Source organism: Gossypium hirsutum, chromosome A10, assembly GCF_007990345.1.
Source record: "Gossypium hirsutum isolate 1008001.06 chromosome A10, Gossypium_hirsutum_v2.1, whole genome shotgun sequence".
NCBI lineage: Eukaryota > Viridiplantae > Streptophyta > Magnoliopsida > Malvales > Malvaceae > Gossypium > Gossypium hirsutum.
This window is the reverse complement of record NC_053433.1, coordinates 15114650-15186738: the sequence shown is the minus strand read 5'-3', so window position 1 is coordinate 15186738 and position 72089 is coordinate 15114650. Positions and strand designations below refer to the sequence as shown.

The window sequence follows — 72089 nt, the reverse complement described above, 5'->3', positions numbered from 1 at the left end:
AAAAGGTCTTTAGAGGGTTGTAATGAGGTTTGGTTAGGGGGTGTGGTCACAAGCTAAAAGAAAGGGTTAGAATCGAGATTGAATTGAAAAATTACCTAACTAGAAAAAGAGTTAATCATCACTTGCGTACAATAAAGCTTCTTCTCAGACTAAGGAATTTAACTTCTGAAGCTTACAAACAGAAGATCACTACTAATATGTATACATGTTTTTTTAAGAACAAGTTAAATTATAGAGTAAAATAAAACATAGTTAAGCAACTATTTCAATTCAAATCTCGACAAAAATGGGGCTTAAATTAATTTAGGGGATTTCAACAATAATGGTTTAAAGGTTAATATTAAGGGTAATACAAGAAATGGCTTGTTAGGCTCAAGGGGGTTTACTAGGGGTTAATTGTGGAGGTAGGCTTTTCATGGCATGAGTGGGTTAATCCTAAGTGCCTTAATCATTTTGACATATCAAATCAAATGGTGTGGTCTCGACATGCATAATCAAGCAAGTTCTAGAATAACAGTTCAGTACTGACTCACTCAAACCAATAATAAAAGTGACCATGAAAAGAATTAATAGATGCTCAAAAGGCTTAAAAATGTCACAAAAATTATGGCTTTTTGATGTTTAACAACTTGTGAATTCCAACTCAAAGTAATACCTAAACTTTGGGGAAACAACCTAAGATTTTAAATTGTTAAAAATCAACTCATCATGCTTGATTCTCTAATGTCTTAAAGTTTAAACAATCAATGCATAATTGCCTATGTTTTAATTCAAGATATATCAATCAAAATCATAAACCAATTAAAATTTATCCTAAATATGATATGAAAGCTTTTTCAAGAGAACAAGGCAATCATTCAGGGATTTTTCTGATAATGAAATAAATACCCCCCACACTTAAGATGTACATTACCCTCAATTTACAAAGATATATATTAGCGTATAAAAATAAGATAGGGAGAGAAGTGAAACTTCGTGTATGATGAATTCCTTGAACTGGAGTTCTGGAGAGTAATTGGTTCGAGAGTGGAGGAGGATACACCGGCGGTCGTAGAGGTTCATTAGGCCATAAGTCCTGCGCCAAAAGGATATTATCTCTAGTGGTAGCTATGGTCATAGGCGAGTAGGACATGGCAGTCGTGGAGAACCTTTCCCGGTGGAGTTTTAGTTCCTATGTGATGATGAGCTTAAGAGCTCTATATAACTGTGATAAAATCAAGAACTTTTTAGGGGATATTAGGAGGAATAATTACTCAAAAAGAAATAACCGAAATTAATAATTAAAAATAAAATGTCTAAAATCTAATAAAAATAAAAAGTAGTTTTAATAAAAATTAAAAACATAAAATAATAAATAAATGTTTTTAAACATCTTCATCGCTGGATGGTTCGCGAGGTGGGACTGGCGATGAGATGTGGAGGTGCTGACAAATCTGCTGTGGAGTAGCATCAATGTTGTCAAATCATTGAAAATACTGCTGTTCGAATCGAGTGAGGCGCTCAGGGATGTCAGCATATGAAGCCGCCGCATGAACTAGATGAGAGGGTGGTGGTGGCTGAGTCAATAGGTCCTCGTGCTGTGGGGGGACATCATCAGGAATGTCCTCGTAGTCTTCCTCCTCAGTAGATTGGGCAAGATGATATTGGGAAGGGTAGGTTCCCCGGCGCCTCTCGATCATCCTCATGCTAAGCATGCTCGAGATGCTTTGTGGAGACATCTGGCCGATGAGGGTGAGGGATGATTCTTGGGCCGCGGTGTTGAGGAGCCCGAAGTGTCGCACCAGTCGAGTCACGTAAGGGCCGATGGAGATGACCCCCTTCCGATACCGCTCCGCCTGGTGCTGAATCGCGAGGGCGATGAAATAGGTAAGGTCGATGACTTGCCCGTGCGACATGTACCATAAAAAGTAGGCGTTGTGAGTGTTGACGACGCCAGTGCTCTCTCGCCTCCTTGTAATCGTGTGAGCCAAAATGGCGTGTAGGTACCTTAAGGATGGTGGGAGAGCTGATGCCTTGGAGCGGCTAGGATTGTAGGTGGCTGCGCCAGGGGCCAAAGTGTGCCAGCACTACGAGGGAGAGAAATGTATGTGGCGAGTAAGAACATCTAAGTCATTCTCTTCCTTGAACTCCTCTGTATATAAACCCAATGCTGTACCGAATTCTGGGATGCTGAGCTGGCGGAGTAATCCACCTAGGCAAAATTGCACCGTGCTGAGATCATCGTAGTTCGTCATTACGGTCTGGAGATGGAACGTTGAGCATAGTTCCATCGTGAGCTCGAGGTATGTTGGTTCGATGATCCCAAAGAACAACTCCCAAGGGTCGGTGGTTAAGACGGCCCGAATTGCATCAGCCAACTGAACTTGTTCTACGGCGGTCCAGTCGATGCAGTGGCCTGCAATTAAAGGTCGGGCCCGAAGTATATGTAAAAGTTCTACCTAGGGCCCACGGGGCAACTGTAGGAGGGGCGACAGATTTTCGTGGTTGGACCCACAGAAGATGACGCTCCCTTCTGTTTATTGGAACCAAGGACAACGGCCTTCTTTCCTCGTGAAGACGACATTAAAAGCCTATAATATAAAGAAAATTAATAATAGGTAAACGAATTCGAAGAAGTAAAAAGTCATGAATTTGAACTAACTATTTTAGCCAAGACTACTAATATGAAGCAAACTCAACCAAAATAACAATGAGAATGAGAATAGAAATGTAATGGATATGAGGTTTTCCTAATCTCAATTTAACACGGAATGTATGATAACTAACATAGGAATGCAAATTAAATGATAGAGATTGGCATGGTAATAGCATGAGAAGAAGCATAGTAATGTCATGACTAACCTAAGAATGCAAATTAAATGAAGAATAGTTCAAAAGATATAAAGATTATGTTGATACTAAGCATTAGAAATAAGTAAAATAGAAGTGAAAGGAGTAAACAAATGCTAGGGGAGAGAGATTGAGCGTCAAAAATGGAGTGGGAAGCGGCGCATGGGCGTGGCAGGGAGGCCGTGTGGAGTTGCAGCAGCTAGGGTTAGGGTTTTTGAATGGGGAAGAAATTGAATAGTGCAGGGTATTTATAGATTTTGGGCCACATGGCCATGGCACACCCCCGTGTTCCCTAATTTTTGCCCGTGTGTTTCGCATTTTTCCTATTTGGGCGCGTCTAAAATTCGTCCCACGCCCGTGTACCTTGGGCGTGTGGGTTCACACGACCGTGTCGCACGATCGTGTCTAGCTTCGTTCGCTTCTCTCACGCCCGTGTGGGAAATCCCTACGCTCGTGTCAATCTAACAGGTTCGATTACGAGTGTGAGACACGGGCATGTCGCACGCCCGTGTTGTTTTGGCAGGCTCGAGCACGGCCATGTCACACGGTCGTGGCATTTTATCGTAACCCGTGTTTGGGAATATCCTTGCCCTATTTTCACACGGCCATAAGCACGCCCATGTGCTTGGCCGTGTCTCTGTGGAAAACCTGTGTTCGAAAGCTCCGTTAGTATGTTAGATGTTGAAGACTAAATTTTTAAAGAAGTTAATATAGTTAATGCTCAAGTTGCCTCCCGAGAAGCGCTTATTTATAGTCTAAGCTCAACTTACCTCTCTATTGAATGATCATGGTGGTTCGAGGAGTTTATACTCCTCATTCCTGCTATCAATCTTAAAATAAAGTTTTAAACGGGTGTTGTTTACCTTAAAAGTACCGAACTTGGGATGACTCACCTCCACCGTACCGAATGGAAAAATGCTGAGTACCGTAAGAGGGATTTCTTCATTCGGTGTGGTAGTGAAAATGTGGGGATCTACGGCATCTAATAAGACTTTATCTTAAACTTTAAGTTGATTTGGAGAGGTATTAAGCTCGTCTTGGCGTAGTTTCGGTTTATCGTGTGTTCTCAGTTTATGTGTTCACCATTCATCTAGCTCCTCTATTTGCAGCCTTCGTTCTTCATGAATAGATCCTTTACTATTGTTTGAGAGTGGCTCATGTACTTCCTTCAGACTTATCTCCTGCAAAGTGGGTTGTATCATGTGGTCAGTTTTAATAGAATGGTTTAGACGATCACCTTCAATTTCCGATGTGTTGTCAGAATTACGAGCTTGAAGGGTGAGTGTTTTGTCTCCTACGCAAAGCGTGAGCTCACCTGTGCCAACATCAATAATTGTTTTAGCAGTTGCTAGAAAGGGCTTCCCAAAATTAAAGGAGTGTTGCTATCTTCCTCTATGTCTAAAATAATGAAGTCAACGGGAAATATAAATTTATCGATTTTTACTAACACATTTTCAATAATACCCATAGGAAATCTTATAGTTTTATCTGCTAGTTGAATGCTCATCCTAGTCTGTTTGGGTTTCTCGAGACCTAGTTGCTTAAACATTTTATAAGGCATGATGTTAATACTAGCCCCTAAATCAGCTAATGCATTATTAACATCTAAACTACCAATTAAGCAAGGACTCATAAAACTCCCTGGATCTTTTAGTTTGTTCAGTAGCTTATTTTTTAAAATAGTTGAGCACACTGCATTTAGCTCCACATGCGATGCCTCGTCCAACTTCCGCTTATTTTCTAAAAGCTCTTTTAATAATTTCATTGTGTTTAGCATCTACGATAGAGCTTCAATAAACGGTAAGTTAATATGTAATTTTTTTAAGAGTTTAAGGAATTTACCAAATTGTTCATCTGAGCGATCTTTCCTTGTCGCATTGGGGTATGGCATGCGAGGTTTATATTCGACATTCACCATTTTGTTTTTACTATTATCTAACTTACCTTGACCTTTGCTTACCACAGTTTCTTGCATCGATTCTGGTTCAGGCTCAACAACTCCTTCATCCTGAATATTAATTGCGTTTAGCTGGTCCCTTGGGTTGGGTTCAGTATTACTTGGCAAGCTACCCTGTGGTTGTTCGGAAATTAGTTTGGAAAGCTGACCTATCTGAGTTTCGAGCCCTTAGATCGACACTTGTTGATTTTTAAGTGCTGTCTTAGTGTTCTGGAAACGAGTTTCTGACACCGAAATAAAATTTGAGAGCATCTCTTCAAGGTTCGACTTCTTTTTCTATTAGTAGGGTGGTTGTTGGTAGCCTGGAGGTGGTTGTGGTCTTTGATTTCCTTGACCGCACTATGAGAAATTAGGGTGGTTCCTCCAACCTGCGTTGTAAGTGTTACTATATGGATTGTTTTAAGGTCAGGGATTACTACCCATGTAGTTTAATTGCTCGTTATCCATGTTGTGGCCATAAGGTTGGTATTCCGAATAGCTTGTTCCACTTCCACTTGCTTCACACTGCATTACTGGATGAACCTGCGAAGAACTAAGAAAACCATCAATCTTTTTATTTAAGAGTTCGACTTGATTAGAGAGCATGGTGACCGAATCGACATTATAAACGCCGGCTGTTTTCGTTGGCTTTGTCCTCATGACTTGCCACTGATAGCTATTCAGTGACATCTCCTCTATAAACTCATGTGCATCTTCAGGTGTTTTATTATTGATGGTTCCGCCAGTAGTTACGTCAACCATTTGTCGAGTCGAAGGATTCAGGCCATTATGGAACGTTTGAGCCAGTAGCCAAAGCGGTAACCCATGGTGAGGGCACCTTCTCAAAAGGTCATTGTATCTCTCTTATGCATCGTAGAGTGTTTCTAAATCCATCTGCACAATAGAAGAGATATCATTACGTAATTTAGCCGTTTTAGCCGGCAAAAAATATTTTAGTAAAAATTTTTCGGTCATTTGATTCCATGTAGTAATTGACCCTTGTGGTAACGAGTTCAACCACTGTTTAGCTTTGTTCCTCAATGAAAAAGGGAATAACCAAAGACGAATGGCATCATCAGAGACACCATTAATTTTAAATGTATTGCATAGTTCTAAGAAGTTGGCTAAATGAACGTTGGGATCCTCATCCTGCAAACCATCAAACTGAACAAATTGTTGTATCATTTGAATAGTGTTAGGTTTTAATTCAAAAGTATTTGCAGCAACAACAGGTCTAAATATGCTCGATTCAGTTTCTGTTAAAGAAGGTTTAGCATAATCATACATAGTGCGTGGAGTAGGATTTTGATTAACCGCAATTGCAGGAGGTAGCTGATCGCCTTGGTTTTCAGCCATATCTTCGGTTGGGGGTTGAGTACCGTCTTCTTGCTTGTTTTCTGTGTATCTTAAGCTTCGCCTTATTTCTCTTTGATTTCTGCGAACTGTATGATCGATTTCTTCGTCAAAAAGTAATGGTCCTGACCGGTTTATTCTAGTCATAAACTATAAAAACTTGCCAAGAGAAGGAAAAAGTAAATTAATAAATAATAATAATTAAATTAAATTAAATTGTAAGAAAAATAAATGGCTAAAGTAATAAAAATTGAGCGTTTCTAATATCTTAGTTCCCCGGAAACGGCGCTAAAAACTTGATCGTGAGGTTTCGTGATAGGTTTTAAATATTTATAATTACTCGTTCTTGAACTAACTATTATCGCGATGTAGGCAAGTGTACCTATCAAACAGTAGTATAGTTTTAACAAGACCGGATTGTCGAACCCAAAGGAACTAAAAGTACTAGTAATGACTGTCTTTTTATTATCTAGCCTAAGAACAAAGAGGTTTTTGTTTTAACTAACTAACTATCTAAACTAAGAACGCACAGAGAATGGAAATGGGGAATTTTTTTTGGAAAAATCGATTGAATCAAGACAATACCTAAGGAAAAATCCACCTAGACTGTACTTGTTATTCTGGCTCCGAATCAGACGATTTATTCATTTAACTTGTTCCGTAGAGATCCCTAAGTTATGTTATTATCCCTATTAAAGACTAATAACATCTAATCCCTAGATTGAATAACCGAGACTTTTCTCTAATTAACACTCTAGGGTTGTAATAACTCGATCTATGGATCCCCTTATTAGGTTTCAACCTAATTCGGCAAAATCTTGTCACCCTATGTCTAGGCGCGCAATCAACTCCGCATAATTATGACAAATGTACTCTTAGACAGGGTCTATTCCTCCTCTGAATAAGAGTTTATCTTGAATCGGTATCCTGGGATATCAAAACAAGAATTAAGAACACATAATTAAGAGCAAGTCAAATATTTATCATACAATTCAGAAAATAATAACAAGATTCGTCTTAGGTTTCATTCCCCTTAGGTATTTAGGGGATTTAGTTCATAACTAAATAAGAAAACATCTCAGAATAATAAAGAATACAAAACATAAAGAAAACCTAAAACTCTTGAAGGGGAATTGAGGAGAGATCTTCAGTCTTGATGATGAATCTGACTTCTAAGATGAATCAATCGGCTTTCTTGGAGTAATTCCTTACCCCCTACTCCCTCCTCCTCTTCTTCCTTCTCTAGGGTGTATTTATAGGCTTTGGAATGCCTAAAAGCCCTCAAAATTAGCCTTTTCCAAATTAGACTCAACTTGGGCTCGGCAGGGACACGCCCGTGTGCGATTACTTCAGGCCATGCTTGAGCCTGCCAAATTGACACGGCCGTGTGGTCTATCCGTGTGAGGAGGTCCAAGCCGTGTTGATTTCATACTTTGGCCTATTTTCTCTATTTTGGCCCGTTTCTCGTTCCTTTCGCTCTCCTATGCTCTCCTAAGTGTAAAATATGAAATTAAATCATTAGGAGCATCGAATTCACCAATTCTAATGGAAAATCATACATAAAATGCGTTAAACATGGGGTAAAAATATGTATAAATTACGGTTTATCAACAACTACGAATAAGTCTAAATACGGTCCGAAAATCCGGTTCATCAAGTCCATAAAAATAGCAGGTGAATTTGTTAGTCCAAATGGCTTAACAAGAAATTCATAGTGTCTGTACCTTGTTATAAATGTAGTATTTGGCACATCTGAGTCTTTAACCCTCAACTGGTAATAACCCGATCTCAAATCAATTTTCGAAAACACTGTTGCCCCTTTTAACTGATCAAACAAATCATCTATTCATGGCAAAGGGTATTTATTCTTGATCGTCACTTTCTTGAGCTGTCGATAGTCTATACACATTCTCATTGTGCCATCTTTCTTTTTCACAAATAACACCAGTGCACCCCACGGAGAGAAACTCGGTCTAGAAAAACCTCTATCTATCAACTTTTGCAACTGAACTTTCAATTCTTTTAACTCTGTCAGGGCCATTCTGTACGGAGCTATCAATATCGGTGTTGTTCCCGGTACTAATTCAATACCAAACTCAACTTCTCTGATAGGTGGTAAACTCGGTAACTCTTCGGGAAATACATCTGGATACTCACACACGACTGGTACTAAATCAATATTTGTTTCTGTCACTTGCGTATCAAGTACATAAACAATATATGCATCATAACCCTTTTTCATACATTTCTGAGCTAACATAGATGATATCACAGTAGGTAACTCACTCGAATCATCAGACTCAATTCGAAGAATTTCACCGTTCTAACATTTCAATTCGATAATCTTTCGTCTATAATTCAGAACTGCATCATGCATCATTAGCCAATCCATACCCAAAATCAAATCAAATTCATCGAATGGAAAAAAATCAGATTAGCCGAAAACAGAAATCCCGATTCATTAACGAACAATTCTTGTAGACTTTGTCAACCAAAACACATTTGCCTAAGGGGTTCGATACTCTAATCACAAATTCAATAGACTCTATAGGCAAAGTCTTACTCGATACTAAATTTATACATATATAAGAAGGAGTTGATCCTGGATCTCTCAATGCAATCACATTAGTATTATAGAGAGTAAAAGTATCGATGATAACATCTGGAGATGATGCCTCCTCTCGTGCATGAATAGCATAAGCTCGGGCTGGTGCTCATGCCTAAGACCTCACACCAGAATCTTTTATTACACCTCTACCACTAATACATTTCCCGTATTTCTTGACGGTCTCCTTCTCGTTGTTGTATTGCTCGATCTTACATGCAGAGGTTTATCTTTTTCATTTAGCTTGGGACCATAGCTGTAACTAGCTCTATTATTAATTTTCACCCAGCAATCTCCAAAATATTGTCTTCAACATTGTTGACATTCGGGTTTAACATCTTTCACGTTTCCAACACTCGATACCGATGTAGCTTAAGCTTTAGGGCTGGTATATTGCTTTCCACGATCTCTATTAAAATATCCTACTGAAGCTATCGATCGATTAAAATAGTCTCTGGATTTCTTTGACGAGTACTTATAAGGTTTACTCATTGATCTCTTTATTGTATCTCTAGCCTCTGATTCAGCTTTCTTCTTTTCTCGACTAAAGTCTTCGGCTTTGTAAGCCCGTTCAACTAACAAAACGAGTTATTTTAAATCTAAAATCCCAACCAGAAGTTTAATATCTTCATTCAGCCCATCAAAAAATAGCTTGCACATTATTTCTTCAGTAGACACATACTCACGAGCCTATTTGCTCAACTATACAAATTCCCTCTTGTACTCGGTTACAGACATGCGGCCTTGTTTCAATTATAAAAACTCTTTATATTTTTGATCAAGGAATCACTGACTTATATATTTCTTTCGAAACTCTGTTTAAAAGAATTCCTAGGTCACTCGTTCTCTCGGTACTACAGACACCAAGGTATTCCGCCACTGATACGCGGTATCTCTCAAAAGGGATATAGCACACTTTAAACATTCAGCTGGCATGCTAGAAAGTTCATCAAATACTCGAATCATATTTTCAAGCCAAAAATCTGCTCTACCAGGGTCATTATCAACATTAGCTCTGAACTCTTTAGCTCCATGTTTGCCAATCTTTTCAACTAGAGGCTTATTCAATCTTAAAAGCTCGACTTCTTGAGGAGCTAAAGGTACAGGTTGGGGATTAGAAGGGGGTGGAGGTTGTTGAGCAGCCAGATTTGTATGAATGTATTACGTGAACCATTCATTCATCATTTGGAAGAAGGCTTCTTTAGCCTTTTTCCCTGACTACCTGTCATAGGCCTAGAATCAGATGGCGTTGTCTCTTGCGCGAGAGCAGGCGCATTACTCTCAACCTCTTCGGCTATAGCTAACACAGTTTAAATCGTCAGGAGTCATTACACTATCTCAGTTTATATATATGACATGTATGGCTAGACTCACATACGCTACGTTAGTCCTAAAATAGACTAAATCGTAGCTCTGATATCAATAAATGTAACAGCCCTAGCCTGTATCCGTTGCAGTAGTAGGGTTACAAGGTATTACCGATCAATTCACGACATATAACATACATTTATCAAGCATAAAACATTCATTCATATAAATCATTCAACACAATCACATTGTCCTTTATAAGGTAAGTGGTTCGGGACTAAACCGACAACATATAAAAATTTTGGAAACTTAAAAAAATTTCAACCATACAGGGGTCACACGCCCGTGTGAACAAGCTGTGTGCCTCACACTGCTCCAAACACGCCCGTGTCTCAAGCCGTGTAAAAATAGAGCATACATACTGACTTGGGTCACACGGCCAACCATACGCCCATGTGTCTAGCCCGTGTGCCCTTCAAAGTGACCACACATGCTCGTGTACCAGGCTGTGCCAAAACTATAGGGTATACTGACTTATGCAACATGACCAGGTCATACGCCCGTATGCTAGGCCGTGTGCCAATTAGAAAGTATACTGACTTGTACCACATGGCCAGTCACACGCTCGTGTGTGAGATCGTCTGGAGCATACTGACTTCAATTCAATTTCATCACCAGGGGACACATGACCGTGTAATATGACCGTGTGTCACACACGGCTGAGACACAAGCCAGTGTCTCTGCATGTGTGGGCAAAAATAGGCCATTTACAAGGCCAATTTTCCACCCTTAGTCATGCTCCCCTAAACAACCAAAATGGTACCATTTCATCAAACAATTAGGCAGCCAAAATCATCAACCAAATGCACAAGTCATGCCATTATAATTTCATCTATTCTAAATTTCGAATCACTACCATTTACTTAACCAAATACATGCCAAAACAATATCAATCTATATAGTTCATTTACCATAATTCATACCCACATAACTTCCTTATAAATAACCACACAACATCTAAAATCATACCTCATCAAGGTATTTCTCAAGCATTTTATACTCAACAAATCAATTAACCATTTGAACAGCTATAAAACCATAATAACATTCATACCAAACATACCAAAATAAGCCATCACTCATGGCTATATATACAAATCAAAACATATACAATTTACAAGCCAAATCTCATGGCTATAATCACACCTAAAATACCACAACTAGCCTATACATGCCATATGCCAAAAATTTATAATCCAAAAGTACCAACTTAGATGTTTGATAGTGTGATGATGTTCCCGACGACTCCCGGATCCGAGCTATCCTTGATTCACTATAAAACATAGAAAAATAACACAAAGTAAGCTTCATAGCTTAGTAAGCTCGTATAATATAAACTAAACTAATCACAAATTCAACATTCATCAATCTAAACATATTACCATGTACTTTATGATTACTAACAAACTTTTCAACTACTTATTCATAAGCTTATATACAAACTTTGTAACTTCATCGAGTTTAAGCTCATAATATAGATGTACATACCTGTACCAATCCATAACAAGTTCATACATACACGGAATGTCGTTGAATTCTCAATGTCTCACACACTAAGTGTCATACTCGATATCTCAAACACTAAGTGTCGTACCAGCCGAAGCTATCTCAAGTCTCACATTAAGTGCCATGTATAGCAGAAGCTATGTCGAATCGCACACTTAGTGCCATATATAGCTGAAGCTATATCGTATCGCACATTAAGTGCCATATATAGCCGAAGCTATGTCGTATTGCACACTAAGTGCCACAAACAACCGATTTGTCATCGAACATAGCTATAGTCCCTTATATACAATTTATGCAATATCAAAGCACTAAAGCATAATTATTATAATGCTTAATACATACAAATTTACCTCGGATGCTAAAACAGTGAATCGAGTCGATTAGTCGATAACTTTATCTTTTCCTAGATCCAAGTCCATATTCTGCTTTTCTTGATCTAATTATATTCAAAATTAACTTATTCAATCATTTATTCATTCAGTTTAGTCCAAAATACACTTTAAAACACATTTACACTTTTTCCCCACAAATTTCATATTTTTTACAATTTAGTCCTTATTTCACTAAATCACAAATTAATGAGATTCAAGACTAACCCATGCTAGCCAAATTACCATAGTGGCCCTAGAAGCCCATAATATTCATTTATTCACACTTTTAACCATTACATTTCACATTTTCTTAATTTAATCCCTTTTTGACATTTTTGTCAAAAATCACTTTACAAAACTTATTTCACTATCAACGGCTATTCAAAATCCATCATCAAACTTAAAAAATCATACATATTCATCAATGTAATCATTCAAAATCTTTAACAATTTTGCAAAATAGTCCCTGGGTTAGCTAGTACTCGATGCAACGATCACAAAAAAATAGACTTACATGCTGAAGAAGAACTTGCCTAAATCTCAAACCTAAAATTGTGATGTTTTCTTCATTTAAAATTCGGCTAGGTGAAGAAGATGGCACAAATTATGGTTTTTTTTTACTTATTTTAATTTATTTACTAATTTACTAAATTAACCTTAATAATTAACCTTTAAAACAATTTATAACATGTCCATAAATGTTCACTCATCAATATAATGGTCTAATTACAACATAAGGACCTCTACATTAATGATACATAGCTATTTAATACCTTTAACTAATAGAACTCAAGTTTTACTCTTTACGCGATTTAGTCCTTTTTACCGAATTAACCATTCAAACAGTAAAATTTCTTTACGAAACTTTTGCACATACATACTATCATGCTGTAAACACTTAATATAATATTAAAATAAATTTTCAACCTCATATTTTTGGTCCTGAAATGACTATTTTGATTTGATTGAAAAAGAGTTGTTACAGTTTTCATATCTTACGATGTCATGGGTTTCAACCTCATGGTCTTACATTTGTTTTCATATTGTGATCTATCAATTTGGTTAGCAATATAATTGCACTATGATGGGCATCAAAGAGGGATATTGCTCAGCTCTAACTTACCCAGATCTATATGCATTCTTGACTGATACGTTTTTTTTTGTATATCAAACTTTACCTTCATACTTTCCGATCAACACTAATTTTAACAAAACTTTATACATATCATCATAGCACATATCTCACCTTTACTATACTCATACTCTTACAAATTATTTTAGATAACATCATCCTTTATACAGATATATGCTTTTACTTGAACAGTTCACAAAGGGTCAAGGTAAAGACTCACCTATTGTAGTTCGAAGCTCTAGACGCAAACATCCTTCTCGAATCAACAACAACCACTACTTAAAGAACATAGGATTACCAAATTAAAACTCATCTACAAAAAAATTACTATCATCTCAATTACTGACAACCCTCATGAAAAGTCTTGTGCTTACAACTACTGTTCATTTACCCCTTAAATACTTACTCTTTCAGAACTTAACATGCAGAGCTATAATACTTACTCGGAGATGGAATGACCACTGATTAACCGAAGAGCCTTAGCTTTTAGCTTAAGGAGGAAGAGATACAATTAGACTTAAGAAAAATAATCAAGAGTAACATTGAAGGAAGAAGAACTCCCTTACAAACCCTTCTAACACACATATACATATGACCCATTTCTTCATAGTAGAACTTAACAAGTGTCACAAATTTTAGAATTTGTCCTCCTTAATGGTCTAAAATTTTTGAGAGAAACATAAATGAGAACCCTGCATAATAGATATCAGACTAGTCGATCCAGTTGGTTTCTAACCAAGTCACTTTACAACCCAACCAAAATAGTACTAAGACAAATAGGATGTACCATAAATTTGGCGATAACTTGTACCATAATTAACTTTTCATTTAACAAAACTATTCTCTTTAAATAGCAGAATAGTCTAAAATAGAATCTTCACTTACTTACATGACAGTTACTATATGCCCACACATATGCACCAAAAGAAATAATTGGGCGGATTACCCTTTGCAAAACAAATTACTTCAATACTACACACCTTAACCTTGGATCCACCAAACTTGGGGTGTGACAAAAATGACCCTAATTTCGGTGTCACAAATTTAACTTTCATAATAAATAATGACTCTAATTCGTCTACTCATCTTCAACCAAATAATCTATTTCACATGTTTAAAAAGAAAACATTATGTAGAAAAAAGAGTACGAATTATCCAAAAAAAGCAACGAGAGTTACTTGAACTGATTTAGTTTTTTGCGTTGATTTTTGAAAGTTAGGTCTTTAACATAGACAATATTCACCTTATGCAAATCTCCTTATGAAAATAATTTGCTCAAAATTTTAGTATGGAAGTTCTTCAATAGAATGATGGCTCATTTTATGGCAAATACTACCTCCAGATATCAAACATAACTTCAAAAATGTTGGAAAAGATTGGACATGACAAGTCTAAAATAACACTTCTAACAAGAAGTGTTTTCCTGAAAAGTCTAAGTAGTTTTTTTTTAAAATCTTGTTAAAAGCCTTTTTTAAAAACATTTAGGACATGACCAGCCCGAAAATCTCTATTTTAGGGTTAAGGTTAGGAGACTAGAAATTTTTCATGGGTTAGGGCTAGGGTTAAAAATAGAAGGGAAGAAAATGCGCCCTCTAGGACACATTTTCAGCTGATTTGGCAAAAGATATGTTAAAAACGAGCCCTATAAGACGCATTTTTAGTTGATGTGACTGTCATATAGGCTGAAAATGCCTCTTACATGGCACGCTTTCAACGCCACTTTTTCTAACTCAACTGAAAACATGTCCTAAAGGGTGTGCTTTCTTCCCTCCCGTTTTCAACCCTAACCTTAACCCGTGAAAAGAATTCAAACCTTGATAGTCTTAGGATAATTTCAGACATTCTACCTCGAGAATCCCAGTCATGGGCTCTCACATTGTTTATTTTTTTCAATTTTCCCTCTGATTGCCTATATAAAGGGGGTTTTGCTCCCCTACTCCACCAACTCTCTCACCACCATCTCTTACAAAATAAAAAATTTTCTCATAAATTATTTTTTTGTTGAGTGTTGAAACTTTTGGACGGAAAGATTTATTTGTGTTTGAAGGAGATAGTGTGATAGTTTGAAGGTGTGTTTGAGTTCATGGTGATGCGGTGGTCTCGGAAACCCCCAAATTTCATTTATGGTGTAGGGATTGAATCATCACCTTAGAAGCCTATTGCATTGCAACTCAAGCTCCTAGCTCATGATGGTTAGACGGTCATGGTTTGAAGCATATTTAGGGCTCCCAGTTATGCTGTCATGAGTTTAAGTTTAATGCCACCAAAAGAGGATGCTTTATAAACCCCATACATCAGTTCGAAACCATAACCATAAGGAAAAATTAAGGGCTTTTCAATATAATCACCTTATTCTTTTTTTTTATCTCTACCAAAACGGATGCGAATCTCAAGGCTCAATTTTAGACCATGGATGTGATGGGCTCACACTACCTCAAGGCCCAACAACAATGTCAAAGGCCAAGCAAATCAAACCAAAATTCGATTAAAGACAAGATTCGAGAATGAATCTTTTCGAGGAAAGGGGGAATGATACAAGCATGGATAGGGTGACATTTATTAAATTCCATTCACCAAAGCTATCAATTTTCAAGTTTGGGAAATCAACAAACTTATGATGACATTTTGGATGGGATTTAGGCATTTCTGGGTTGAGATATCTTCATGAAGCTCGAATAATTGTCTCTTAGCTTTGAATGCACTTTTGAATCACTTGATTTCAAGTTTGGGAGCTTAAGTTATAACCATCTTAGTGAAGATTGCACGAGCAGAATTTCTATATGCGACTTTTAGGTTTTAATTCAAGTTTAAATCATATTGGGTTTAGTTTTCAGGCTTAATTTTTATTATTTATGAGCTCAATATTGTATTTATTAGGTTTTATTATTTTATTATATATTTATTCCAAATTTTGGATATTATTTAAGTATTTCAAGTTGTTTAGGAGTTTTTGTTTCTTAGTCAAACAAGAAAGTTTAGTTTAAAACTACTTCTTGTTTAGATTAATTAGAGTTTCAGTATACTTTAGAGTTTTATTTGGATGTACTTAGCTAGCCTATATAAAGGTTTCTTCATTTTTCATTAAGGAGAATTTTTTTCATTAATAAAATTTTCAGCTTTTGTAGTCAATTTCTTTGTGCAAGATTTCTTTCTTGTGATTTTTAAAAGTAGTTTTCTTCTCAATATTCTTCAAGAGGTCATGGGAATTCATTCTTCACCCTTCAATTTGCTAAGGATTATTTCTTAGATGACTGGTTAGAGTCATTAATTGAGTTTATTAGGATTTATATCTCAAAGGGTTCAATTGAACATGTATCCTTCTATCCATCATATCCATCGGTTTATCTTTTAATATTCCACTTTATTTTTTAAAATTTCTATTTCTTCTTTTACTGTTTTTGATTTCTTATTACTAAATTTGTTTATTATTTTTTTCAGATCAGATCCAAATCTTTCTTTTTTGAGTCGAACAAATTGAATTTGGTCCTTCTTCTGCTTCCTCCGCTTCAATCCCTTATCATTTGGTATCAAATTTTGGTGTTTTAAGTGCTCTTTATGTTATTATAAATTGATTTCTAGCAAATAACCTAAAAATAGTTTTTTTTCTTTTTACCCAGAAAGTTTTTTGGAAAAAAATATTTTTCAGTGGATAAACGTTTTCCAAATGATTTGAAATTTTACATACTGATTTTTGGCACTTTCTTAGAATATAAAAAATAGTTCTCATAAAAAAAGTGATCGAAAAAGTGTAAAAACAAAAATAAAAAAAAAAGAAAAGAAAAAAATATTATATGGGTTGAATTTTGTGCCAAAATTTTCCATGTCAGATCTACATTATTTGAGGAGACTCGAATTTAAATTTTGTGATTTTTGGAAATCAGGGACACCTCAAACAAAAAAATTTAAGTTGTTTTCTATTGTTTTAGGTTTTTGGTTGGGTAGTTTATTTTCTTTGATTCTAGCATTAGGGTTTCTTTTGTTTTAGGTTTTCTTATTCTATTATGCATTCTAACACATTTTCATTTCTTGTGTTAATAGGTATGAAAAGAGTTACCTCTCCTTTTTTTGGACAACTTATTTCCTTTGAAGTCGAGTTTTTCTTTGGCTTCTTAGACCCTTAAGTCAAATTTGTTAGAGAGTGATTCCACATTTATTTTAATATGATTGAGTTCGATTACTGTAATATCCCAAAATAGGGCTTAGTCAGAATAGTGGTTTTGGGACCACAAATCTAACATCAAAATATTTATTTTATGATTATTACGAGGCTTAGAATATGAGAATATGCATGTGTTAAAGTTTCATGAAGGAATTCTTTAAGTAAGTGCCCAATTGGAAAATTAAGGACTAAATTGAATAAATTGAAAAACTTGGATTCTAGAAGCAATTTGCATGAAATTGTTTTAGATTATAAAATATAAGGTCTTGGGAGCAATTTTCCCAATTTCTAAGTTTTTGGACAAAAAAGGGCTTGCATGGATGAAATTTTTTAAAAAAAGGGCTTAAGGGCATTTTGGTCATTTGGCATATTAATGAAATAAAATGGGAAAAAGAAGGCAAAAATCAACCATTCATCTCCATTGTCCAGCCGAAATTCCTAAGCCACCATAGCTAGGGTTTCCAAGCTTTTCAAGCTCATTAGTAAGTGCTCCCAAGCCCCGTTTTTAATGTTCTTTGTAATTTTGAGATCCCGGTAGCTTACTCTCTCCATTTCTACCCATATTTCATGCTATGGTTAATGTTTAAAAATTTACCCATGCATGATTTACTTGTATTCTGATGTTTTATGGAGGAATATGAAAGTTTGAGGTGTGTTAAACAGCTTTTCCTAGGTGATTTTCATGAAAAACCCTTAAAAGGACCTTTTTGCAAAAGTTATAAAATGTGTGGTAGAAATGTGAAAATAATGGAAAATGTGGGCTACCATAAGAGGGAAAAGTGTTAGGCTAGGCTTGAGTAAGGTAGAAATTGCATGCATTTTATTATACGAGCCTAGGGACTAAATCGTAAAAATATGAAAGGTTAGGGGAAAAACGGTCATTTGGACCGAGGGTGGAATTTAGACTTGAAATGTATAATGTGGAGTGTTAATGATCTATTTTTATTGTTATAGACCCAGAGGAACAAATTCCGGAGGTCGATCGAGGAAAATGAAAGGTTTCGAAATAACCGAAACACGACACTGAAACGAATACCAAGTAAGTTTGGATAACTTAAAGTAAACACTCAATGTGCCTAATTATATGATTTATGAATGCATGATGATTGCATTTATTAATAACATGAAATTCTATGGAATGCATGTTTAAGTATGAATTGTGATAAATGTCTCGGTTGAGGTTAAAAAGGGAATTCGATGGATAAACCACGATTGACATGTGTAATGAGGTCCTGCATGTGTTGCAGTAAGGATTTATCTCAGACGGGTAATCTGTTGATCTCATTTATAAAAGGATCTAGCTCGAACGAGTGCTCCTTTGAATGGTCGAGCCTCCCGAAGAATATGAGTGCGTTATGGATTTAGCCTGGACGGGTAATCCGATTAGGATCTGAATTTAGACTGGACTGGTAATTCAGATCCAATCTCAATAAAGGTGTTTTTCGTTATAAGGGATTTAGCCTGGAGTGGTAATCCCGACATCACCTTATGAGTTCATAAAATGGGGGATTTAGCCTGGACTGGTAATCCCGCTATAAGATGTGAGGTTCGCGAGAGTGCACATCTGAAATGATCATAGTACGAATTGACGGTAAATGGATATTCCATCGAGATTTCCTAGAAACTCAACGAGATTATTGTGACATATATATACAAATGAGATGTTGAATGTTGAGCTCATCTAAGATAACTTTCATAGTGCATTGTTATGTGACTAACTCACTGACTGAGTGTAAGTGATAGGGAAGCCATCCTATCCTCATTGAATTTATTACCCAATTTGATTGCATGCTAATTACTTGGTAAGTTACTTTCCGGTTATTCGAGCTTACTAAGCATGAAAATGCTTACCCCTCTCTTTTCCCTGTCTCTCTCAGAGCTCGAGGACTCGTAAAGATTGGAAGACAGCTGGAAAGTCAGCATACTATCAAATAGACCAGCTTTGGTATAAAGGCATTTCTAAATTGTTCAATGGCATGTATAGGTCTTTTGAGTATTTTGTTATATGTGTCATTTGATTCGCCAAATGAAGGCTTGTAAAGATAAATCTATCTTTTTGTTTATGGCCATAGAGATCGGCTTATTTTGAAGTAGGCTATGACCTACAAAATTTCCATGCAAGTTTGTAATCATGTGTGATGGCTGAATTCCAATTGGCAATGAATCATAAGAACGAGCCAATCTTGAATGTATTAAACTAGTGTGACAATACATAAATACAAGATGAGAAATAACCTAGCATGTACGAAACCAATGATGTGAGGTTTCCAAGCAATGAGTTTTTGTAAAGATCATTTATGAGAGCATAATTATGTTTTACTTTGTTTTTAATATTCATTAAGTATAAGTGTTAAAAGGGGGTGACCATAGGTTTGGAAAATAGCCTAATAGGGTCTACACGGTTGGGTACACAAACGTGTGCCTAAGCCGTGTGTGACACACGGGCCACACTAGTGGGCTTGTGGCATGGTCATGTGTCCTTTGCATCTAAAATGGTAAGTTTGTTAAATGAACACGGGCTAGACATATGGGCGTGTGTCTTGGTCGTGTGAATTTAACAGAATGCTCAAGTCTTGGACACGGGGTGATTGCACGGGCGTGTCCCAAGTCACACGGGCGTGTGACACTTCAAGTTAAAAGAAATTTTCCAAAATTCCCAAAGTTTATCAAATGTTCTCGGTTTTGTCCCGCATAGCCTCTAGGCATGTTTTAGGTCTCGAAAGCCTGTTTCAGGTAAAGTATATACATATTTGAAATTTTTTAAATTAGAGCGCAACTTAGTGACTTGATTTAATATGTTTATAAACGTGAAATCCCAGTAACGCCTCGAGCCCTATCCCGGCGTCGGATAAGGGTGAGGGGTGTTACATTTAATGGTATCAGAGTTACGGTTTAGTCAGTTCTAGGACTACCGTAGAGAGTATTGAGGTTTACTATACATGACATTATTCGAATATTGATAGTGTGACGTCTCCTAACTGTTTAGATTGTTTTGAATATAGTAAATGTCTTCCAATCAAGCACAAGATGAGTCCGAGGGAGCCGAGAGCCATGCTCCAGCTTTCGTACAATGAGTTGTATCTAGAAGTAGCAGAAGGCTTATGTTTGAAGGCCAGGAAGAGGCCCGAGCGCCTTCTTTGATATAATGGACGAATGGTTTGTGGATTACCTGAGGAATCGCCCCAACATACCAAGACCTCCCCCGTCCCCTAACCAACCTGATGAGGATGTGCCAGAGGTATGGCACCGGTAAGAATTGGTAAAGCCCCTATTGATAAGCTTAGAAAGTATGAGGCTGAGAAATTTAGAGCTAAAGTTGATGATGATGCTGAAAGAGCCGAGGTTTGGCTCGAGAACACTACACGAGTGTTAGATGATTTGTCGTGCACACCTGAGGAGTGTTTGAAGTGTGTCGTGTCCCTCCTGAAAAATACTGCGTATCATTGGTGGAAGACTATATCCTCGGTAGTGCCAAAGGAAAATATCACTTGGGATTTCTTCCAAGCAGAGTTTAGGAAGAAATACACTAGCCGATGGTTTCTAGACTCGAAACAAAAGGAGTTCCTGGAACTCAAACAAGGGAACAAAACTGTAGCAGAATACGAATGAGAGTTCGTGAGGCTAAGTCAGTACGCAACTGAATGGGTCCAAACCGAGTCAAAAATGTGTAAACGCTTCGAGGAAGGTCTGAATGAGGAAATTAAGTTGTTGATTGGGATCCTGGAAATACGAGAGTTTGCCGCATTGGCTGATCGGGCCAAGAAGGCTGAGGAGCTTAACAACAAAAGAAAGCAAGCAAAAAGAGAGACTCGAGTCGCGAGCAAGTGGTCCAGTGGTAAAACACTCTTGTTTCCCACAAGGAAATCAAGAGCCAGCATGAACGCTCCATTTCATCAGTAGGATATTCGGGTAGAGCGAGAAGCTCTAAACGATAAAGCCAAAAGTCTTCCTCCCCGATGGTAACTAGTGTGGGGAGTGTAGATGATCAAAAGCCGAAGTGTAAGAGTTGCAACAAATTTCACTACGGAGAATGCCGAGTGAAGAGCGGTGCATGTTTTAGGTGTGGATCCCTTGACCACTTTCTCAGGGACTGCCTAGAGCGAGTCGAGAAAGAAGTGGAAGTAGCCCCGAAGTCGAGTACTCCCATTTCACGAGGTAGACCTCCGAGATATCCTAGAAGTGCCAGTGGCAGTCGAGTTGCGGCTAAAGACACTACCAAACTAGAGGCTCGATCCCTGACAAGAACGTAAACGATACGCATTCGAGAGGAAGCCTCTGCTCTTGATGTTATCACGGGTACTTTTTCTCTTTTTGATATATGTGTTATTGCCTTAATTGACCTGGGGTCGATGCATTCATACATTTACATGAGCTTGGTATCTAGAATGAACATACTCATTGAGCCTACGAAATGTATTATTAAAGTGTCGAACCCACTAGGCAGATCAGTCATGGTTGATAAAGTCTGTAAGAATTTTCCTTTGACGATTTAGGGTCATTGTTTTCCGGCTAATCTTATGTTGTTACCATTTGATGAATTTGATGTGATACTTGGTATGGATTGGTTAGCACTGCATGATGTAATTGTAAATTGTGGTAGTAAGTATATTAAATTGAAATGTCCGGATGGTGAGATTCTACGGGTTGATTCAAGAGAGTTGGGTACGCCTCCGGTTGTGATCACGGCAATGGTTGCTCAGAGATATATGAGAAAAGGGTATGAAGCGTACCTTTCAATTGTATTGAAACTAAGGAAACAGAGTTGAAGATTGAGTCTGTACCTATAGTATGTGAGTACTCAGATGTATTTCCAGAAGAATTACCCGGATTACCTCCTGAAAGGGAAATAGAATTTGGTATTGAGCTGGTGCCAGGGACAGCTCCTATTTCAATTGCTCCGTATAGGATGGCACCAACTGAACTGAGAGAGTTGAAAGCACAGTTGCAAGATCTGACGGATAAAGGTTTTGTAAGGCGAGCTTTTCACCTTGGGGTGCTCCCGTTCTATTTGTAAGGAAGAAAGATGGTTCGATGAGGTTATGTATAGATTACTGCCAACTGAACAAGGTAACTATCAAGAATAAGTATCCTTTACCAAGGATCGATGATTTATTCGATCAGTTGAAAAGACCCACCATGTTCTCTAAGATAGACTTGAGGTCTGGCTATTATCAGCTACGAGTTAAAGAATTGGATGTACCTAAGACAACTTTCAGGACGAGGTACAGTCATTATGAATTTCTCGTCATGCCGTTTGGGTTAACGAATACACCGGCCGTATTCATGGATCTAATGAATAGGATCTTCCGGCCATATTTGGATAAGTTTGTCGTTTTGTTCATTGACGACATCCTGATTTATTCCAAAGATGAGTTAGAACATGCAAAGCACTTGAGAATTGTGTTGTAGACTTTGCGGGAAAAGCAGTTGTATGCTAAGTTTAGAAAGAGTGAGTGGCTTCAGAAAGTTAGATTTTTGGGTCATATTGTTTTCGGGTGAAGGCATCTGAGTCGATCCAAGTAAGATTTCTGCTATTGTCGAATAGAAACCTCCTAAAAATGTAACCGAGGTTAGAAGCTTTTTAGGCTTATCCAGTTACTATCGAAGATTTGTGAAAGGATTCTCCATGATAGCAACTCCGATGACGAGATTGTTACAGAAAAACGTTAAGTTTGAATGGATGGAAATGTGTCAATAAAGTTTTGAGAAGTTAAAGACATTGTTAACTGAAGCTCCTATTTTAGTATTGCATGAGTCGGGAAAAGAATTTGTAGTCTACAATGACGCATCCTCAAATAGACTGGGTTGTGTACTTATGCAAGATGGCAAAGTAATAGCCTATGCTTCACGACAGTTGCAACCGCATAAGAAGAACTATCCTACACACGACCTAGAACTTGCCGCCATCGTTTTTTCTTTGAAAATTTGGAAGCATTATTTATATGGTAAGACTTGCCGCATATTCACTGACCACAAGAGTTTGAAGTATTTGATGACTCAGAAAGAATTAAGTTTGAGGCAGCAGAGGTGGCTAGAGTTAATCAAGGATGACGAACTGATTATTGACTATCACCTGGGAAAGGCGAATGTGGTTGCTGGCGCGTTGAGCAGAAAATCCTTGTTTGCATTAAGGGCCATGGATGCTCTTTTGGCATTGCTTGATGATGGTTCAGTCTTGGCTAAGCTAGAGGCTTGGCCGACATTTCTTCAAGAAATCTATGATGCTCAAACTAATGATGATGACTTGCAAGCTAAAAGAACTCAATGTGATTCAGGTATTGAATTAGATTTTCGGATTGGTTCTGATGGATGTTTGATGTTCAAAGATAGGGTTTGTGTACCCAAAAACAATGAACTTATTCAGAAAATTTTGCAAGAAGCACATAACAGCTGTTTGTCAATTCACCCCGGAAGTACCAAGATGTACAACGATTCAAAGAAAATGTACTGGTGGAACGGCATGAAAAGAGATATTTCTAAATTTGTGTCCAGATGCCTAGTATGTCAGCAAGTTAAAGCTGAACATCAAGTGTCTTCAGGTTTGCTACAGCCTGTGGTGGTCCCCGAATGGAAGTGGGATAGAGTTACTATGGATTTCATGAAAGGATTGCCATTGACTCCAAAGAAGAAAGATGCTGTATGGGTCGTAGTAGATAAGTTGACATAGTCGACTCATTTTATTTTGGTGAGGACAGATTACTCCCTCGATAGATTTGCCGACTTGTACATTTCTAAGATTGTAAGATTGCATGGGGTACTACTGTCGATTATTTCTGACAGAAACCCGAGGTTCACTTTGAGATTCTGGAAGAAATTACAAGAAGCCTTGGGTATGAAGTTAAGCTTTAGTATAGCTTTTCACCCTCAGACAGATGGTCAGTCTGAGCGGATGATTCAGATTCTTGAGGATAAGTTACGATGTTGCATCCTTGAATTTCAGGGTAGCTGGGAAAAATATTTGCCGCTAGTAGAATTGGCCTACAACAACAGTTTTTAGATGAGTTTGAAGATGGCACCTTATGAGGCCTTGTATGCCAGGAAATGCCGAACTCCATTGTACTAGATAAAACTTAAGGAAAATCAGATTCACGGAGTTGATTTGATTAAAGAAACTGAAGAGAAAGTTAAAGTGATATAAGACTGTTTGAAAGCGGCATCGGATAGGCAAAAGTCATATGCTGATTTGAAAAGAAAGGAAATTGAGTTTCAAGTTGGAGATAGAGTATTCTTGAAAGCGTCTCCATGGAAAAAGGTGTTGAGATTTGGCCGGAAAGGCAAACTGAGTCCACGATTTATCGGACTGTACGAGATCAATGAAAGAGTTGGACCGTTAGCCTATCGCTTGGCATTGCCACCTGAACTGGAAAAGATTCACAATGTGTTCCACATATCTATGTTAAGGCAATACCGATCAGACCCCTCTCACATGATTTCGCCGACTGAGATTGAAATTCGATCGGACATGACCTATAGAGAGGAACCAGTTAAGATATTGGCTCGTGAGGTTAAATAGCTGAGGAATAAAGATGTGGCCTTAGTAAAAGTTTTATGGCATCGACATGGTGTAGAAGAGGATACATAGGAACTAGAAGAAACCATGGGAAGCCAATATCCAAATCTGTTCACTAGTAAGACTTTCGAGGACGAAAGTCCCTAAAGGGGGAGAAATCTCACATCCCAAAATAAGGCTTAGTCGAAACAGTGGTTTCGAGACCATAAATCTGACATCAAAATATTTATTTTATAATTATTCCGAGGATTAGAATATGAGAATATGCATGTGTTGAAGTTTCATGAAGGAATTCTTTGAGTAAGTGCCCAATTGGAAAATTAGGGACTAAATTGAATAAATTGCAAAACTTGGATTCTAGAAGCAATTTGCATGAAATTGCTTTAGATTATAAAATAGAAGGTCTTGGGGAGAAATTTGCCCAATTTTTAACTTTTTGGACAAAAATCGGCTTGCATGGATGGAATTTAAAAAAAAGGGGGGGCTTAAGGGCATTTTGCTCATTTGGCATATTAATGAAATAAAATGGGAAAAATAAGGAAAAAATCAGCCATTCTTCTCCCTTGTCTAGCCGAAATTCCTAACCCACCATAGCTAGGGTTTCCAAGCTTTTCAAGCTCATTAGTAAGTGCTCTCAAGCCTCGTTTTTAATGTTCTTTGTAATTTTGAGATCCCGGTAGCTTACTCTCTCCATTTTTACCCATATTTCATGCTATGGTTCATGTTTAAAAATTTACCCATGCATGAATTACTTGTATTTTGGTGTTTTATGGAGGAATATGAAAGTTTGAGGTGTGTTAAACAACTTTTCCTAGGTGATTTTCATGAAAAACCCCTGAAGGGACCTTTTTGCAAAAGTTGTAAAATGTGTGGTAGAAATGTGAAAATAATGGAAAATGTGGGCTACCATAAGAGGGAAAAGTGTTAGGCTAGGCTTGAGTAAGGTAGAAATTGCATGCGTTTCATTATACGAGCCTAGGGACTAAATCGTAAAAATATGAAAGGTTAGGGGAAAAACGGTCATTTGGACCGAGGGTGGAATTTAGACTTGAAATGTATAATGTGGAGTGTTAATGATCTATTTTTATTGTTATAGACCCAGAGGAACAAATTCCGGAGGTCGATCGAGGAAAACGAAAGGTTTCGAAATAACCGAAACACGACACCGAAACGAATACCAAGTAAGTTTGGATAACTTAAAGTAAACACTCAATGTGCCTAATTATATGATTTATGAATGCATGATGATTGCATTTATTAATAACATGAAATTCTATGGAATGCATGTTTAAGTATGAATTGTGATAAATGTCTCGGTTGAGGTTAAAAAGGGAATTCGATGGATAAACCACGATTGACATGTGTAATGAGGTCCTGCATGTGTTGCAGTAAGGATTTAGCCTGGATGGGTAATCTGTTGATCTCATTTATAAAAGGATTTAGCTCGGACGAGTGTTCCTTTGAATGGTCGAGCCTCCCGAAGAATATGAGTGCGTTATGGATTTAGCCCGAATGGGTAATCCGATTAGGATCTGAATTTAGCCTGGACTGGTAATTCAGATCCGACCTCAATAAAGGTGTTTGTCGTTATAAGGGATTTAGCCTAGACTGGTAATCCCGCCATAAGATGTAAGGTTCGCGAGAGTGCATATCTGAAACGATCATAGTACGAATTGACAGTAAATGGATATTCCATCGAGATTTCCTAAAAACTCAATGAGATTATTGTGACATATATATACAAATGAGATTTTGAATGATGAGCTCATCTAAGATAACTTTCATAGTGCATTGTTATGTGACTAACTCATTGACTAAGTGTAAGTGATAGGGAAACCATCCTATCCTCATTGAATTTATTACCCAATTTGATTGCATGGTAATTACTTGGTAAGTTACTTTCCAGTTATTCGAGCTTACTAAGCATGAAAATGCTTACCCCTCTTTTTTCACTATCTCTCTCAGAGCTCGAGGACTCGTAAATTTTGAAAGACGGTTGGAGAGTCAGCATACTATCAAATAGACCAGCTTTGGTATAAAGACATTTCTAAATTGTTCAATGGCATGAATAGGTCTTTTGAGTATTTTGTTATATGTATCATTTGATTTTCCAAATGAAGGCTTGTAAAGATAAATCTATCTTTTTGTTTATGGCCATAGAGATCGGCTTGTTTTGAAGTAGGCTATGACCTACAAAATTTCCATGCAAGTTTGTAATCATGTGTGATGGTTGAATTCCAATTGGCAATGAGTCATAAGAACGAGCCAATCTTGAATGTATCAAAGTGGTGTGACAACACACAAATACAATATGGGAAATAACCTAGCATGTACGAAACCAATGATGTGAGGTTTCCATGCAATGAGTTTTTTCAAAGATCATTTATAAGGGCATAATTATGTTTTACTTTGTTTTTAATATTCATTAAGTATAAGTGTTAAAAGAGGGTGACCATAGGTTTGGAAAATAGCCTAATAGGGTCTACACGGTTGGGTACACAGACATGTGCCTAGGCCGTGTGTGACATACGGGCCACACCCTTGGGCGTGTGGCATGGTCGTGTGCCCCTTGCATCTAAAATGGTAAGTCTGTTAAATGAACACGGGCTAGACACACGGGCGTGTGTCTTGGTCGTGTGAATTTAGCAGAATGCTCAAGTCTTGGACATGGGGTGATTGCACGGGAGTGTCCCAAGTCGCACGGGCATGTGAAACTTCAAGTTAAAAGAAATTTTCCAAGGTGCCCAAAGTTTATCAAACGTTCTCGGTTTTGTCCCGCATTGCCTCTAGGCATGTTTAGGTCTCGACGGCCTATTTAAGGGAAAGGATATACATATTTGAAAAGTTTTAAATTAGAGTGCAACTTAGTGACTTGATTTAATATGTTTGTGAATGTGAAATCCCAAAAACACCTCGAGCCCTATCCGAGCATCGGATACGGGTGAGGGGTGTTACAATTGCTCTTTAAAAGTTACAAGTGAGAAAATCATAACTTCGTTTTTTTGTCTCTTCAAGTTGTTTAAGTTTTTATTACAAGTGTATAATGGTGATGTTTCATTTTCTTTGATTAACTTTTTTTTGTGTTTTTATTTCAGCCTCTAATAATGGTACGTAGACATAGTATGGAAGAGGTTTTGGAACCTCCTATTGATGATTAGGATGATTTGATTGAGTCTCATTGTCTTGTAGTACGGCAATCCCTTAACATTCAAGTAAGGGACGATTCTAATGAAGTGCAAAGGACTAACATCTTCCATTCAAGGTGCTTAATTCAAGGAAAGTTGCGTTCTCTTATTGTTGTGTAACGCCACAAATTTTTGGGTCTGGAAGTTCTAGGTTTTGAGCGTAGGGGCAGTGAGAAGGGTGCACATATGAGTCAAGTTGTGCATTTTATTGACAAGAATGGGCCTGCTGGTCTAGTGGTTAAGAGGAGTGCTACATTGTTGGAGGTCCTGTGTTTGAGTTCTATGTGAACTTTTTGGAGAGTTATTTTAATACTTTTAATTTAAGTTTTTATTTATATTTTCTTTAATTTATATTTTCTTTAATTTTATTATTTTATTTTATTTTTTTGATTCCTTATCTGTCAGTTTTCACGTTTTCCCTCTCTTCTCTCTTTGCAACTTTTGTTCTTTTGGCTTTCTAAAAATATCTCTCGAAAAAAAAGGGTTATCTACGAGCTTTGGGTTTGCGCTCCTCTGTTGTCATCACTGTTCATGATTCAGGTGTAGGACTCGAACTATAACTACATTATTATTTTTTAAATTACTTAATGGTTTTTGCGAACTTTTGATTCGGTTTTTATTGAGTGAATCTTAAACCGAGGATTTTGAGTTTTTAGTCGATTGAAGTGATGAGAAATTGCCACTTTTCGATTACTTTGATAGGGCAAAGGTTAGGGACGGCTTTGATGGTCAAAACGGTGTTTTTGGGGTTGATTTGGGGTGGTTTCGTGACCTCTCCGATGGCCACACGGCCGTGTGGTCGATTTGGGGATTTTGTCGAAATTCACACGGCTGTGTCCCTTGGGTACACGGGCGTGTGAGTTTGGGAATTAGGGATTTGAGATTTGGAGTCACACGGCCTGGCCACACGGTCATGTAGCCGATTTGAGGATTTAGGGATCCCACACAGGTGTGCGTTTTGGAACACACGGCCGTGTCTGGTGGGCACACATGCGTGTGTCACAGCCGTGTCTTCTTTGTACCTTATTTTAGTGATTCTAGACAGTGAGTTACACGACTTATTCACACGACCATGTCCTGCATCACACAGGCGTGTGGCTCCGTCACATGACCGTGTACTACCCATTATACGGGCGTTTAGACCCCAGATGGTCTGGGTTGCTCCATACGATCGGAGCACATAGGCGTGTGGCCCTATCTCAGCAAGTTTTGATTTTAGGTCAATTTAAGTGCAATCGTGACCCTGAGTGTGTTTCAACTATTGGCTAAGCTTTAATAAGGGTAATTGTGACTCTGCTCTGAATTCGGTTTATGCATTACTTGTGATTAGGCGTGTGACGTGTCTGACACTGAATCTGAGTAATGAGTGTACGCTTTTCTGTAATTGATTGACTGGATATGAGTGACTGCGTCTGAATGACTGTCTGTAATTGTGTTTTGATTGTATACATCCTACTACATACATACATACATATGCATAAACTATTTTGGGTGGGATTTTGAAGAGAAGAGAGATCGAGATTAATTGAACCAATAGTTGATCTGCTGGTTGTGAGCCCCTAATACCCAGAGGGTTGTGGGCAGTCCCAATACCCTGAGGGTCGTGGACAAATGCGGATGGTCATCATTGTCGAGAAACTCGGGATGACACCACATTGGTATAGCGGATTACCATATTACACTATACCGCATGTACGTTAGCTAAGCTATGTACTGTTGACTGAACTAGCAGTTTTACTGCAATCTATAGCTATAGCAGATTACTACAATGCACTGTACCGCTTGTACGTTAGCTCTACTACATACCACTATCTGAGCTGGCAGTTCATACTACATGTCTGTACCGCGGTTCACCATATTGCATAGCACAGCCGATACGCTAGCTTTGCTGTGTAATTTACATGACTGGCAGTTTATCTGCATACTGTTAGCCTGAATTCCCAGAGGGTTGAGGGCAGTCCCCAATACCTTGAGGGTCGTGGACAATACTAATGATCATCGTTGTCGGGAAACCTGGGATGACATCATATCGAGTGCAGGGTTGGATGGGCTTTTCGAGGTCTTATTTGGAGTGTAGGGATGGGTGGGTTGATTAAATCCCCATAGGAAATGTAGGGTTGGACGGAGATGGTGTGTTGGCTGAATGGGTGGGCTAATTTATAACTCATTTGCACTCATATGCATCTGATTGATGTGTTGATTGAATTGAAACTTATGAATGGTTGAGAATTTCTAATACCGTGACTGAACATGATACTGTGACTGAATGGGTTCCTGATTGTCTGAAAGGCACTTGTGCCTATGTAAAATTGGTAGATTCTCTTGGCAACTATCTGACTGAACTGTTATTGAGATTGTGTGACTGTCTTGTGAATTATTACTACTGTATATGAATGGCACGTGAGATTGGGTGTGTCTGGTTGTCCCATGTGACTGAAAAGTACCTATAGTATGTTGGTTTTAGGCGAATATGCTCAACTGTCGTCTGTCGGTAAGTTGCTTTGCATATATAGACCAGTTTTGAATAGTTCTGTAAGTTTGTCTTGCTTCACATCTGAATTTGAGCTGCTTTCAAGCTTTTTGTTTCGTTTCCATAGTTAAGTGGTTTGATCTCACACTGAGCTCGAGTAGCTCACCCCTTCTTCTGTTTTCCTTTCAGGTACAGTTCTGAATTCTGTTGATGGACTCAATACGCGGAGGTCTCGAATAGTTTCAACAGTATGGAGTATTAGTTTTTGATTTCTGTTACGACTTTACTATTTGATAAATTTATGAACTGTAAGGTTTTTATAATATTGTGGTGCAATTTCCATTTTAGATTTTCATTCGTACGTTTATTTTGGGTTTTATATTGAGTCTTATTGTAAATTTTATTGACTGGTTATTAAATTGTTTTAAATACTTCTGGTTCACCGAGATGATTTGTTTTGTAAAATTTTCCTATGATCCCTTCGGTGATCAATATAGCATCCCGAATTCGGTCCAAACTCCTAGGCTGGGTTTGGGGTGTTACATGTTGATAGTGGTAGTTGTGCCAATGTGGTGAGTAGTTTTTTAGTGGATACTTTATCTTTACCTTGTCAAAACCATCCTAAGCCATATCATTTACAATGGCTTAACGAAGGTTCGAAAGTTAAGGTAGTTAAAAAATCCTTAGTTGTCTTCAAAATTGGGAATTACTCTGACGAGGTTTGGTGTGATGTAGTTCCCATCCATGCCACCCATTTGCTTTTTGGAAGACCATGACAATATGATTGTGATGTGGTACACCACGGCAAATTGAACAATTACTCCCTTATGTTTGAATGGAAAAAATACACTTTAGCCCATTTGGAGCCAAAAGATGTGTATAAGGACCAACTAAAAATGATAAAATTCTGTAATGGGTTTTAAGGGAAAGAAAAAATTGAAAAGATAAAGAGAAAAGAGACATTGAGTGATAAAAGTCTACTTGATGGTCCACTTTTGGTGAGTGGAAATACATATAAGGTAAAATTGGAGAGTTTTCAAGTGGGAAAACAAAATGAAAAGCAAGAAGATATTCATGCAAAGTGAGGAATGGTTATGTTTTAATTAACTATAACTCGAATTTGTTTAGTGGTGTTTCTTTGTTACAGGATTTCAAGGATCCATTGATGGACTTCCAATTACATTACTCTACCATCGATAGACAATTTCACTTGTGGGAGAGAGGTAAGTTGAACATTGATAATTCTCCACAAGTGCTACAAGGTAAGAATGGTAAGGGAACATTAGAAATTGAATTAAGAAGGCATACCTTGCATGTGTTTGATAAGTATCTACTGATTTTAAATTTCCTTACAACATGCTTTCTTGGTCTAGTTTCAATAAACCTTTTTCTATTTCAATTAATTTTATGGGTTTATCTAGATTTGTAAAGGTTAAAAATAGTAATCTTGTTACATTAAATAGATTTAATAAAGCATTTTATACATTTGCTCTTGCATCACAATTTTCTATCTTGATCTTTAATAATGAATTTTTACATAATAATCTTAACCTTTTTTTAAATTTTATTGTTAAGTGAAATTCTTGACCCATGATTGAAAATTCTTATGGATGACCAAGCATATTCAAAGAAAGTTACAGGTTATTTTTTACTTGAACACTCATGTGACTAACATTTTTTTTTAATGTTCATATCTTGTTTTTAAAGGAGACATACATGTTCGAAGTTGATTTGAATTATTGAAATAATATCTTTGATCCCAGAGATAGTTTTGGTGCACAAGAAAGCTTAGGTAAGTACTTATTTTCATTTTATTGTTATTAATTCTAATCCTTTTTCTTTTTATGTAGCTAAAGATTAGAGGATGAATCTTCTTGAGGAAGGAGGGAATGATGCGAGTCTCAAGGCCCAATTTCAGACCCATGGATGTGATGGGCTCACACTACCTCAAGGCCCAACAAAAATATCAAAGGCCAAGCAAATCAAACCAAGATTAAACCAAAGACGAGATTCAAGAATGAACCTTTTTGAGGAAATGGGGACTAATACATGCACGGATGGGGTGAAATTTAGTAAATTCTATTTATCGAAGCTGTTAATTTTCAAGTTTAGGAAATCAAAAAACTTACGATGACTTTTTGGATGGGATCCAGACATTTATGGGTTGAGATGTCTTCATGGTTTCAAAGAAAAATCTCTTAACTTCAAAATGCACTTTGAATCACTCAATTTCAAGTTAGGAAGCTCAAGTTATGACCATTTTAGTGAAGACTACACGAGAAGAATTTCTAGACAGAATTATGACAAGAATTACGAGTTTCGAGCTTTTAATTCGAGTTTAAATCATACTAGATTCAATTTTTAGGCTTTTTTTTATCATTTATGAAACCAATATTTTATTTATTAGGTTTTATTATTTTATTATTTATTTATTCTGAATTTTGGATATTATTTAAGTATTTTAAGTTGTTTAGGAGTTTTTGTTTCTTAGTCAAATAAGATAGTTTAGTTTAAAATTAATTATTATTTAGATTAATTAGAGTTTCAATATACTTTAGAGTTTTATTTGGATGTACTTAGCTAGCCTATATAATGATCACAAAACTAATTGTAACACCCCTAACCCGTATCCGTCGTCAGAGTAGGGTTACGAGGTTTTACTGATCATTACACATCACTTAATATAGATATTTCATACATTCATACATTCATACTAAAATACTAAAATACTATTTAACACAATCATCTTGTCCCTTTATAAGGCCTACGAAGTCTTAAACATGTTTTAGAAGTGGTTCTGGACTAAACTGATAACATATGAAAATTTTGGAAACTTGGAATAATTTCAACATTTCAAGGGTCACACACCCGTGTGAATAGGCTGTGTGTCCCACACGGCTAGTAGACACGCCCATGTCTTAGGCTATGTGGAAACAGGGCATACATATTGACTTGCATAACACGGTCGAAGACACGTCCGTGTGCCAGGCCGTATGAAAACTAGAGAGTATACTAACTTATGCAACACGGCCAAGTCACACGCAAGTGTGCTAGGCCATGTGCCAATTAAGGGACATACTGACTTGTACCATACGGGCGATCACATGCCTGTTTGTGAGACTATGTGGAGCATACGGACTTCATTTTAATATCAACACCAGGGGACACACGGCCATGTAACATGACCGTGTGCCACACACGGCTAAGACACATGCCCGTGTAGACAAAAATAGGCTATTTGCAAAGCCATATGCCATCCTATTTTCACATGTAAATACAAGCATAAATTGTAACATTTTTACAACCCAATAAACAACCATTCCATAACATTTCATGCACATATGATACCCATTCCATATAGTATTCAATGCTTAACTAATATCATGCAATTTTCCATTCATAAGCTTACCATAACAAAACACATTTGTATATTTCCATTCCATCAACTAGTTGCTAAAACATACCAAAACATAATATTTAGTCAAATCAAATCACATGGCTTAACCTATACACAAAATCTAACATCTTTACAACTAGCCTATACATGCCATATTTACATATATCCACAAGTTCAAAAGTACCAATCGGCAACTAGATAATGTGATGTGTAACTTTGACTTGTCCAGAATGAGCGAGCTATCGAACCTTTATAAAACATGGAAAAAGAAACAGAGTAAGCTTTATAGCTTAGTAAGCCCGTATAATTCAGAATTAAACTTACCATTTATACAATTAAGGCAATAAATAAGGTATACTCAATTCAATTTCCAAATGCCTAAACACAAACATTCATCAAGAAGTTACTCATATAAGTACATGTAACCATCCATTATTTCTATTCAATACTCAATACATTGCATTATGCCAAATTCATGTATCATGTACAACATTAGTAACATTTCATTCTCAATCATATCTTGTTACCATAAAATTTTCAGAATTTTTGGTTTATCCAATAAGTACATTTTATTCTTTAAAGTCACCCCTATTCTGCTGTCTAACAGTTCTGACCCTTCTTCACTAAAAATTAATTATCTCTTCATACAGGATTTAAATGATGTTCTTGTTTGTTTGTCTTAAAAATAGACTCATTCAGGATTCTATACATATAAATTTAAGCCCCTAATTATTTTTCTTCAATTTTTTTATGATTTTTCAAAGTCAGAATAGGGGAACCCGAATTCATTCTGACCTGATATCACAAAATTCATTATATCTCAAAATTTACAAATCCATTGCTTACACTATTTCTTCTATGAGAAACTAGACTCAATAAGCTTTAATTCCATATTTTGTTCATCTTATAATTTGATTTCTACAATTTATGGTGATTTTTTAAAGTTAGACTACTGCTGCTGTCCAAACTATTTTTGTGCAAGCTGTTTATTACAATTTTTCCCCTAAGCTTTTAATAAATGATAATTTCGTCCCTACTCAATTAGCCTCTCAATTGAGCTGATTTTTCTCAATTAAAATTTTATTCTATCACCTTAAACTAGTTTACAACCTTTAGAAATCATAATTTCAGCAACAGACTTTAATTCCAAGCATTTTCACAATTAGGTCCTAAAAATCAATTTCTATTGAAACTACCTAATAAAATCATGTCATAAACAAATTAAAGCTTTAATTTCATTCTATTTCATCATAAAATTATAGCACTCAGCCATGGTGACTTTCAATTCCATCCATGAAATCAAAAACTAATGAATTTAATAGTAGGACCTAGTTGTAAAAGTCTTAGAAACACAAAAATTACAAGAAAAAGGAAAGGATTAACTCACTTGGTACAAAAATTGTGAAATATCAGCTTAGAGAACCCTCCTATGGCGTTTTTAGCTGCTGTAATTGAAGAGAAATGAAGAGAAATCTAGATATTTCCTATTTAGTCCTAGTTTTATTTAGTTAATTTTGCAATATTCCAATTTTGCCCTTAATTTATCAATTTTCCTGTTGATTTCATGCCTTTTTCATCCAGCCCAAATAAATTTTGGGTCTAATTGCCTTTTAAATCCTTTCTCATTAGTCTCTTAAGCTATTTAATCATTCTAGCAACTTTTACACCTATTACAATTTAGTCCTTTCCATTTAATTGACTACTCAAACATTAAAATTTCCTAAAGAAATTTTAATACCACATTACTAACATTTCATAAATATTTATAAAACTATTTTCGACTCGGTTTTACGAGATAGAGGTCCCGATACCTTATTTTTACCCAATTTCTTCAATAATTTCTTTTTCTAACTAACCACTAAATCGGTAAATTTTTTTTTATCAATATTTTCATACGATTTTCCTATCATATCAATTTTCATGCAAAAATATTGAAATAAATTTATCTTTAAGTCAGATTTGTGGTTACGAAATCACTATTCCGATAACCTTGAATTTAGGCCATTACAGCTGGACTGGTAGAAGGGGTAGCGACGGCAGCTAGGGTTTGTGGGGGAGAGGATTAAGAGGAAAAAGACAAAAGAAAAGAAGGGAGCTAGGGTTTAAATGGGTGACATGATTGTGTAAGGGCCCGTGTTGGGCCAAACGGCCTTGTCACACGGTCTTGTGGGGCTTTCTCAGCCCGTGTGCGATTAAAAATTCCAACCCAAATTTCACACGACTGTGTGTGATCTCCTTCGCTTCTCCCACGCCCGTTTGAGAGGCTATGTCTCGCACACAGCCATGTATCTTGCCCATGTAACTCTCTAACTTGAAATAAAATTGAAAAAATTAGCTCTAAGACTCACACGGCCTAGGACACGCCCGTATCGCACAATCGTATGGACTATTTTAGGTCGTGTAACCTTCGAATTTTTGAAAAATTAAGTCCCAGTATCCACACGGCCAATGACACGCCCATGTGGGTTACATGGTCATGTTGCCAAGTTGTGTAACTCACTGTCGATTGCTCCCTTATGCACACAGCCTGGGATATGCCCGTGTGTTCAGGTCATGTGGGTCAAAAAATATTTTTTAAAAATTTTGAAAATTAATTTGTTTTAACAATAACATGAAATAAAATTAAAGGAATTAGCAGAGTGTTAACACTCGGGTTGCCTCCCGAGAAGCGCTTATTTAGAGTCTACGCTTGACTTACCTTGTATTCGCACGGTTACGATGGTTCGTGGAGCCGAGGCTCCTCTTTCTCGCTATAAATTATTCTACCAAGATAAGGTTTAAGTCGAATATTATTTACATTAAATGTGCCGAAATCAGAATGAGTTACCTCGACTGTACCGTAGGGGAAGGCATTCAGTACTGTAAATGGGTTTGATTCGTTTGCATCAAGCTCCGAAAGGGCAATTCATTGATTCGTTTTGTTTAGTAGTACCTTCGTCCCCAACCTTAAATTGGTTCATCCCATTCATATGCTCATCATGGCGTTGCTTTGGCTCTTCATTGTGTTCTTTCGGTTTCTCCTTGACATGTATCCAACATTCATCTAGTTCATTGATTTGTAACATTTTTTTTCCATAAGTCATTCTGTTTCTTTTGTATTGATTAAAACATGACTCCATTACTTTTTTTCGAGGGGTTTTCTGCAAAGAAGGTTGAGCCACATGGTCACTAACATTAATAGAAGATTTAAAATCATCTCGATCACTAAATGTTCTCATAGAATCACGAGCTCGGAGAATAATCATTTTATCACCTACACGAAGTACTAATTCACCCGTACCAACATCAATTATAGTTCTAGCAGTTGCTAAAAAGGGTCGTCCTAAAATTAAAGGTACCTCACTACCCTCATCTATGTCTAACACAACAAAGTCAATTAGGAATATGAATTTATCAATTTTAACAAGTACATCCTCAATTACACCCTTAGGATATTTAATAGTTCTATCCGCTAATTGAATACTCATCCTAGTTTATTTGGGTTTCCTAAGACCTAGTTGTTTAAACATTTTATAGGCCATGACATTAATACTAGCCCCTAAATCAGCCAAAACATTATCAATATTTAAACTAAAAATTAAACAAGGAATAATAAAACTCCCTAGATCTTGTAGTTTGTTAGGCAGTTTATTTTGTAAGATGACCGAGCAAACTGCATTGAGTTCCACAGTTGACGAGTCATCTAACTTCCGTTTGTTTGCTAGCAACTCCTTTTAAAATTTTACATAATTGGGCATCTGCATAAAAGCTTCAACAAACGGTAAGTTAATATATAATATTTTCAAGAGTTTAAGGAATTTACCAAATTGTTAGTTCGTGTGTTCTCTATTCATCACGTTAGGATATGGAACTCGAGGTTTATATTCTTTAGTAACCGACTTTTTCTCTTTCTGGCTTACCTCAACCTTATCGTTTTTCACCACAATTTCTTGCCTCGTTTCTTGTTCAGATTCAACTAACTCTTCTTCATCTCAAACAGTAATTGCATGAAGCTACCCCCTTCGGTTAGTTTCAGTATTACTAGGCAAACTACGTTGTGGTCTTTCTGAAATTAATTTAGCAAGTTGACCGATTTGATTCTTGAGCCTTTGAATCGATTCTTGTTAATTCTTCAATACTGCCTCAATGTTTTGGAAATGAGTTTCTGACATCGAGATAAACTTTATCAACATCTCCTCAAGGTTCGGCTTCTTCTCTTGCTGATAAGGTGGTTGTCAGAAGCTTGGAGGGGGTTGTGCTATCTGATTTCCTTAACCACCCCAAGAGAAATTGGAATGGTTTCTCTAACCTGCATTATAGTTATTACTATAAAGGTTATTTTGAGGCCCAGAATTATTACCCATATAATTGATTTGTTTGTTCTTTATGCTAGGAGCGAAGGGTAAACATTCTGGATTATTCATTTCACCTCTATTTGTCTCGCATTACATCACTAGATGTACCTGCGTAGAAACATATAAATCATCAATTTTCTTATTTAAAAGTTCTACCTAATTCGATAACATGGTGATTGCATCAATATTAAAAACACTAGTTGCTTTCATCGGTTTTGTCCTCATGACTTGCCACTAATAATTATTCAGTGTCATCTCTTCAATAAATTCATAAGCCGCTTCAGGTGTGTTATTTTTCAATGTACCATCGGCTACTGCATCAATTAATTGCCTTGTTGAGAGATTCAAACCGTTGTAGAAGGTTTGAACTTGTAACCATAAAGGTAACCCATGGTGAGGGCGCCATCTCAATAAGTCTTTGTACCTCTTCCATGCATCATATAGTGTTTCTAAATCGATCTGAACAAAAGAAGAGATATCATTCATCAACTTGGTTGTCTTATCTGGTGGAAAGTACATCAGAAGGAACTTCTAGGTCATTTGAGCCCATGTGGTGATGGAACCTTGTGGTAATGAATTTAACCACTATTTAGCTTTGTTACTCAGTGAGAAAGGGAATAACCGTAGACGAATGGCATCGTCAGTGGTGCCATTAATTTTGAAAGTGTCGCAAATTTCCAAAAAATTGGCTAAATGAGTATTTGGATCTTCATATTGGCGAACCATCGAACTAAACAAACTGTTGTACCATCTGAATAGTGTTCGATTTCAGTTCAAAATTATTTGCAGCAATGGTGGATCGTACAATACTCGATTCATGCCCAATTAGAGTGGGCTTGGCATAATCATACATAGTACACGAAACAGGATTTGGGTTTGCAATAACTATAGAAGGTAGCTGATTATTTTGATTATCACACATCCTCTCAGTAATAATAATGTCATCTTGTTCGTCTACTATATTCTATCGATTTTGTCTTGCTTCTTCACGGTTTTTACGAGCAGTACTTTCAATTTCACTATAAAAAATCAATGGTCCCGACCAATTTCTTCTAGTCAGAAACTAAAGGAACCTGCTAGAAATAAACAAAAAAGAAAAAAATTAGAATGTAAAAATTAAACTAAAAAAATTATAAAAAAAATAATAAAAATGGCTAAATTAATAAAAATCAAGTGTTCCTAATATTTTAGTCCTTGGCAATGGCGCCAAAAACTTGATGATCACTGAACTAACTATAAGTATGACAAAGGTGAGCGCATCTATCGAACAATAGTATAGCTATGGTGAGTAGAGAATATCGTATCCACGAGGACTAAAAATATTAGTAATTATCGTTTTTCTATTATTTGGCCGACAATTTGGAGTGATGTGTTTTAATCTAAATTTACTAAACTAATTTAACTAAGAATGCAACAGAGAATGAATTAAGAAAATAATCAAATATTAACTAATGAGATAGACAATAGCCAAGAAAGAATTCACCTAGATTTCACTTATTATTACGAATCTAAATTAAACGATTTATTCACTTGTGTCTTGATCCGTAGAAATCCCTAAATTATGTCAATATCTCTATTGAGAGTAAGAACAACTAACTCTAAATTGATTAATTGAAATCTCTTTTTAATTAAAACCCCTATCGTTGCATTAACTCAATCTATGGATTCCCCTATTAGATTTGACTCTAATACTGTAGATTTATGTCGTCCTATTTCTAGGATTGCATGCAACTCCACTCAATTATGCTAGATCTACTCTTAAACAGAGACATTTGCTCCACTGAATTAAGCATATTAAACATAAATTAATATCCCAGAAATATTAAAACAAGAAATTAGCATACATAATTGAGAATAAGAATCAAGTATTTATCATGTAAATTAGAAATCAAATAATAAGATTCATTATAGGTTTCATCTTCCCTAGGTATCTAGGGAATTAGTTCATAATCCTGAATGAAAACATCTCAACGTTAGAATAACCACAAGTCATAAAGAAACTCAATAAAACTTCAAAAGAAATTAAAAAGAGACCTTCGATCTTGACGGATATCCGCTTCCGAGTTTATCTCGATGGTGTTCTTCTAATGTTTTCTTCAATCTTCTCTGATGACCCCTTTATGCCTTCTTCTCATTGGTATTTATAGATTTTAGAATGCTCAGAAAGCCTAAAAATTGTGTTTTTCTGCGTATTTGGGAAGCAGGGTGCGAAATCGACACGAGCTGGCACATGGACATGTGTCCAGGTCGTGTGGCTCTTGAAAACAGCTCAATTTGTTCGATTTTGGCTCGTTTTGCGCTCCTTTTACTCCCAAATGCTCTTCTAAGTATAGAAACATGAATTTAAAAGATTAAGAGTATCAAATTCACTAATTTGCATAATTAATCATCCAAAAATGCATTAAGAATGGGATTAAAATATGTTACTTTTATAGCTTATCACTATATAAAGGCTTTTTCATAGTTCATTAAGGAGAACTGTTTTCATTAATAAAGTTTTCAACTTTGGGAATTAGTTTCTTTGTGCAAGATTTCTTTCTTGTGATTTCTAGAAGTAGTTTTCTTCTCAATTTTCTGCAAGAGGTGGTGGAAATTCATTCTTCACCCTCTAATTTGTCAAGGATTATTTCTTAGAGGGTTTATTAGAATCATTAATTGATTTTGTTGGAATTTACATCTCAAAGGGTTTAATTGGACATGTATCATTCGATCCATCATATCTATCGGTTTATCGTTTTATCTTCCACTTTATTTTTTTTAATTTTTATTTATTTATGATTTTTACCCAATGAAGAGAATAATTGTACTACATATATTCCCAAAAGAAACATGAAAATTGGAAAGATTGGAACAATGAATATGGGAAACACGATCGTTAGAAAAGGTATCGAAGGATGATTGACATTTATTATGGCAAACTAATGAACAATCATGTCATGGTCAAAGGGAAAATTACTTTAAGTGGGTAGCACAGCATGACTAAAGCTTCTAAACCGTTGGATTGAATCGATTTAATTTTAAAAAAATCAATCAACGATCCATATTTGCTTTCATATTGATTTTAAAATTAACATTTATCCGAAAAAGAATTGATTTTTATATAATTAATATATGATCCTATATCACACTTATATGACAATCACTTTAAGAATCATTTCAAGACTCAATTATTTGTAATGTACATACACATACATGTACATATAGGTAGGTATAAAATCTTTTGCCTAATTGTCTTCAGCAGTAGTTTACATGGGGGATTAATAGTAATTCCTTTTAGTAAATTTATACAATTCATAAACACGTGAACCCTTCAGCCTCTCCTTGTGTAGAAAATGTTATTGAAAGATGCTTGAGAAGTCATTTGTGCACCGTTACGAAGCTGCCTGTTAGACTTGGAGCTCAATGAAGAACTATATCTTCCTTGCCTATGCTTCCTTCTTGGTTGTTGCGATGACTTTGGGATAAAAACTCCAGTACCTTTGCTTTCTCTTCTGCACATTTGTTCTTGAACAAATGGACATTGTGCTGTAGGGTAATTCGCACCAGTGAAGGCCTGAGATTTTTTGAACAGAACATCAGTTCTTTTTTTCTTTAAAAAAAAGAGAGAAAATGTCGTAATGCGCTGAAAATGAAAAGCATGTAAATGGTTAAAAAGAAAAAAAACCTGGAGAGAAACTGAGGGATATCTGACAACTGAGTCATCATCATCATCCATGATAAGCAAAGAGATTTGCTTGCTTAAATCTGCAAAAAACATATCATCTTCTACCTCAACAGCCACTTCCATGTCTTCTTAATTGACTGAAACGAGAGCTTGGGAAGAGAGTTGGTGAGCCTGAAAACCCAGAAAGCAAATTCTTTACTTTTTCTAAATATGGAAAAACCTCTCTTCCTTCATGGGGTTATATAAACAGAGAAAAGCAAAAGAAACGAGTGAGTTTTTCTTTTTTTCTCTTTTAACTGTAAAGGCATATTGGGGAAGCGCATCTATGCATGTGAGGGCGGTAGGGTCTGAGTGCCAGTTTGCCAATCTGGCAATGGCCAAGTCCCATTGCCCCACAACAGGCATGTTGCGTTATGATGTTATCCGGTAGGAGCGAAGAGACTAGATAGAAATATTATCCCTTTTTCATATTCATTAGAAAATATTTTATTAGTGATTATAAATACTTTATTTAAAATTAATGTGAGATTTCATGACTTATACCAAGTATAGAACCCGATATTCATGACTTATCTTCATAATCAACGTGGTTGTAATTTACAGAGGTCGGTGACATTGATTTATTATTTCATTAGTTTGTTTTGTAACTAAGGTGTTTTTCCTCGCTAGCATTGCAAAATATGTGTCATTTTATGAGTAATTAAAACACGACACTAATGTAGACATGATTATATGTACATAATTATGAAAGGTATAATACGAGTTTAGCTTTTTTTTTTAAATGTGATATTTATATTTTTTTTATTTGATGTAACATTTTAATGCTTGAAAGTAGATTCTTCATTTTTTTAGTGTTTAATTTGATGAAAATTTATAATTAATTAATAAGTATTATAAAATAAAGAAAGATAAATAGAATAAAAAACAAAGAAAATATTAAAGTAATAAAGAATATACTTTATTAATTAAATGGATGATTACAATGCTTCATCAAAGTCTCTATTTATAGGCATAAGAAGTATAAAAGAAGTAGATATCTAATTCTAATAACTATTAGAATTTAAGTACATCAAAACTTTATCTTGATTATGATGGCCATCCACTTAAAAATATATTCATAACACTCCCCCTTGGATATCCATTGGTAGATAATGTGTCTCGTTAAAACCTTATTAGAAAAAACTTTGTGAGATAAAAAAAAGAGCACACAATCTATAATACACATAATATGTTGCCTCATTAAAAACCTTATCAAGAAAACCCAATGGGACAAAACCTCGGTTAAGGGAAAAAGAGTACAACGCGTATTTACTCCCCTCATGAAAACATCACACACTTTCTCATATTCTATGTATTCAATTTTGAATACTAGATTTTCAAATGACTATTTGAATGTATTGCTAAGCATTTATATCACCATTCTTTTAAAAGTCATGAGGGAAGGAAATTTGGAGAAATATATTTTGATCTCTTTAGGAGATTCAACAATAATCAAAATAAACTTTAATCATGATTCTTTTATAAAAACACAAATAAGTATTTTGGATCATTTTATAATCCTCCTTCAACTACTATTCACTATGTCAAATTTACCACATATATATGTTTAAATTATTTCAATTCAATAAATGAACAATTTCTTGAGAATTTCAATATGCTTCTAGCATCCTAAATCCTTCAAGGATTTTAATATAAAATTTACTATATAGTGATTCAAAAGGTTGTAACAATAGCCATTAGACGCAAGTTAAATCTTTTATAAGTTATCAATTTAATAATATATTGAAAGGTTATTGCATCCACCACAAAAAAAATATTATATCTTTTCATTACCAATGCCAAGACTTAGCGAAAAACTTCATATTTTTATTCCGCTTTTGTAAAACTACTTCAATTGCACCATTACAAGCTTTACACCTTTAGATATTTGGACTACTGGTCCAAAAACTCCATGAATTTAATTGTATTTGAGTTGCGTCTTTCTATTTTAATCAATTTATTTCATATCTATATTTCTCAAAAGATTTATTCAAGATCTTCCTTTTATTTCATTATTTCAATAATAATACTGCATGCAAAATCATTGTCGACCACTTTTATTATTCGGTTCCACATTTTCTCGAATTGACATAACTTATCGAGATCTCTTATTTTCATTATTTTAAAATTCAGTTTCAAGTACCTGAATCTCTTCTGGAGTTTTACTTATTAGTTATATCTTGGGTCTCTTTTGGAGCACCCGCCTCCACTATATGACGATCTAGAAGAATTTTCATATTTGGAACCTATCAATATATTATTTATTTCAACTGATTGACCTACTGGGACTTTGAATCAAATTAAAATATTAGATGGTATGTAACACTTGGTTATTCTCATTAAGTATGTAAATAAATTTAACAGTTAACTTGTAATGAGTTATCCTTATGAAACTTCTGGTTTAAATTATTCTCCCTCTAACTCATTATAAGTTAGTATTTCTGTCCCCCTAATGTTGGGAAAACTATCGAATCAAAATTGTAATCACAAATCATGTCATAATTGAATCTCAAATACATTCAAAACATCTAATAATGTAAAGAAACTTGTAATTAATATATATTTCCAACTTTTTTTTAGGATTCACTCATCTTTGTGTATTGTGGTGGAGCAATTGGAACACATACACATATAAAAAATTAAAATATAAGAAATATTTAGCTCTTTATCAAAAATCAATTGTAATGGGGAGTATTTATAACTTATTAGTTTGATGCGTACAACATGTAAATCAACATAATCTCATGTTGAAATAGAAAGTTTAGTTCTCATAAGTACTAGTTTAGACATTAATCGGAGGTGTTTAATCAATAATTTCTCTAAACCATTATGTGCAAACTTTTACAAAAATTTTTCAAACTCAATCAATAAAATAGTGAGATATAAACTCATCAGTATTAGTAAGATGAATTGTCTTAATTGAATTATCTGAAATTAATTATTTAAACAAGCAATCTTGCAAATGATAGGTTGCAAATTGATAACACATATGTGATTATTTTGTAGATGCATCTACCAAAATCATATAATATCAAAACCATCACATAGTGGATGATTGGACTCATATTCATTTCAGAAATGCAAAACATTAAATCTCAACTTTAGCTAGTGAGTTTCTAAGGATCAATTTTCATTGAGAACAAGCAACAAATAAGAATTATTTATATTAAAGAATCTTCTAGTTCTTTAATGAATATCCATATAAATTCTCAATTAATTATCGCATCATATATATTAGCTCTTCTAAAGCTTTCAACTAATTTTGTACTATCAAATATTGAAATAATATTTGTTTGTTTTAGTACCAAAAAAGATAAATACTTTCTATCTATAATGATAGAATTTATTACTACATTCTCATATCCTTCCTCAAAGAATAATATCAGAAACAAAATATTTAGGCATATGCCACATATGTGACCAATCATCTTTCATATCACATTGATAACATAAGTTATCTTTACCCTTTGAAGAGTTATCTTGAGAACTCTCATTGTTCTCTTATTTATTACTTTGTTCCCACTTTTAGTGGTTCATGATTATATCTTTTATTTTCTTTATGTTTATATTCACTTCGGGGAATGCAACAAATCTAGTAGGACGTACTTATAAACATCTCAATAGATTCTTTATTTCATAATCACCATCGCAAACATGCGTGAGATTTTAAATCGAAATCTATCTATTTATATTGTCATGATTAGTCTCCAATTATAATAAATATGATATAATAAATCATAGTAAAATATACCTAGAGATCTTTAACATCATCGTCATCACCTTGACTATTATCACGAGCACTATTACAAGTACTAAAACAACTTTATTTTCGTAATAACATTTATAATCTAACTGTAAAAATCATTTAATAAATAATTAAAATTTTCATGTAAGATACTTGAAAATTATCCGATACACATTGTATCAAATTTCAATACCAGATATATATTATAAAATCTTATGTTGCTCTAATAAAATATTTATAAATTTAATTTAAAAGATATAATACAATCATTCAACATTAGCAAGTTAATAAGACTCAATAGATCCTACAAGTTTCCCTTTAATCAACAATGGTAGGTTAATAACACTTTCCACCATAATTAAAATTTTGAAGAATATTTAATAACAAGAATTTAATAATCAAAACATCTAAATATTATGCATAATATAACTTAATAAAAAAAACTTCAAAAAGAATGATTTACCAAAAAAAAAATAGAAAACATACCATGGCAATAGCAAACATATCTAATCAACAATTATGTCTTTTACATAAAAAAATTAATCTAGAAAGGCAAAAATCAAATACCATCAGAATATGAAAATTATGTCAAATAAAAATTAATAGTAGTCATACCTTAATTGAAAAAGAAAATATGGTCGAAATATTAAAGTTTCTTACCAAATCTATACTTTACCCATGCTTGTACAATAAATCGAAGATCGGGAATAAGAACCATAATCCATTCTGAGATCAAATTTTTCTTCTTGATTTCATATAGATAACGGTATCAAATCTTTCACCATCCTTAAGAACAAAAAATAAAATAAGTTAATCAAAACAATGATAATGTATAATGGAAGAAGAATGAAAAATAATAATCAGAAATGAAACATTAAATAAAAGAAACTTCCTATAAAGACTTTGCATCTTGCTGTCAAAGATGTTGAAAATCATGAAGGATAAATTTGATCGTTGATAAAAGGAACTATCACTTTGAGCAAGATCGTGCAGATAACGTGTTATAAAATAAAAAAAAGATGAAGAAAATAAAGAATAAAGAAAATATGAAAGTTACGAAAAAAATAAAAATAAAAAAATAAAATAAAGAATACACAGATTTTTACATTGAAACCCTTTCGAGAAAAAATCACGGGCAGGGGAGAAGAAAATTCACCATATCGAATTCGAATTAATTACAAGAGGAATAGACTATATCTATTTATAGGCTTGTAAAGCCATATTCTAGTAAGACTGAAATACCTTATTCTAATAAATATCAAATATATGGAATTTAATAATGTTTAAAAAACCTTATTCTAAAATAAAATAAAAAAAAGTGTAATTCTATATGGATTCTTCTTTTATTTTATTTTACCACTGTATTTTATTTAAATAAGGATTCGGGTCACTTAATTCTAACAATCTCCACCTTGACACGAATTCTCAATGAACAAGTTCTTCATCGCGAACTCTCAACGAACAAGTTCTCCACCTCTTCTATAAAACCCCTTAAGGGTTTAACTTCAACAATGAACACCAACCAAGTCTAAGCAATGCTCAAACTTGGTTATATGAAGTGACTTAGTCATCATATCTGCAGGATTTTCATGAGTACTAATTTTGCTCACAACAATATCACCACGAGCAATAATATCACGAACAAAATGATACCGAACATCAATGTGTTTTGTTCTCTCATGAAACATTTGATCTTTTGTAAGAAAGATGACACTTTGACTGTCACAAAATACTGTGCTGATTTGAAGGTCTTCATTGAGTTTACTAAAGAGTCCCTTCAACTAAATAGCTTCTTTACAAGCCTCAGTAATCGCCATGTACTCAGCTTCAGTGGTAGATAAAGCGACTATAGTTTGCAAAGTGGCTTTCCAACAAATTGCACAACCTCCGATTGTAAAGACATAACCTGTGAGAGATCTTCTTCTATCAAGGTCTCCAGCAAAATCAGCATCAACATACCCAATTACTCCATCTCTAGTTATTCCAAACTGTAAGCAAACATCAATAGTTCCTCGTAAATATCTTAAAATCCACTGAACTGCTTTCCAATGTTCTTTACCGGGATTCGTCATATATCCGCTAAATGCACTAACTGCATATGATAAAGTTGGACATGAACAAACCATAGCATACATGAGAGATCCCACTGCACTAGAGTATGGAGCATGTGACAGTACTCAATCTCATCATCTGATTGTGGAGACAAAGCCGATGAAAGTCTAAAATGGGCTGCTAAAGGAGTATTAATAGGCTTAGCACTCTGTATATTGAGCCTACAAAGAACTTTCTCAATGTACCCCCTCTGACTTAGGTACAATTTACTTGTTTTTCTATCTCTGAGAATCTCCATACCAAGTATCTTCTTTGCTGGTCCTAAATCTTTCATCTCAAATTCTTCACTTAGTTAGGTTTTGACCTTTCTTATCTCTCTTTTATCTTTTGTCTCTATCAACATGTCATCAACATAAAGAAGTAGATACACAAAAGAACCATCACTGTTTTTCTTAAAGTAAACACATCTGTCAAAAATACTTCTTTTGAAATTATGAGAAGTCATAAAGGAATCAAACCTCTTGTTCCACTGTCCTGGTGACTGTTTTAAACCGTAAAGGGACTTTTTCAGCAAGCAAACATAGTCCTCTTTTTCTGAGACTGTAAAACCCTCGGGTTGTTGCATGTAAATATCCTCCTCAAGTTTTCCATGCAAAAATGCAGTTTTTACATCTAACTGCTCAAGCTCCAAGTTATGCATGGCCACAATACCAAGAAAAACTCGAATTGAACTATGCTTAACAACTGGGAGAACACATCTGTGAAGTCCACTCCTGGAATTTGGCTGTAACCTTTTGCAACAAGCCTTGCTTTATATCTGGGTTCTTCAATTCCAGGAGTCCCTTCTTTCTTTTTAAACACCTATTTACAACGAACAACCTTTTTACCTTTAGGAAGTTTTAGAAGATCCCATGTTCTATTTTTGTGGAGTGATTTCATCTCCTCTTACATAGCAAACATCCACTTTTCTGGGTCTTCACAACTAATCGCCTCAGAATAATTAGATGGTTCTTGTTTCGCATTTATATCTTCAGCCACATTTAAAGCATAAGCAACTAGATCAGCCTCGACATACTTCTTTGGAGGTTTAATTTCTCTTCTAGTTCTGTTTTTGGCGATAGAGTATTGCAGTGAAGAAGCAACTTTATTTTCAATTTTGGTACTGGCTTGAAGAGTCGATTCTGTATTAATTTGATGCTCTACCTACTTTTGATTTTCTTTATTGGAAGAGTTTTTAAGAGATAAGTTAGGTAGCATAGCAGTTTCATAAAAAACAACATCTCTGCTAATCACAACTTTTCTATTTTCAGGACACCATAACTTATACCCTTTTACACCAGTTTTATAACCAAGAAAAATACATTTAATGGATCTCGGTTCCAATTTTCCATTATCAACATGAGCATACGCAGGACACTCAAAGATCTTTAAATCAGAATAATTAGCAGGATTACCAGACCATACCTCTTGTAGAGTCTTTTTCTCAATGGCAACGGATGAGGATCGGTTGATCAAAAAACATGCAGTAGAGGCTGCTTCGGCCCAAAACGACTTTGATAAGTTGGCATTTGACAACATACATCGAACCTTCTCCATGATCGTTCTGTTCATTCGTTCTGCAATACCATTTTGCTGTGAAGTATGGCGAACTGTCAAGTGCCTCACGATCCCTTCTGACTTGCACAATCTATTAAACTTATCAGAACAGAACTCTAAGCCATTGTCTGTACGGAGGTATTTTATTTGTTTTCCAGTCAGTTTTTCAATCATAATTTTCCAAGACTTAAATGCGGAAAACACATCATTTTTCTGCTTCAAGAAGAATGCCCAAACTTTTCTGGAAAAATCATTAATAAAGGTTAGCATATAATTAGCTCCACCTCTCGAAGGCACTCTGGATGGCCCCCACAGATTAGAATGAATATACTCCAACGTTCCCTTCGTGTTATAGATTCCTCTGGTGAATCAAACTCTTTTTTGCTTCCCAAAAACACAGTGCTCATAGAAATTCAGTTTGTAAATTCCTTACCCATCAAGAAGTCCTCTTTTGCTCAATTCTGCCATGCCATTCTCACTCATATGCTCTAGGCGCATATGCCAAAGTTTAGTAATATCATCATCTGACAAGGAAGAAGAAGTGACAGCTGCATCACCAGTAACAGTAGAACCCTGCAAAACATATAACTTGGCAGTCTTTCTCTGCCCTTTCATCACAATAAGGGAACCTTTGGAAATCTTTAAAACCCCACTTTCTGTTGTGTATCTGTACCCTTTTGAATCAAGAGTACTCAACGGAATTAAATTTCTTTTCAATTCTGTAACATGTCGTACATCACTAAGTGTTCTAACAACTCCATCAAGCATCTTAACTTTAATTGTTCAAACACCTGCGATTTTACATGAAGCATTATTTCCCATCAAAACAACACCTTCAGACATTGTTTTGTAAGTTTTAAACCAATCCCGATTAGGACTCATGTGGAAGGTGCAGCCTGAATCAAGTATCCATTCCTGCTTACTTTAGAATCATTGACAGAAGCGACTAGAAGTTCACCATCGCTGTAGTCTTCTACAACATCAGCTTCACCGGAATTTTCTGATTGTTTTCCCTTTTGATTTGCAGCCTTCCTTTTAATATTGTTCTGTAGCTTATAGCACTCAGATTTAATGTGCCCTTTCTTCTTGCAAAAGTTACAAGTTTTACCTCTATTTGAAGACTTTGATCTACCCTTAGATTTACCATGAGAATTCCGTTCCTGTGTCCTACCACGATCATCATCAGTATTCTGATCTTGTCTCCCACGAACAATGAGACCCTCTCCCTAAGAGTTGGGTTTAACCACAAGATGCTTCATCTTATCATACGAGGTTAAAGAATCAGAAACCTCATCAACTGTGAGAGACTCGCGGCTATATAAAATCATGTCTCTAAAGGTTGAATAAGACGGGGGCAATAAACAAAGTAGAATCAACCCTAGATCTTCCTTATCATACTGAACCTCCATGGCCTCCAAGTTTAAGAGAATTTCTTTAAGCACTGTTAAGTGTTCATGTACAGACACACCTTCCTCCAAACGATGAGCATAAAGACATTGCTTCATATGCAACTTCCTTGTTAGAGTTTTCGACATACATATTTTTTCTAGCCTCTTCCATAATGCAGCGACAGCCTTCTCTTTCATCACATCCTGGAGAATTTCGTTGGACAAATGCAGATGTAATTGTGTTAACGCCTTTTGATCCTTACGCTTCTTCTCTTTATCTGTTAATGTCGAAGGCATATTATCTATCCCTAGCAGGGCATCCTCTAGATCTATCTGCGCAAGAACTGCTTGCATCTTAATTTGCCACAACGCAAATCTAGTGTTGCGATCCAACAGCGAAATTTCATACTTTAAAGACGCCATTATGGTGATCGAGATGAATAACCCGAAAGCTCTTATACCAATTTGTGAAAAAAATAAAAATAAAAAATAAAATAAAGAACACACAGATTTTTACGTGGAAAACTTTTCGGGAAAAAACCACGGGCAGAGGAGAAGAAAATTCACTATGTCGAATTCGAAATAATTACAAGAGGAATAAACTATATCTATTTATAGGCTTGTAAAGCCATGTTCTAGTAAGACTGAAACACCTTATTCTAATAAATATCAAATATATGGAATTTCATAAGGTTTAAAAAACCTTATTCTAAAATAAAATAAAAGAAGTGTAATTTTATATGGATTCTTCTTTTATTTTATTTTACCACAGTATTTTATTTAAAAAAGGATTCGGGTCACTTAATTCTAACAAAAGTAATAGAGAATGTACTTTATTAATCAAAGGGACGATTACAATACTTCATTAGAGTCTCTATTTATAGGCATAAGAAGTATAAAAGAAGTAGAGATCTAATTCTAATAACTATTAGAATTTAAAGTACATCAAAGTTTTATCTTGATTATAATGGACATCCACTTAACAAGATATTCATAACAATAAGCAATTAATTTTCTTCAAATAACTCTAAGAAAATCACAATCATCAAATTATATTCTACTAATAAAATTATAAAAATTCAATTTAATACCATTAATAATAAAGTTTGATAAGATGAAATTTAAAAACTAAAAAAAAATTAAATATTATTACCTTTGAGCACGACATGTCCTCGTATTGTAAAAAAAAGAAAACACAAATACCAAAAAATTATCACAATGATATATTAAGGTAATATAAAATAAATATGTTGTTTTGAAAATTGTAGTCCACCTTAGCATATTTAAAATGGTTGAAAGATATTTGTGAATTAAATAGAGATTTGAAAAGATGTTATTGAAGATCTAATCTCAATTGAAACGCAACTCGTGGATGTAACTAAAGGTTGGACTCGTGAACAAATCTAGTTGAAGAAAATTATATGACAACTAGTTCATTAGATTTTCTTAGTCCAGCTGCGAATGCTCTTTAAATGGAAAGAAACCAAACATGTACAGTACATGAATGAATTATTGGAAATGTGGAGTTTTGGTCCACACGCTTTCCCGCTGGCTTAGGATACTAAGCACGATATGATGATATAAGATACTTATAATATGATAATGAAAAAAGGTTATTAATTTATCAAAAAAATTACTTATAAAATTATATCATTATGTTATGAATGCATAAATGATTAAATTCTTAAATTTCCATTTTCTTTTATGGATTTTGTTATAGCATTTTAACCGGCAGCTTGGACTGTTTTGTTGGCGGTGGCACAATGAATTTTTTATTATTTCCTTTTTTATTTTTCCGTACCATAGGCAGGCATTAATCCCTGATTTTCTGCTGCTGAAACTGTCTCAAGGTAGAGGAGTTACAAACAAAACAAAAAGGTAACAAAGAAAAAAAATCTTATGGGTAAAAAAGTCTTTAAAAAAATTTGAAAATTTTAATTCCATCCTTAAAAAATTAGAGTCTTTAAAGACAAAAAAGAAAATTATTACCTTTTGCTAACAGAAATTTTTAGTTGATTAATTTTATTATTAATGGAGTTGACATGATTGATAACAATCACCAAAAGATAATATGTGGCATGTCATGTCGAACGATGATGACGTGATATACAAATCATCTTTTTTATAAATTAAATAATATTTAAGAAGAATATATAAAATAATTAATAATTTAAAAAATAAAAAAATACTATTTATCTGTTCAAAAGTATAAAAATTTTGAAATTATAAAAGATAAATATATATAAAAATATTTTTAAACAGTTCCAATTTCAAATGTGGAAGTTGATAATATTGACATAAATATATAAATTTAGTTTTATTATATTTAATAGTGAAATGAGTATATAATTTTTATGATTTCTAAAATTTATTAATACTTTTATAATTTTTAAATTTCTTTAGTTTTGCTTTCATCCATAATAAATTTGGAAATTTGGTTGTCCATATTCAAATGAACCTAAACAACCATTTATTCTAAGTTCATTATAATATGTGCATTTTTAGTACTTTATATTTTTTTATAAATTAATAATACTTTTGTAACACCCCCAAACCCAGCCTAGACGCTATGGCCGAATCTGGCGGCGTCACATGTGAGCGCGTTTTAGAAAAACCTTAACAAGTCAAAAGTTGTCCAATTTGTTATCTTTACTTCAGTCGTGAAATCTTTATTCCAAATATTAAGTGAAAACATTTCATTAGACGCGGAAGCTAAAACATCATTAATTCATAAATCAAATAGTTTAACAATTTAAAATCCCAAAATAAACCCAAGGAGAGTTCGAGTCCAATCACATATTAATCCCAAAACATAAAATTAAATAAAGTAGACAAAATAAAGTGTTACTCAAAATTCTGTAAATGTCTACCAGTGGTCACCATCGTGCCCTCCGTCACACCGATCTATCTGCTGCTGAGGATTACCTGACAAACAAATTAAACAAAGGGGTGAGTTTTTGCAAACTCAGTGTGTACATCCCCACAACTAGCATGCATGCAACCAGATAACGGAATACAGTTATTCGGCCTCAGCCATACAGATATCGCATGCATAACAGATCAGAATAACAGAGTAAAACCCACTAGCCCTGCACACCAACTCCGACCAACCCAACACACCATGTGGGGATAAAATCGAACCACCCATCCCTGCACATCATATATGAGGATATAATCGACCCATCCAACCCTACACACCATAAGGTATCGCATCGCAGCACATATCATAAGTATGCAGCTTAGTTGCCAGATAATGGGCTTATGAAGCCTTTCAGATACTCCCTTCACTTCGTCAGACCCACCCCGATGCAATGCTTCATACAAATATGGCATGCTGTAATGCAGACAAACAGATCATCCATTTATTTACAGAACAGATCAGATAATCATGCTAAGTATATCACGCGAACACATACATCACAGAATTAAGAGTCTAGATAAGACTTACCGACCATACTACAGGTCACAGTCGACTTGGGCGACCTGTGCAACCTTATAGAACATTTCAAATTAAAGGGGCTCACACGTCCGTGTGGACCACCTGGCCTAAATTGGCCTTGCTCGTGTGGTTCACACGGCCTGGCCCAGATTCCCACACGCCTGTGTGGTTCACCCGTGTGGGCTCACATGCCCGTGTGGCCCACACGGCCAATTTGCCTGAGCCCGTGCCTCGCACACTGCCTACGAGCCATCACACGCCTGTGTTCATCGTGCCGTGTGGCACGCTCACGGTCTGGCTCATCGAACACACAACCGTGTATCGCCACACGGCCTCCACACGGGCAGTCCACAAGCCCGTGTGGTGTCGACAGCAGCGTTTTTGACCTTCGTCGAAATGCGATTTCAAATCGATTGGAGTACACACCTGGTTTGTTTTCGCTACTAATCCAACTACGAGTACTTCAAAGCCTAAAATCAACAATACCGAGCCCAATATCAATCGCTTTAATCGACTTCCTTAAGAACTGCCAAATCCCAAAAGAGAGATCTACTTGCTTTCAATGAATACGATGATTCGTCACTATTTAGAACCCCAATTAATGACCCACAGAACCTTGAATATCCCCTAAACAGCAAACAAAAACCCTCTTAAACGATCTCTAAAGAAAATCACGCAACATAATAAAGTGATACTTACCGAATCGACAGAACCGCTAGCAATACGCCTAAGCTTATCGAAAAAAAAGAAAAACGAAGGAGATAGGGAAAAAGAGAAGAGAATTTTCGGCAGCAAGGGGGATTTTTGGAAAAAAGAGAAGACGACCGAGAAAAGCTTTTGTTAAAAGAAGGAAATAAGCCCTAATTTCCCCTAAAAACCCCCAACTCAGAATTTTGATAAAACCCAACTCTTAGCCAAAACTTGCAGTAAAATAATTCCAAAGCCACTGCAAGGATTTGAACTCAGGACCTTGAGCAGCCTGACATTCCTCTTAACCATTAGACCAGTAGGCCCATTCTGTTAAGTTTTTACCAACAATTCCTTAAAAGTCCACTGACCTAAAATCAGCCTTTATTCAAATAAAAATCAAAATTTAGCCCATGTTAAAGCTTGAACTTGTGACCCCCTCTGCCCCCCCAAACACACCCCAGAGCACATAACCTCATAAACTAACAAATATTTTAAGCCAAAATATCACAAAACAAGAGTTCAGATACTTCCATGCCCAGCCATCACAAAAGCCGAAACTATATAAATTTGGGGCGTTACAACTTTTTTATATTTTAATTTTTTAATTTTTTATATTTATAATTTTTAGATTTTCTAAATGAGTTGTAATATCCCGAATTAGGGCCTAATCGAAATAGTGGTTTCGTGACCACAAATTCAAGATAAAAATAATTATTTTATAATTATTTTGAGGTTTATGATATGATTTCATGATTGAGTGAAAATTTCGTGATGAAATTCTATGCATAAAGTGCTTAAGTTGAGGTTAGGGACTAAATCGAATAATTTGCAAAACTTGCATTCTAGAAGTTTTTAGTATGAAATTGCTTTGGAATATTAATTAGGAGGTCTTAAATAGGAATTTGACCAATTTCTAAAATTATGGGCTTGTACATGAAAATTTTCAAAGAAAGGTATTAAGGGTATTTTGGTCATTTTGTAATTAAAATTAATTAAAAGGGAAATTAAGGCCAAAATGTGTTCATCTTCATCAAGCCTTGGCTGAACCTTACCTCTCTCCATAGCTAGGGTTTCTTCAACTTTCAAGCTTCATAGTAAGTGATTTCAAGCCCCGTTTTTAATGATTTTTATGTTTTTGAAATCCTGGTAGCTCGATTTAGCTTATGCTAGCAATAAGTCAACCTAGGGTTCATATTTGGAAAAATACCCATCGGTGAAATTTGTGTATTTTGGTGTTTTATGATAGAATATAAGGTTTTAAATTATGTTAGACAGCTTGTGCTACTCGGTTTAAGTGAAAATGAGTAAAAGGGCTTAATCGGTAAAAATACCTAATATTCATAAGTACATGTTAGATTGTGAATTTGATGTTGCCATAGAAGGGAAAAATGATCAGCATGTCATAAAACATAAGAAAATAGGATGAGGTTTAATTTACAAGCCTTGGGGCAAAATTGCAAAAATGTGAAAGTTTAGGGGCAAAATTGTAATTTTTCCAAAGTTCGTACTAGGGGCTATTTTGATGAATGTATGTATTAAATAAATTAATTTGGTATTATAGATCTAGAGAAACAAGATTCAAGTCGTGATCGAGGGAAAAACAAAATTTACGAGGAATAGGCTCGATTGCTAATATTTTGTATCGAGGTAAGTTCATGTGTAAATAAGGTAACATAATTTTTATTTTAAGTGATTTAATGATATTTTTATGATATGATATTTATTATCATGAAATATTGTGCTTTGTGAATTATTATTTGGTAATATGCAAATTATGTGAATAATTTGATAAGTATGAGATGTTAGCAAGTATCGGTTTTTACATTTCGAAGAAGGTGATCAACATGTAAAATTGAGAAGAATCTCGTTTGAACCTTGGGAATAGATTAGGGTACAAGTGACATGTCACTAGGATGGTTGAGTTCCGAACTCGTTGAGTTGAGTCCGAATTCACTTATGGATGCGAACGCCCGAGCTCGTTGAGTTGAGTTCGAGTTCGTTTATGGGCGGGTTACATGGTAGCTTGGCTACATAGATTTCAAAAGCTATTGAGCTTGTTCAGTTATGAGTATAACGCTTACGTGCACACTATCCGTGTATCCAAAACTATATTCTGATGTGTTCAACGGGAAAATCCTAAGAGAATATGGAGAATACTTAAAGCGAAAGTGATTCGATGATGAATGTGTTGAAGAAGTGAAAATGGACAGGTATGAGTTTAATCCTTAGTTGAGAACTTGGTGAGACAAAACTGTGGTAAGATAGTAAGTATTCTTATGTTATGAGTGTTTTAATGATGTTTATGTTGGATTGCATGATCATGTTACTTATTATTTGCATGTGAACTCACTAAGCATTTATGCTTACTCCCTCCTTTTCATTCATGGTAGTTTTGACAAGCCGGCTTGAGAATCGAGATAGGTCGAAGGCTTGTTCACACTATCCGAAGACCTAAATTGGTAAAATGGCTTGTATATTTTGAGTGTGGCATGTATAGCAATATACTCACTTTGTATAAATGATCTTATGATATGGTTATGGTTTGGTAAGAAAAGGGTATGTAAATGATTAGCTATTGGAATGGCTAATCAAGTTTATAGATGATAACATGTATGCTTGCTTTATGTCTTAACTAAACCATGAAAATCCTTGAAAAGGTAAAATTGGTCACAAAACATAATCAGACAGCAGCAGTGACGTGAATTTAAAAAATCACTAAAAATAGTATAAATGGAAATAAATGATAAATAAGTTATGAAATTGAATCTTGATAAGTCTATTTTCATATGGAAGGAACGAAACAGGTAAATGAATTATATTTTATGAGATATTTAAGTTTTGGTGGAATAGGGTCAGAGTGATCTCTGAATCCCATGTTCTGAATTTAAAAATTTACCATAAATTTTAAAAAAATAATTGGAAGTCATACTTTATATGTACAAATTCTTTATTGATTCTAGTTTTAAGAAAAACAAACGTCATAATCATTGAAACTCTGTACAGGGAGATATCTGATTCATAATACACAGAGGTTAGAGCAGTCGAACCCTGAAACAGGGGAGACTTTAACTAATAAACTGTACTAATTGGCCCAACCAAAACTTCAAGAAAAAAATTAGTAGATAGATATATGAGTCTAGTTTCAGGAAAAATTTACGGATCTTAATTTTGAGTTTCGGAACTCAAGATATGAATTTTTAAGCAACTGTAATGCAGTTAACCAGCTTGTTTGGAAATTTTAAAAATAAATTGTTTGAGCTATTAAATTAATGAATTAAGTTTAGTAACACCTCAAGCTCGTCTCTGGCGACGGTCTCGGGCATGAGGGCGATACAAATTATCAATATTTTTTTTATAATTTCTAAACCTTTTATAGTTTCCAAACTTATCTAGAATGAATTTAGGCAAATGGTTGTCCAGATTCAAATTAACTTAGACAACCATTCGTCCAAGTTCATTATAGATGTACATTTTTATTATTTATTTTTAAATTATTTTATTACTCTTTAAAAAGTTATTATTTTAATTTTTTTGCTAGCATGGCAGGCCATGTATCATCTTCTAATGGCTATCATCAACCACGTGAACACTATTGACAGTCAAACCAATCAACTAATGATTTTCATTAACCGAAGGACCTAGTTGACTATTATTTTCGGTCATTAAGTACTCAATAGGTTGCATTTTTTTAAGTGCTCAATTGATTTTTTTTTTATTTTTTATTAAGGTCCTTTTTTAACCCTTAAGCCTTAAAAAAAGGTAAATTATCTTGTTAGTCACTTTAAAATTAGGTCGTTCATGTTTTGGTCATCCCAAATTTTTTTGTTCATTTAGTCACCGCCGTTAAAGAAATTAATTAAATTGGTCACTCAACTATCAAATCCATTTTTAAATTTTTTGTAATTTTTCTTTTTCTTTTTTTCTTAATTTTCATATATTCTCCCTTCTAACCTAGAAATCCTAGTTGTCGCCTCCCTTAAAGACGTCACTGCAACCTCCTCTAACCACTACCAGCAAGCTTAAAAGTAGAAAGACATCTCAAAGTCAGGTCATATCAATAGTGGCAATAGGAGATCGAAGCACAAAAATTCTAAAGCTTTGATAGTGACCTCATAATTTTTAGGGATATTATTTTAGAAATTTAATCCTATAGATTTGAAGAGGAGGCTTTGGGCTTCACTTTATTGGTTTTGGATCGACAGTCTAACACCGGAGAAGACATTGAATGGTCACCATAACTACGATGAGAAAAGGTGATTGTGGGTAAGGAAAAGGAAAATATGGAGAAAGAAGAAGTGTGCCTCAGTGTCGTTTACTCACAAGACAATACTCACCATCAATGATTCGATGGAGGAAACAACTACTAGGGTTTCTAGGTTAGAAGGGAGAAGATGAAAAAAACAAGGAAGAAAGAAAAAAAAATAAAGAAAACAAAATTAAAAAAAAGGAAATGAGAGCATGTTGTTAAATTTAATGTAATTGGTTAATTTCTTTATTAATGGTGACCAAATTAACAATTTTTTCGTGACCAAAATAGAAACAACCTAATTTTAGAGTGACCAACAAGGTAGTTTACCTTAAAAACAATTAGGTAAAAAGAACTCATCAGTCCCTCTCAATTTTGAGATTGAACAAGCAATCCCTCTTTTAGAAAGCGAAACAATTTTAAAAGTGAGCAATTAATGGTAATTAATCATAATTTTTACTTTTTTAAACTATTTATCCTACTTTTGATTAGTGTAACAACTTTCAATGATTACATATTCTATCAAAATTTTTCCTAATTCTAAAAAAGTTCAACAAATTTAATCCTTCGCATTTACACATGCTGTCAATTTGATCTTGATTTTGAATATGTTGACATCAAATGAGGGTAAAATTTTTAATTCTTTTAAAAACAAAACCAAAATGATAGAATTTGTAGGCATTGAAGACTAAAATTGTTGTTATACCAAACAAAAAATAGGATAAATTGACGAGAAAAGTAAATGTTGTGTTTAATTGCCTTTGTTGCTCACTTTCTAAATTGATAGTCACTAAGTTGTGTTCTTTTTTTAAATGGATCAATTTACTCAATTTCGAAATTGAGACGGATTAGAGAAATCTTTTTACCAAAAAATTACCACTTAATCTTTTAAAAGATATTAAATTAAAGTTAAATATGTGAGACATTTTTTTTAACATCAATCTCATTATAGGTTTTTATTATATCTACTATTTTTAATATAATCCCTAGAATTACCCATAGCCCCTTCCCAACCCTTAAATAGGAGGATAATGCACTGCAGTGCATTTGAACCCACGTCCTCCTACATTGGTAACAATGTTGATGCCAATCAAGTTAATACTTAATCGGCATGCAAGACATTTTTTTCTCAGAAATTAAGTGATGCATTTAATTAATTAAATTCAATGATTCGATCTAAAAATTATAACATTTTTATTAATCAAGTTTTTAGTTAACATTGCTAATGCTTTTAAAATTTTAGTTTAAAAAATTGGAAAACTAGTGTAAAAGGTATGATTTAAGATTTTAAATATTCGATATTGTTGTAAAAAAAGTATTGTGAAAAGTTAAAATGTTCATTTTAAATATGATGTTAAAAATGTAATGTTAAAATATACAAAATAAGTTAATATAATGCAAGTTATCAATATGTTGTACTTGGAATTAATAAGTTGTCAACTATTTTATGTGCTTTTGTGAAATAAAAGAAGCGTAAAAAAAACGAGATAAATATTCTAAAAAAAATCTAAATGGAGAAATAAACAAAGCTATAAATAGGGGTTATTTTCATTAAATATATGTGTAACACTCTTTATCTGAATCGTCTACGTTTCTAGATAATTGATGTTACACCTGATGCTCGAGGGCACTTAAAAGCTTTTTTACACCATATACAAACTTTGAGATACATGTTTTGAAGATATCAGTCAATAAAAAAAATCTCAAATTCATATAATTTAATTCAATAACTAATAGACCATAATGTCTCATAAATTACAAAAATCACTTATACAAACATATTAAAATTTATTAACATAGTAATATCCTACATACATGTCTCACGGACATTAGTTTATACAATATAAAGGACTTGAACACAATTACATTTTTGCATGATATGACTCGACTCAATGCAACACTTCTACGACTATGTCCTTGCATCAGGTTCCCTACCTATGTGTGGAAAAACAATCTAACGCGCTAAACATACTCTTATGCTTAGTAGTATTTAAGTGAATTCCAATAAACATACTTTTTTACAAGCTTTATAAATTACTAAAACATAATATAAACAAATAGCATGCACCAACATATAATAGGAAAAAAATCATTCTCACCATTAAAACATAATTGATTTATTTAAACAGCTTCTATACTATCATTCAACATTACACATATATAGCAAAACATTTCATTATGAGAGTATAACATAATGTTTCAATTCAATTTTTGTTCACAACCTTTAGTAACCTTTGGTGATTCATACTTCGGATGTACGAAATGTAATCATCTATTACTCCAATTTACGAATCAAAGTGCTATATCCTACACTTTAAAATGAAATTCCTCGAAGTACTCTAGCCTACATTCCAAACCACACTCACTGATGTGCTCCAACTTACACTCCAAAATCGAAGTGCTCCAACCTACATTCCAAAATGAAATGCACCAAAGTGTTTCAACCTACACTCCAATATAGTATGCACTAAAGTGCTATAATATACAACTCATACACATCATACCATATCCCATACAAATCTCATATCCGGTACCCAGCATGTCATCTATTCTCATAGGCATGTTAATGACATCACGACTAAGCATCACCAAGATACTGGGGCTACTAAGAATTTCCCATATAATTTATAAATCACATAAATAAAAAAAAACGTTTGAATAGGAAAAAGCAGAGGTTGGATGGAGGATCAAGAATAAAAAAAAATCAGAAAAAAAGCAGTCAAACCAGTTTTTGGGAAATTGGCTTCTCCAAGCTGAAAAAAAGCCCAACCGGCCCAATTTTATTACTAATTTAGCATAAAAAATAAAAATAAATGAAAAATAATTAAAAACAACCTACTAATTACCTAAAATAAAACAAATGAAAAGAAAGTTGAAGTTAGATAAATAAAAATAACCTAATGACTAAAGCTTATTTTGTATTAAACCTAAACAGAGAAAAATTAAATAAAAAACTTAAAAGACAAAGCTATGTTGTTGTCTTCACTTCTCCACTTTACCAGTTTATCTTACTTCTCTTTTCTTTTAAGTTTTTGGTGTTATTCATACAAAGAAAGAAAGTTAAAATTTTAAATATAAAAAAGAGAGAAAAGGGAACAAAATTGAGAATAAAGGGAATTGGAGGTAAAAGGGATTGAAAAAAAAGAAGAAAAATGATATAAAAGACAAAACGATGTTAGATGAAAGGAATATGGTCATATGGAGAAAAAGAAAAACCTATTAGGAAATAGAGAAATGGTGAGATATGAAAATTGACCAAATAAGTAATAATTGATTAGATATGAAAAGATGTGAAGGAAAAGTAAATAAATTTATTTGGTTTTCATTTTTCATTAATTTATTTTTCAAAGTTTTTTTTGTTTTTGTTTTTCAAATTTCAATCTACGCTACCTTTAATCTTAAAAAATAAATAATATTATCTTATTATTGAATCGATTTTAAATCGATCAGACTGATTAAACTAATTAAATTAAAAACCGGTGATTTAATTGGTTCGATCATCAGTTTGGTTCTCAAAACATTAAGTACAACTTAATTTAGTATTTTCATTAACATGCAAACCTCTTTATTACTAAGAATTTAGTCATTTGTTATTCCAACTAATTTAAACCTTAGTTTGGTATACTTATGCTTTCTTATTTAATCCACTATTCAAACATAGTACAAAGAAATTTCATAAAGTATTTACAATTAAGCTTGACAATAACTCTTTCTATTCAAATTTCAAGTATTATCACAAGTGTAGGGGTGAGTGTTCGATCGAATCGAGTCGAATCAAATCAAGTAAAAAATCAAATTAATCGAGTTAACGAATCTTATTTTATCTTCCTAACTCGATTTGAAATTTTTTTGAATCAAGTTGAGTGAAATGAAATTCAAGTTGAATTGAATCGAGTGAAACTGTTCAAGTTAAATTAAAAATATTAAACATGTCAAATTAAAATTTTATTACAATATAACCAATTATATGTTAGAGCGCATAAATTTGAAACCATATATTGAAAAAAATTGCAAAGCAAAATAAGAAAAAAAAATACTTTAGTATGATAAACTTAAATTATTAATTAACTTATTTAGGTCCCAAAATTATTATTTTGGAAAATTTTCAAAATTTTAAATTTCTTTATATATTCTTTAGATTTTTCTAAAATTTTTTAATTTTTTTTAAAATTATAAATTTTGGAATTTTTATAAATATTTTGAATTTTAAAAAATATTTTGAATTTTTTTGTAACTTTTGTTGAGAGAGAGACCAATTTGTTCATTTTCAAAACTGACAGGGACCAAATAGTATTTACACCAATATGTTATTCGAATTATTCGAATTGTAGAAATCAACCTGACTCGATCTTGAAACTTGAATTACTTATTCGAGTTGACTCGAAAAAATCAAATTACTCGATTCGATTAACTCGAAATTCAAATTTTTGTTTGATTTTTTTAATCGAATCGAGTTTTGCTCACCCCTACACAAGTGTTATCTCATTCACAATCCTTCTTAAATTAACAACTAATTTGGTATTCAACTTAATAAATAACTTCCCCTACCAAGCTAATTTCAATATTGTCACACTTTTGACCCAATCTCATTTATACAAAATTAATCATAACTCATTTATATTTTTGTTTCCTTATTCCATAGTAAAAATTAATATCATTCTTATCCCATTATCAAATGATAAGTTGAATCAACACAGGTGCCTTAGTCAAAATTGCCTTAAGTTGTTTAAAACTTTTTTGCCTTTCATTAGTCCATTCAAACACCACATCTTTCTGAAGTAGTTTCGTTAAGGGTGCAATAATAAGGGGAAACCCTTCATCGAGTCTATGATAATAGTCAACCAAACCCAAGAAACTTCGAACTTCAGTAACACTCTTAGGCGGCTTCCACTCCAAGATCGCCTCAATCTTCTTTGGATCCACTCGAATCCCTTTTGCTGACACAACATGACCTAAAAACGCCACTTATTTAAGCTAAATTCAAACTTACTCAACTTTGCATACAGCTGCTTATCTCACAAAATTTGCAAAACAACTCTTAAATGCGCGTCGTGTTCCTCTTCAAAATGAGAATACACCAAAATATCCTCAATGAAGACAACCACAAATTGATCCAAGTATGAACGGAATGCTCGATTCATCAAATCCATGAATGCAATAGGGGCATTAGTTAAACCGAATGGAATGACCAAAAACTCATAATGCCCATGCCGAGTCCTAAAAGCAGTTTTTAAAATGCCAGACTCTATTACCTTCAACTAATAATACCTAGATCTTAGGTAAATCTTCGAAAACACCATTGTACCTCGGAACTGATCAAACAAGTCATCACTTCGAGGCAAAAGAATACTTGTTATTAATACTCAACTTGTTCAACTGTATATAGTTAATACACATCCTCATTGAACCATTTTTCTTCTTTACAAACAAAACCAGTGCACCCCACAGAGCTACACTCGGTTGAATGAACCCTCTATTAAGTAACTCTTACAACTAAACCTTCAACTCCTTGAGTTCTTTTGGTGTCATGCGATAGGGCGCAATGGACACTAGTGCGATACCAAGATATAGCTTAATACCAAACTCAACTTCAAGTTCTAGTGGCAAACCATACAACTCTTCAGGAAACACATCAGGAAAATCCTTAACAGTGCGAATATCCTGAACTCTCAACTCTTAACAGTAAGCCTCACAACCTTTTTCCATCATTTTCTCATCCTTCATAGCCGAAACTACATTAGATAGAAATCCCGATCTTTCATCACCACAACAATTTCCAAACCATCACTATTCTTCAAAGAAATATATTTTGTTTCAAAATCTACCTTAGCCTTATGCTTAGTCAACCAGTCCATACAAAAAATAACATCAAACCCATAGAAAGGCAATTCCATAAGATCAACAAAGAAAACGTGCCTTTATATCATGAGAAGGCATCTATGATACACTTTATTCACTATCGCACTATTTCTAAAGGAACTAATAACAGTCATACCTAAATCAATAGTCTACACTGGAATCCCTAACATACAAGCCAATTCACTCAAAATATATGAATGCGTAGAACTAGAATCAACCAAAGAGAATAAAAGAGTGGATTAAAAGGCAAAATATTCACAATCTCCTCAATCAAATCAAAATTAACACACAAAAAAACACGGGTGTAATGGGCGAAGAAATGATCCAAGTCACGCTCTTGCAAGAAAACTTTAGGATTAAAAGCAATGCATTCTCATTCCTACCCCACATGCAATTCAATAAGAGACATTTCAAACAATTTAGGCTATTAAAGTAACTTAAACACATGGGTTTCTAAATTCATGGGTTACGAAACCCCAACAAGTACATCAACAACTTAGGTCTGAGTGTTGATTAACCTAAGCTCTAATACCACCAAATGTAACCCTCTATATCTAGCCCGTCACTGAGCCCAAATATCAAAATGTCATACCACTGTCTTATATCACACATAGTACAAATGGGCTCATTCTTAAAGAAACATATTCCATTGTAGCATTTACACGTGTTTTAAGTCAAATATACTCCTAATTATTATTAAGACTTACTACACCCACTTTAATTAATTATATAAATATAGTTAAACATGCATATAGACCACATAGCAAAATTTCCCAAAACAATCACGTAGGTAAGACACTGAAACATGGGTATCGATATTTTCCTTACACGGTATTGATACCAATTATAAAATCGGTACCAAAACAACATTTTGTTTCTTATTTAAAAATCAAATCCTAGAAATTATCAGTACCTTTCAATAAGTATCGGTAATTTTACCTCGAGTATTGATACTTTTAATAAGGTATCAATACCAAATTACAATACTAACTTCTTACACAATGAAATAACACAGAAGTATCATTTTTGAAACTCGAATATCGATACCTCTGCTCCAGACACTAAAAATACATCATAATAAGGAAAATAATCCATACCAACCATAAATCATTCAACATGTAACAAATACCTCGTCAAATAAACATCAAAATAACCACAATAACAGTTTAATCATCAAAAACAATCCAAGTAACCAAGCAATGTAAGAAGAATAGTATCCATAATTCCTAAGAATTGGTAAGCTATGAAAATAACCAAAACATCATGGCAAATTTATGCAATAGTTCTACCACATTGCCTTTTTCCCAAAACATGAATGGATAAATAAACACCTACAAATTAATGTAAGATACTTGCTTGGATCACCCCTCGGAACCACACTGCTCACACTGGAATGCTACTAATATGCAATGGATTAAAAGGAGTGGGTGAGCTATGCAAACTCAATGAATGCCCAGAACAACTACCATGTAAACAATTCATCAAGCCTTAACGAAACAACTATATAGCACAACCTGTGACAGTCTTAATTTGACCCTAGTCGGAATGTGGTTTCGGGACCACAAAACCAAGTCATAAAAAATTACTTTAATTTTTATTGCATATATTTAATGTGTGATAGTGTGTGTATGAAAATTTAATGTTTTAATTTAGTCTTAGGAATGTGAATTTTCTTGAAAGGACTTAGTTGAGAAACTTAGAAAAGATGATAGGTAAATTGTAAGGATCAAATAACAACAAGGTTAGAAAGCTTGGGTTTGCATGTCAAATTGCCCAAAATTCAAGTAGTGGCCAGCCAAGCAATGATGCTTCTTCCACTAAGTTGAATTTTATTGTAATTTTTTTATATTAGTTAATGGTTAAAATAAATTAAAGAAAGGAATTAATAGGAAAAAGTTGAATAAAATAAGAAAGGGAGAGAAAGTATTCATCTTCTTCCTCTTGCAAATGCCGTAAGCTAGGGAAAGAAGGAGGAATTTTCTAAGACATTCGGCCATCCTAAGGGGTTGATTAAGGTAGGACTCATGTTAATTTTATTAAATTTTTGTGAAAATCTAGTTAGTAGCCAATGTCTTATTATATCCCATATGTTAATTTTCTACCTAAATAGGTGACTAAATGGCATACGGTTAGAGGGAGGTAAATGCTAAGAGTATGGTGCTTTTGATGTTGTGAACGGAAATAGTAGAAATGTGAAAGAAAATTAGGGTAGATATGTAGATATATGTGGATTTATATGATGTTATAAATAGATGTGAAGCTATGCTAGTTTAGGAAAAATTCGGTCAAGTGTTCATGAGATGAAACTATGTGTGTAAATGAATTAAAAATGATATTATAATTGATATTGTATATTCGGCCATCTAATTAAGTACATAGGTGATGTTGAATTTAATTTTTGCACATTCGGCTATATAGGTATGCCCATTTGTGATATTACCTTTGATTATATATAATCGACTAAATGAGTGATGTTGGCTTATAAGTTGAGTTTGATTCATGATTATATATATATTTGAATGTAAACCTATTTGAGATAATGTTATGTTGAGAAGTGACGATGCATTCGGCCTCGAGGTAATAGATGAATATTTGTTGAAGTTTTAATGTCTTGAACAATTACGGTTGTAAAATGTAATGAAAATTATTAGACTATATATGTGAGAAATTAGCAAGGGTGGTTGCCGTATATACAAATATATATATGTGTTATATATGTATGTGTAATTGGATTAGTGATAGTAAGGTGATATTATATGGTTATTAGCCGAATAGCTCAAAAGTATAAGGTAGAAAGATAAAATTTTACCATGTGTTTCTTATGATATAAAATCACTAATATTTTGATATAAATATCTAGCAAGACGGTTAAACTAGTTAATTTATTTGATTAAGCTCAAGAACTTAAAGGAGGGGAATCAAGCAAGGGCAAAGCAAAGAACATCGAGCAGCCGAGTTGGAACCATTTTACCCAACACAAGGTAAGTCCTTAAGCATTTTGTAAGGTTGATTAGTTTGTGCATAAATAATACTAGTGAATCATGAAAGAATACCTTTTGTTAGGTGTTCCTTTGAAGCGATATATATATTATTAATGTGACCGTATATGCTATTTGAATTAAGTAAGTTGCCATATTATAATGAGTTAACATTGGCACTATGTGTGCGGAATTAAATGTCACTTTGTGTGCAGATTTAATATGCTATTTGAATTAAGTAAATTGCCTTATTATAATGAGTTAACATTGGCACTATGTGTGCGGAATTAAATGTCACTTTGTGTGCAGATTTTATATGCTATTTGAATTAAGTAAATTGCCTTGTTATAATGAGTTAACATTGGCACTATGTGTGCGGAATTAAATGTCACTTTGTGTGCAGATTTTATATGCTATTTGAATTAAGTAAATTGCCTTATTATAATGAGTTAACATTGGCACTATGTGTGCGGAATTAAATGGCACTATGTGTGCAGATTTGAATGTCGATGCATGAGTGAAAATTTCAGGCACTATGTGTGCGGTTTAGTATGACACTATGTGTGCGAGCTTAATTAGCACTATGTGTGCGAATTTGGTTGATAATATAATATGTGCAGGAAAAGAATAAAGTGATAGAACTATTAACTAAAATATCGAATTTGAGACATGAAATGTATATGTATGAATTTATCTAGTGCATCATTGTTTCATGCTTTGAGGAAATTGATCTAGATCAATTGGGTTATTTTGATATTTGATTGGGTAGAAGGACTTGGCTTAAGATTGAACCAATAATCTAAGTAATTATGGCATAGTTCGGTATGGATGGAGTAATAGATCTTACATTATTTTTCTTATGATCTTTTATCAATGGAATGTATTATATTGCTTATGACTTACTGAGTTGAATACTCATTTGGTGTGTTTACTTGTCTTTTATTTAGATTTCTTCGATCCATTTTGTGTGCTCGGGACCATCGTCGAAGTCATCACACCAGCTTGCAACATTTTGGTACCCTCTTCTTAGTTGGTCTAAGTGAACATTTTGGCATGTATAGGCTAATATGTATTTGTTTGAACTTTGATATGTATAATTCTAGCCATGCGAATATGGCTTAAATACTAAATTTGAATTTGGTTATATTTAATCATGGTATAATTTGTCTTGGCTATAATGTTTAATGCTATTAATGAATGATAAATAAATATATATATATCTATAAAAATTATACATATGCTTGAGGGTTGATAATGCTAAGAAATCTTGACTATGTGTTTTTGGGGTGGTTCAATTATGACACATTTACATAAGTGATTAATTGCAACGTGGCTATTTTATATGATCTTAGTATCTAAATTGAGATAGCATAATGGGTCGTCTGGTTATGTCTGAACATAACGTGCAATCGTATGATATGGTTGTTATATGATGTAAACTTATGTAATAGTTTGATTGAACTTGATAATGATTAACTATGTGTTCCAGCTATGTACGAATAAGGATCGTATATGGGAGTATAATGAATTATGCATTATTAAAGATGAACTTAACGCAATGAAGATGATAGAAGTAAATGCATGGAAATTTTACGAATAAGTATTTGCTTCGGTAATATCTCGTAACCCATTCCAGCGATGGAAATGGGTTAGGGGTGTTACATTTTATTGGTATCAGAGCTACGGTTTAGTCGGTTCTAGGACTACCATAGCGCGTATGAGTCTAGCTATATATGCCTTAATGTTAGTATTTGATAGTGTGATGACTTCTGATGGTTGGAATTATTGTTTTGATTAGTAAATGGAACCCAATTTAGAGAGAACCTTAGCGAATGACGTTGAAAGTGTAGCGGCTGCTCCTGCGCAAGGGACACCGCCTGTTGAACCTCAATCATCCCCGAATAATCAAGATGATGTGGCAAAATAAGCCTTCTTTACCATGATGAACGAGTGGGATGCACAATATGCTCGAACTAACCCGGCTGCTCAACCATTCCCGAATTTAAATAATCCGCCTCAGGTGCCTATAATACCACCAATTACTGATCCTGTGAGGCCGATTAAACCTCCTGTGGATTTGATTAGGAAGCGTGGGGCCGAGGAATTCTGAGCAACAGCTACTGATGATGCTGAAAGGGCCGAGTTTTGGCTTGATAACACCATCCGGGTTTTTGATGAGCTATCTTGCACACCTGATGAGTGTTTAAAGTGTGCCATATCTTTGTTACGAGACTCGACCTACTATTGGTGGAGAACCTTGATTACTATTGTCCCGAAGGAACGAGTTACTTGGGATTTCTTTCAGACGGAGTTTCGAAAAAAGTATATTAGTCAACGGTTCATCGATCAAAAGCGTAAAGAATTTTTGGAGCTTAAACAAGGCCGTTTGACAGTATCCGAATACGAACGTGAGTTTGTAAGACTCAGTCGATATGCTCGGGAGTGTATAGCTGATGAAATTGCCATGTGTAAAAGATTTGAAGAAGGATTGAATGAAGATTTAAAGCTACTAGTGGGTATTTTAGAGATAAAAGAATTTGTAACACTAGTTGAACGAGCTTGCAAGGCTGAAGAACTTGGAAAGGAGAAAAAGAAAGCAGAATTTGATGCTAGAGACTTTCGTAAAAGATTGGCGGGTAAAACTTCATTCTTGGCTATAAAGAAGTTTAGGGACGATACTAATAAATCGAAGACGATTGCAGGAATTTCTATTAGAGAGCGACCATCAACGGACTCTCGAGCTACTTCGGTTGCTAGTGTGGGTAACAATCGCCAAGAAAAACCTAAATGTCCACAATGTGGAAGACGACACGTAGGTGAATGTTGGGGTAAGTCTACTAACAAAGCCTGTTATAGATGCGGTTTGAAGGATCATTTCATTCGAGATTGCACGGAACTTGACGAGAAAAATAAGATGCAACGTGTGAAACCTAGTGGTACAACGACTAGAGGTAGACCACCGAGAATTACAGGAGGTAGGGGTGGTAGTCAGAGAGGGACTTCTGATACGACTATTCGATTTGAGACTCATGCTCCTGCCAGAGCTTATGCCATCCGCGCACGAGAGGAGGCATCCTCTCCTGATGTTATCACTGGTACTTTCACTCTCTTTAATACTGATGTGATTGCATTGATTGACCCTGGCTCTACTCATTCATATGTATGTGAGACTTTAGCATCCAGTAAGACTCTACCTGTTGAGTCTACTGAGTTCGTAATTCAAGTGTCAAATCCCTTGGGTCGATATGTACTTGTTGACAAAGTGTGTAAGAAATGCCCTCGATATTCCGAGATTCTTGTTTTCCGGCCGATTTGATGCTTTTACCGTTTGATGAATTTGATGTTATTCTTGGTATGGATTGGTTGACCATACAGGATGCAGTGGTGAATTGCAAAAGAAAGACCATTGATTTGAGGTGTGCAAATAATGAGATAGTCCGAGTTGAGTCTACTGACTTGAAGGGAGTGCCAGCAATAATATCCTCGATGATCGCTCAGAAATATGTGAGAAAGGGGTGTGAAGCATATCTTGCATACGTACTTGATAGCAAAGAGTCAGAATAGAAACTTGAATCAGTACCAGTGGTTTGTGAGTATTCAGATGTTTTTCCTGAGAAGTTACCAGGATTACAACTCGTTCGAGAGGTAGAATTTGGCATCGAACTTGCACCTGGTACCACACCAATTTCGATAGCTCCGTATCGTATGGCACCAACGGAATTGAATGAATTGAAAACTCAGTTGCAAGAGTTGACGGATAGAGGTTTTGCTCGACCGAGCTTCTCACCTTGGGGTGCACCAGTATTATTCGTGAAAAAGAAAGATGGAACCATGAGAATGTGCATCGACTATCGTCAATTGAATCAAGCAACAATAAAGAATAAATATCCGTTACCACGTATTGATGATTTGTTTGATCAGTTAAAGGGAGCATCAGTATTTTCAAAGATAGATTTGAGATCAGGTTATTATCAGCTGCGAGTTCGAGACTCAGACATACCCAAAACTGCTTTTAGAACGAGATATGGTCACTACGAGTTCTTGGTGATGCCGTTTGGGCTCACTAATGCCCCTACGGTATTTATGGACTTAATGAATCGAATTTTCAGACAATATTTGGACCGGTTTGTGGTTGTATTTATAGATGACATCTTGATTTATTCACGAGATGAAACTGAACATGCCGAGCATTTGAGATTGGTATTACAGATTTTACGAGACAAGCAGTTATACGC

General features: G+C 34.7%; 1 protein-coding gene and 1 non-coding gene across 2 annotated transcripts; one reads left to right on the top strand and one right to left on the bottom strand.

Annotated features, from left to right (window-relative positions):
- Positions 1–38543: 38543 nt before the first annotated feature.
- Positions 38544–38650, top strand: LOC121209268 (small nucleolar RNA R71). The gene has a single exon (XR_005904384.1). It is a non-coding gene; the product is annotated as a small nucleolar RNA R71 (small nucleolar RNA).
- Positions 38651–41231: 2581 nt separating this feature from the next.
- LOC107896124 (uncharacterized) lies at positions 41232–42114 on the bottom strand. Its single transcript, XM_016821257.2, has 2 exons — positions 41823–42114; positions 41232–41711 (listed from the first exon to the last, which is right to left on the bottom strand). Exons 1-2 carry the CDS (start codon positions 41943–41945, stop codon positions 41469–41471), a joined length of 366 nt encoding a protein of 121 aa, XP_016676746.1. The 5' UTR covers positions 41946–42114; the 3' UTR covers positions 41232–41468.
- Between the last annotated feature and the right edge of the window lie 29975 nt (positions 42115–72089).

Excerpts from the sequence above, each read along its gene's own strand:
- LOC107896124 (XM_016821257.2), bottom strand. The coding sequence starts at position 41,945 with ATGGAAGTGGCTGTTGAGGTAGAAGATGATATGTTTTTTGCAGATTTA. Across the intron at positions 41,712-41,822 it reads ATCCCTCAGTTTCTCTCCAG|GCCTTCACTGGTGCGAATTA; the intron begins GTTTTTTTTCTT and ends AAAAAATCTCAG.